Source organism: Bos taurus, chromosome 8, assembly GCF_002263795.3.
Source record: "Bos taurus isolate L1 Dominette 01449 registration number 42190680 breed Hereford chromosome 8, ARS-UCD2.0, whole genome shotgun sequence".
Lineage (NCBI taxonomy): Eukaryota > Metazoa > Chordata > Mammalia > Artiodactyla > Bovidae > Bos > Bos taurus.
Window position 1 is genome coordinate 49,306,750 of NC_037335.1, and position 72,089 is coordinate 49,378,838.

Here is a 72,089-nt window from a genome sequence, read left to right on the forward strand (position 1 = left end):
TATATTTTCCTCACCTTCACAATATTGCACTACAATAAAGAATAAATGAAATGAGGTTTTATGACATTTGTAAAAAGAAAATAGGCCTTATTTGTTTGTGGCACTGGTTACAAACTTATAACATATTTGTAGAAATATCAAATGCTTAAAGAATTAAACAAATTTAACTATAATACTATTTATATTGAAAGTAGGATTTGATTTTTTTGTACAAATATGTACAAAAATTTTACTTACATTTAAAAGTTCCTATTATCCATAAATCACTGTATCGACTATAGAAGGTGTTTATCCAGCTATACCAAGGGGAAAAATAAAGGCAATACATTTTAGGCTAAAAGTTAAGTATTTTAAACTTTCCAGACAATAAAAGTGGAGACATGGAGGAAAACAGTGGATTTCCTCCCTGAAAGAATGCTGTAGACATTTATTGCTTTGTCTGAGAAATATTGTTACTGATGCTAAGATTAATCCTACCTTCTTTTGGATAAAATCAACCAACTGGGCTTTCAGTCACAGTAAATTAACTCTCTGACCACTGTAGATGGCTTCAGAAATAAGTGACTGATCCAAAATATGCCAATAGCAACCCTTCCAGTATTTTTTCCCCAACACAGAGACAGAAGCAATGCTTCTTTGATAGACAAGTGATAAGAAGTGTGAAGAACAAGAATGTTGTCTGTCAAGTTTCCCACCATTAGGAGAAAAGCTGGTCTGATTAATGCAGAGATAAGAGAAAAAGAAAGAAACTTCAAACCACATGCAGACTTCTAGTTCTAAGAGTCTGAGGGCTAGATCTGTTCTTGAGTTGCAAAAGAGAACCCTAATACTGTTCTCTTCTATTTTCCCCATTCTGACTGAGCTTGTTGGAGTTCAGTGTTTGTACTAGCAAACCTGACTTATCCAGGGGACTTATATGTAACAGCACAAATCAACAATACCACAGGTACTATTTATATGAAAAAGACGTTAATTTACATATAAAAAGACAACAAACTAGTTGAAAAGCTTTCTTTACTTCTAATGCTATTTTCCCCTGGCAAGTTGGTGAGGTTTCCATAGTGCTTACTTTATCAAGATCTTCCCTCTGTGTCTTGAATCTAGCCCTCTCCCCTCTTTCTTAGTAAAGCCTCCTTACTTTTACCTGGAGAGCTTCCCAAGTGGTGCTAGTGGTAAAGAACCTGCTTGCAATGCAGGAGACACAAGAGATGTGGGTTTGATCCCTGGGTCAGGAAGATCCCCTGGAGAAGCAAACGGCAACCTACTCCAGTATTCTTACCTGGGAAATCCTATGGACAGAGGAGCCTGGTGGTCTACAGTCCATGGGGTTGCAAAGAGTCGGACATGACTGAGGTGACTTAGCACTCTTACCTGCAAGAGCTTAGTAGGTATTAATAATTCCTTAATACCATCCATCCTGTTCTGGCCCTTTACAAAAACTTTGAAGAGTCTGGCCTTTTGCTTCTCTACTATTAAGAGCGACTACAATTAGCTTTGGTTGATTTGTCTTCTAATCCTCTGTGTGCCTCTGCTTCTATTGGCCAATGTGGGACAAGCACTTCCTCTTGAATTTGACTTTCACCCTTGGACACAGTGCTGATCCTGCCTTTTTCAAAGTTGTCTTTTCTCATAACCCTTTCTGATCCATACTATGGAGGGGTAGATGTGATTTCTTCACAGTGTGTCCACAGAGGGCAGAGAATTGCATTTAGATGCTTTCAAAGCTTTAATTTTCTCTGCCTTATGTTATCAACATACTCTAGCTTTTTTTAAAAAAATCAAAGATATTGGCTATGTTTATAAGAGAACAACCTAAACTATCAGACAGCCTTCCATACATGATCTGTTGTCTGCAGTTAACTCATAAGGCAAAAGTGCAGTTTCAAACCCTCCACTATTAATGAGTAGACTATTTAAAAATTCCATAGAGACAGAAAGTTTAAGTTTTCTTATTGGAATAGGTTTGTTGTAGCCATGGGTCCCGGGAAACAAACTCACTCAGAAGGACAATGCAGATAGTGGAGTGCAGCTTATTACACCGGCGGGCCCAAGGCAGAGTCTCCTCTTAGCCATGGACCCCGACCAGCATTTGTGAAAATCTTTTATACCCCATGTGTCTGAACCCACCACTTCAAGTTTCTTGAGACTTACATAAACCAAGGAAAATACAATCCCAATAACCCCATCATTCACTTGCTACGTGCTCATGTGCTCAAACAGTTAGCCAATAATCAATAAACCCGAGGTTACACTCCAATAGATAAAGAAAAATTTATGGCCTGTCTGAATGCTCAAACTACCGCACAATTGCACTCATCTCACACGCTAGTAAAGTAATGCTCAAAATTTTCCAAGCCAGGCTTCAGCAATACGTGAACCGTGAACTTCCTGATGTTCAAGCTGGTTTTAGAAAAGGCAGAGGAACCAGAGATCAAATTGCCAACATCTGCTGGATAATGGAAAAAGCAAGAGAGTTCCAGAAAAACATCTATTTCTGCTTTATTGACTATGCCAAAGCCTTTGACTGTGTGGCTCACAATAAACTGTGGAACATTCTGAAAGAGATGGGAATACCAGACCACCTGACCTGCCTCTTGAGAAATTTGTATGCAGGTCAGGAAGCAACAGTTAGAACTGGACATGGAACAACAGACTGCTTCCAAATAGGAAAAGGAGTTTGTCAAGGCTGTATATTGTCACCCTGTTTATTTAACTTCTATGCAGAGTACATCATGTGAAACGCTGGACTGGAAGAAACGCAAACTGGAATCAAGATTGCCGGGAGAAATATCAATAACCTCAGATATGCAGATGACACTACCCTTATGGCAGAAAGTGAAGAGGAACTAAAAAGCCTCTTGATGAAAGTGAAAGTGGAGAGTGAAAAAGTTGGCTTAAAGCTCAACATTCAGAAAATGAAGATGATGGCATCTGGTCCCACCACTTCATGGGAAAAAACGGGGAAACAGTGTCAGACTTTATTTTTCTGGGCTCCAAAATCACTACAGATGGTGACTGCAGCCATGAAATTAAAAGATGCTTACTTCTTGGAAGGAAAGTTATGACCAACCTAGATAGCATATGCAAAAGCAGAGACATTACTTTGCCAACAAAGGTTCGTCTAGTCAAGGCTATGGTTTTTCCTGTGGTCATGTATGGATGTGAGAGTTGGACTGTGAAGAAGGCTGAGCACTGAAGAATGGATGCTTTTGAACTGTGGTGTTGGAGAAGACTCTTGAGAGTCCCTTGGACTGCAAGGAGATCCAACCAGTCCATTCTGAAGGAGATCAGCCCTGGAATTCCTTTGGAAGGAATGATGCTAAAGCTGAAACTCCAGTACTTTGGCCACCTCACGCGAAGAGTTGACTCATTGGAAAAGAGTCTGATGCTGGGAGGGATTGGGGCCAGGAGGAGAAGGGGACGACAGAGGATGAGATGGCTGGATGGCATCACTGACTCGATGGACGTGAGTCTGAGTGAACTCCGGGAGTTGGTGATGGACAGGGAGGCCTGGTGTGCTGCGATTCATGGGGTCGCAAAGAGTCGGACACAACTGAGCGACTTATCTGATCTGATCTGGAGGAAGGGGTGATGAGTGTATGTTTTCTCTTAGGTGATGAGTAACCTAGATAAGATCTTCAAGGTTCCCCTGTCTGGAGGAGGTCTTATCCTTCTGTTGTTGTTTTCACAGGCACTAAACACAGAGTTCAGAGTCCATTGGAAAGGTGGCCGAGCATGATCAGCATGAACAGGCCTAAGATGGAGTCCAGGCCCTATGAATTCCTTCTTCAGGTTCTCTGACATAATACAACTAGTGTCATTAAAATGTTAGTTCTGTAAGGATGGTAGATTTTTGCTTGTGTTTCACCAAGCCCCAGGGCTTGGAAGAGGACCTAATACAAGAGATTGCTAACATCTGTTGGAAGGCTCACACATTGTGACTATAGGGCTGAATCATTCTGCTAAATAATTGAATAAAGGTTTGATTTTCAGTGTGTGTGCCCCTACGATGCGGAAAACCCTGTGGACAATTTGAGGCTGAATAAGAATGCATCCTGAAGAAACTTATCTAGTAGGTGAGAGAAACAATACAAAAACAGGTACACTGGGGGCTCCCCTGGTGGCTCAGAGGTAAAGAATCTGCCTGACAATGCAGGAGAAACGGGTTCAGTCCCTGGTCTAGGAGGATCCCACATGCCACAAGGCAGCTAAGTCTGTGCACCACAACTGCTGAGCCTGTGCTCTAGAGCCAGGCTCCACAACAAGAGAAGCCCATCCACTGAAACTAGAGAGTAATCTCCACTGGCCACAATAGAGAAAAGCCCAAGAAGCAATGAAGACCCTGCACAGCCAAAAATCCATAAATAAATAAATAAAATTATTTTTAAAAATAGGTATACTAAACATTCAATTAAAATGATCCTGTATTCAAGATCCAACAAATGTGCTGTTTGCTTTCCTGAGAAGCAGCACTCCTTTCTGTAGAGATTTGAAGTTCTGCTGTAGAGGATTAGCTTTTGAGCTGTGTCTAAAAATACGAATAGAATTTCCACAGAGAGAAGCTCAAAGGCAGAGAATGCCTTGCACTAGAAATCAGTCTTAGAGTCTTTTCTGAGCCTTTATGAGACCAGCAGAAATAAAGAATGGTATGTTTCAATAGCTGAAAGAACTTTACCTAAATTATTAAGCACTGCAGCATCTTCAAGACACAAGTATTTTAAGCACATCTGAGTGCCCTCCCACCGGCTGGGGTGTAGGGAGCGGGGAGTGACTTTTCTGCCATTTTCCCTTAAAGTGAAATGAGTAACTTGAAAAAAAAAAAAGCTTCTTCTGTGTTTATTTTTAAGAGTTTATGTTTCAGTTTCCAGCATGTGTCACATTAAACTCAAACTGCCTATGAAAGAAAAATACTGGTATTTCAAGAAAAGGCATGGTATTATCTTTTCCTTACTTAAGTTCTGACACGACCAAGCAATTCCCTGCAAATCTCCCTCCCCCTCTTCCCCACCCTGGAGCAAATTTTAAAGCCCTGATTCATCAAACCGCAGTTAGACATTCTGAACTTTGGTGACTCCTTCTGCAAAACCGGTTTGTTCACAAAATGGATTCTGTCTTACTTTTTCTCAAAAAGTCTCCTGTATGGTAGTGACATTCATGATACAATAGTTCTCTTCAATGCAGTACTAGTTTTCACAAAAGCCCATCTATAGAGTTTTAAAAAAATATCTCATAGTGATATTAAACTTAGTATACTCCAGCTACATAGAAACGTAACTTAGATGTTTTCGTTTAAAGGAAGTTTAGGAGACACTGCATTTTAAGAAGTCCGAGAGGCAGTTCTTCTGATCTGCATTTCATTTCCATATTGCAAATATCAAATGCTACAAAGAAGATTTGCCTAACCCATCATTTCTAATCCCAGTGAGTTTTTTGTACTCTCTCTTTACTCAACTAATCCTTTATTCTCTTTACACTTAGGGTAGTTTAAGCAAATTTACTTGTGTCCACAGTAAATATGCCTCAGCTCCAGGCAGCTGACTTCTTGTTCACCCAGATGGAAATTAAACTGAAATGTGCATATTGCAAGCACCAGCCACTGCCTCTTAAAAATGCAAAACCTTAACCAGGCAACAGGATATAGTTTCAAATAGAAGGAAGAGCTGTTGTTGAAGCCTAAGGATCTTTAATTCTCTGGATTGCTCACTATAAACCCATTAGCTGAATTTAAATTTCTTGGGGTTCTTCTGAACCTGGCTAACACACATGGAATTTAGAATTGTTTCCTTTTCACATTTTGCTTATTTTTAGTCTCTCTAAAAGACTCCTGGTTATGTAGCAGATTTAGGGAAAATGTTAGAATTTGCATGTTTGGCTTTGAGCTTAAAGATGATCTTGGTTATAAAAAGTGTGCAACTTTTCTGCTCTTTTTTGTCTTGTATTCTGATACTTATTTTATGACAGGTTTCATGACCTTCCATAATATGTATGTACAAAAACTATAAAATATCTAAAAATTAAATGAATAATTTTTATACACTAGCTAGCTACACAGGAGTCATATCAACATTTTTGTACAATTATGACATTGAAAGACATTTTGAATCATTCAGTTATTAAAATCAGTCTTAAATCCCATGCCATTCTTTTGCATGTTGAAAAAATATGGTATGTTGTTGCAAAACTCTTTACCCTCAAACTATAGTAACACATATTTTGCAATAGGAAAGTAAAGTTGCTTTAGGACCTTGTCAAAGTCAGATATTCAGATAACCATATACTTTAGACAAAATAGCTTTTAAATTCTTCATAATAATCAATATTTAGGGTACCAGGAGACAATGATGAGTCAAAAGTTTATTCTAATGTCCACCGCTTCCTTATCTGAAACGGTGCAAACAAAATTTGTCGTTTACTCTCTGTTGGTGAAATAAATTTCTTTTTCAACTGCTAGTAGTTCAAGACCTGCACTTTCTTGGGGGTGCACACCAAGGAGCTTGTTGGTAATCTTTAGCTACAGTCCTACGGGGATGACAAGGCATCCCTCATCTTCATGAGAGAGGCATTGGGACCCATCCACTGCCTCTCCAACTACCATAGGAACACCTATTCCCAATTCTGCCACATAATCTAGATCAGGTCAACAGAGAGGAGGAAGTGGGAATACCTTTTGGACAAGGAGAAATTTCTCACACAAATCCATGGTTTGGCCATTTGAATTTGCTTCTCTGAATATTCACATTTCCGCCTCATTTCTATTGCTGTTTAGGTTGCTTGAATTTTTTTCCTCAACAGTTTATAAAAGCTCCTGCTATAGTATACATATCAGCCTTTTCTTAATATATGAAAATAAGATTTGAATTTTTATGAGAATCTAATGATTCTATTTATATTTTTCCACATGTACTTTTATTTGTGTTTATTAAAATCTCTCTCTCTCTCTCTCTAAATCATACTAGATTTCCATGCATGAATAAGTGTTTCCTAGCCCAGAGATTATGTATGTTTTTTCCATATTTGTGCATGCATGCTCAGTCACTCAGTTGTGTCTAACTCTGTGATCCCATGGACTGTAGCCTGCCAGACTCCTCTGCCCATGGGTTTCTCCAGGCAAGAATACTGAAGTGGGTTGCCATTTTCTCCTCCAGGGGATATTCCTGACCCAGGGATTGAACCCACCTCTCCTATGTCTCCTGCATTGCAGGTATATTCTTTATCGCTGAGACATCAGGGAAGCCCCATTTATATATTTACTTCCATTTAAATCTTAGTTCTATCTGAAATATTTTTAATATGATATAAAATAAGGATCCAGTTTTCTAATTGTTCCTATTTAAAGAATTGTTTTAAATTATCTATTTAATCCATTGAATTCAAATAGAAGTTGAAAATAGCATTATTATTTAATTAAAAGATGTGAATCTATTGTTATATAGTCAACTGTTTTTTTTTAATTAATAAATTTAGTTTTTAGAGCAGTTTAAGAGTTGCTGAAAAACTGAATAGAAAATATAGAGAGTTCCCATAAAGGCCCTCTTCCTTAGTTTCCTCTATTATTAATATATTGCACTGGTGTGGTACGTTTGTTATAACTGGTGAACCTCTATTGATATATTATTATTTGCTAATACAAGAATTTACATTAGGGTTCACTTTTTATGTTGTACAGTTCTATGGGTTTTGCCAAATACAAAATATCGTATATATAACATTATGATAGTATAGAAAAATGTCCCTGTCCTAAAAATCCCCTGTACTCCACCTACTCATTCTCTTACCATTCTCCCAGACTCGTGGCAACCATTGATATTTTTGCAGTCTCTGGAGGTCGCTTTTTCCAGAATGTCATATAGTTAATATCATATAGTATACAACCTTTTCATACTGCCTTATTTCACTTAGCAGTACACAGTTAAGATTCTTCCATGACATTTCCTAGTTTGATAACATATTTCTTTTTATTGTTGAATAAAATTCCATTATGTGTGTGTGTGTGTGTGTGTGTATGTATGTTTATGCTCAGTCGCTCAGTCATGTCTGACTCTTTGAGGCCCCATGAATTGTGGCCTATGAACTATAGCCTGCCAGGCTCCTCTGCCCATAGAATATTCCAGGCAAGAATACTGGAGTGGGGTGCCATTTCCCATTTCAGGGGACCTTCCCAACCCAGGGATCGAAACTGCATCTCTTGCATCTCCTGCATTGGAAGGTGGATTCTTTACCAGTAGCGTGACCTGAGAAGCCCTGTATGGATGTATAATAGTTCATCCACTCACCGATTAAAGGATATCTTGGTTGCCTCCAATTTTTGGAAATTATGAATAAAGTTGCTATAATGATTTATGTGCAGATTTTTGTGATAAAATAATTTTCTCAACTCATTAGAGTAAGTATCTAGGCATACAATCACTGGACTGTGTCCTAAGACTATGTTTAACTTTTTAAGAAACTATCAGGCTACCTTCCAAAGGGTAGTCCCATCTTGTATTCCTTACCAGCAATTAACAAGTGTCCCTGCCAACTGGAGTTTTGAATAAATATTTATTACTCAAACTAATATCATCATGAAATTAGTTTATATATATATGTATTTTTCTCATCACAAAGTTTTGCTGCAAGTTGGTTGACATAAAGGAAGAAATCATTATGATAGCACAAATTACTAAAGGTTATCAAAGAATATGGTAATTAAGCTAGCATTAGGAAATCTGAAATTTCACAACATTGGATTTAAACAGATGCTTTGCTCTTCTTGAACCTGGAAAGCAGATTTTGAACTCTTGACCTTAACAGACATCTTAATTTTTCTGCCTACAAATTTCTTGATAATTTATTGAAATAAAATTAGTTACAGTGTTCTTGCCTGGAGAATCCCAGGGATGGGGGAGCCTGGTGGGCTGCCGTCTATGGGGTAGCACAGAGTCGGACACGACTGAAGCGACTTAGCAGCAGCAGCAGCCAATGTGACCATTTTATTCTCTCTCCTTTTTAGAATAACATAGAGAGGAATGGTGACACCATATTCAAGGATAAAAAAGACTTGTGAAACATTTTCTAATCCTAGCAAGATCCTGTTAGTAGGAGTGTAAGAACTGACTCACTGAATTATTCACTGACGTTTCCTAAGTCATATAATAATAGATATTAAACCTCCACTGAATTTGAATTTCTATTTTATCTATGATTTATCACCCACAAAGGGAAACATAGAGGAGCAGAGATATAAGATCTTAGCACAAGTATGCTATCACCTCTTTTTGTTTGACAGCTATTGGAATTACAATTTGAACACAGGAGAGATAAAATATTTCTTAAAGTTATAAACTGGATTCACTTTTACCTCAAAATTCACACCCTGAGACTAGCAGTAAATTTAACCTGAGTGCGTGTTCAGCACTTTCTCTCTTATCCCTGCATCACACCGGAATACAAGGTTTTGGAAAACCTAGTGAAATGAGAAACGGCACCACATTGCTCTTAATTTCAATGATCTCATTTGCTGATGACCATTTCAATCATGGGCACCTTCAGTAAGGCCCTGAGACCATGGCAATTGGTGCTGACTTCTTTCATGTCCCATGGAGTCAGCCCCTTCTGTGACCATGCTAGCATAGAAGCATCTGACAGGATTCAAGCACACTATATGATCTAGAAAACCCAAAGCTCTTGTGTTCCTTCCAGGACTGAGAATTGCAACCACCTCTTTAGGTCAGACCAACTACTTTGTGCATGCGGTATGTGTAAGTGTGTATGTGTGTGTATGTAAATTTATTTCAATTTAAAGTATTTTTCAAAAAATTAAAATAGATAAACCTTGCCTGTTTGTGAACATTGTATAAAAAATTTGAATATATAAGTAACACCTACAAATCAGTAAGAAATAGGCAGATGACCCTTTAGAAAAAATGGACCAAAAACTAGAACTGGAATCTAAGAAAGAATATATCCAATGATGAACATATATATATAAGGGTGTTAAACTTCATTAGTCACTGAAGAAAGCTAAATTAAAAACCCAAGGTAATACCACTCACAACACCAGAATTGTTAAAATGAAAAAGACAATAGCAAATATTGACAAGGATAAGGAAAGACTGGATTTCTCATTTCCTGCTGTCTGCAAGTGTAACTTGGTACAACTTTGGAAAACTAAGTGGCAGTATTGACTAAAGTAGAATGCATGCAAACACCATGACCTAGCAAAAGAACCAGAAGGTGTGTATAAGGACGTTTGTTGTAGCACAGTTTGTAATAGCCAGAAATTAGAAACATTCCAATATGTAACCAGAGAAAAATGGATAAATAAATAGTGAAATGTTTTTACAAAGGAATAACATACTCTCTTAAGTCTCCTGTATTGGTAAAGAACCCACCTGTCAATGCAGAAGACTCAAGAGAGAAATTGCTGAAGAACTCAACCTTGACCATTCTACCATCATTTGGCACTTGTAGCAAAATGGAAAGATGAATAAGCTCAATAAGCGGGTGCCTCATGAGCTGACTGCAAAGCAAAAAAATCGTCGTTTTGATGTGTTGTCTTCTCTTCAGTTCAGTTCAGTCCCTCAGTCATGTCTGACTCTTTGCAACCCCATGGACTGCAGCACACACCAGGCCTCCCTGTTCATCACCAACTGCCGGAGCTTACCCAAACTCATGTCCAACAAGCTGATGATGCCATCCAACCATCTCATCCTCTGTTGTCCCTTTCTCCTCTTACTTTCAGTCTTTCCCAGCATCAGAGTCTTTTCAAATAAGTCAATTCTATCACATCAGGTGGCCAAAGTATTGGAGTTTCAGCTTCAACATCAGTCCTTCCAATAAATATTCAGGACTGATTTTCTTTAGGATGGACTGGTTGGATCTCTTTGCAGTCCAAGGGACTCTCAAGAGTCTTCTCCAACACCACAGTTCAAAAGCATCAATTCTTCGCGCTCAGCTTTCTTTATAGTCCAACTCTCACATCCATATATGACTACTGGAAAAACCATAGCCTTGACTAGACGGATCTTTGTTGGCAAAGTAATGTCTCTGCTTTTTAATATGCTGTCTAGGTTGGTCATAACTTTCTTTCCAAGGAGTAAGCATCTTTTAATTTCATGGCTACAGTCACCATCTGCAGTGATTTTGGAGCCCCAAAAAAGAGTCTGTCACTGTTTCTATTGTTTCCCCATCTATTTACCATGAAGTGATGGGACCGGATGTCTTCTCTTTTTCTTATGCAATAACAAGAAACCATTTCTTGATCAGACTGTGATGTGTGATGAAAAGTGAATTGTATATGACAACCAGCAACAACCAGCTCAATGGCTAGACTGAGAAGAAGCTCCAAAGCCCTTCCCAAAGCCAAATTTGCACCAAAAAAAAGGTCAGGGCCACTGTTTGGTGGTCTGCTGCCGATCTGATTCACTCCAGCTTTCTGAATCCCAGTGAAACCATTACATCTGATAAGTATGCTCAGCAAATCATTGAGATGCACTGAAAACTGCAATCCCTGCAGCAGGCAGTGGTCAACAGAAAGGGCCTAGTTCTTCTTCATGACAATGCCTGACAGCACATTGCACAACCAATTCTTCAAAAGTTGAATGAGCTGGGTTATAAAGTTTTGCCTCATCTGCCATATTTAAATGACCTCTCACCAACCAACTACCACTTCTTCAAGCATCTTCACAACTTTTTTTCAGGCAAAACATTTCCACAACCAGTAGGATGCAGAAAATGCTTTCCAAGAGTTAGTCAAATTCCAAAGCACAGATTGTTATGCTACAGGAATAAGCAGACTTATTTCTCATTGGCAAAAATGTGTTGATTGTAGTGGTTTCTATTTTGATTAATACAGATGTGTTGAGCCTAGTTATAATGATTTAAAATCATGGCGTGAAAGCTTAATTTTGTTTCCACAAAACTTTTACATTTTTACACCATTCATACAAACATCCACACACATAGCATTATAAGCTAAAGTTTCACAAAATAACTTAGCTTATAATAAATGAAACATACTGATGCTTTCCACATTGTTCCATTTCATTCTATTCTACTCCTTTCTTTCTTTTTAGTGTTGATCAGTGCGTAACAAATTGACTTCATATTTCACTAATGATTTTGATTTAGCAGTTGAAACATTACTCTAGATGTGTCTGGACCTTCAAAACAAACAAAATATTGTCTTACTTTGGCTTGACCCTAACGAGAAACTTAGGAAACTATTTTCCTTCCAAAGTCCATGAGAATAAGGAGATTCCAAATCCCTGGGAATTCTAGTCATGGTTAATTCTTTGGCAGACAGGGTGATAACTTTCATTCTTCCCTGTTAAATCCATATCAAGGAAGCAAGATAATGTATCTAAATGTTATTCCTTCACATTCTCAATTAACCACCTTCCTGTACTGATGTGTTAAGAGGTTCTCAACCTTCTTGGCACCATTAGAAATACAAACTAAGGTAGTATTTTCATTGACTGTGAATAATGGGTGTGAGAAAGCTGTGGGGAAATTTTAAGATTTCAGAGAATTGCGGTCTTTGATGATTCTGAGCATACCTCTTTCTTCACATGAAAAGTAATGCTTAGATAGAACCTAAAACAAAGGGGTGGAGGAAACCCTTTACTTAAATCAGATGTTTTGTCAGATTTTGTCCAAATACTTTTGCTCTGTTAAAGTATGGTATGTGTGAGAGACTCCATACTTTGTATCCTTGTTTTATTTCCTTTTCACTATCAGGTCTGTACTACAGGAGTAGAGATAAATATACTGTGAAAATATAAAACATAATAGTTACTTTAACTTTCTCTTTCTCCCCCTTTTCTTCATTTTCTGTTCTCTCTGTGTAAAATAAATGGAACTAATGAGTCATCTTCTAGAAACAGCAAGAGTGGTGACTCATTCCCCCAGACTTGGAGTATGTGGCTTTTCACGTACACGAAGCATTTAACCAGTTATTATCCCTTAAGCTGCTAATGGTAACACATGATATGTTTTATTTCCAGATTCCACTTGACAGCATTATTGGGGGGACAGAGTTTCCAATAGATTACTCACAGAAATATTCCTATATGATTAGTGACTTTCTTTTTATATTTTGGAGTTTCATTACCTTTAGAGTTACAGCTGAAAGTTAATTTTGGAAAAAAATGTTTTTCTAACTTTTTGTCCTTAATTCTGCCACAGGTACCACATCTAGTGTTGCTATCATATGTTTGCCAATGTATTACAAATCTAAATATACAACCCAATTCCTCCACATTAATGCTACTGGTAACCACAAAAACAGGACAAAATGTTTCTTTCAGGTAGTCTTCTAAAAGCTACATGGACTTTTTTCTTTATTTCACAGGAGTGTCACTGTGCATGTTCCAATGTTTCCATTGTCAAAATCAGGAATAAAAATACAAATATAAGATAATTTTGTGTAATTATCTTTTCCTTTTTCACCTGACAAAAATAAATGTGGTATTAAAAAGCTGGTCTACCTCTGTCCAAGATGCAATAATACCAATTTGCAATAATACCAATCAATTAATTAGTTGGCATGTAATTAAATAGTTCAAAACGTACTTGTTATGGTAGGCGACAAAATATTTAGATTAGATGATCTCCCTCTTCAGGATATGTTGACTTTATTAACATTAGCATTGAGAATTTAGAATATGTTTTAAAAATTGACAATCATAAGAAACTATCTTCACCGATTTTTCCAAACCTGATATATACGTATATAATAACCTGAGCTATATAAAAGAAAAAAGAACTACTAAAATGTAGCATAAACTGAACTATAATACTATGAGAGAGTTCATACTTACGTATAGTTTAATGAAAACATCATATATAACTTTATAAGGTTTCATGAAGAATAAAAATGAATCATCATCGAGACTACCAAACAAATTTCCTTTCCTTGAGTCAAGTGGGAAATTTCTTGTGATACCTGTTCGTTCTGAAACAGCTGCTACTCCACTAATCCTTTCATTTTGTAGTTCTGGTTTATTGTTCAAATTCTGTAGAATACCAAGGATCTATTTGTATGAAAATTTATATATAACTTAGTCTATAAAAATAATTAAAGTATTAAGCCTTTCTCTAATGTCAATATTTTCTTAGAATGTCATAATGGTTATATTTCTAGAATTAACTTTGAGATTTTGAGACAATTTGGAACTTTATGTCTTTTTCATTTCTTATATATATCAACAAGGTATATGCAAGCATAGAACATATTTTGTTTTGAAGGTAGGAAAAATGCTGGTGAAATAGAAATAGAAAACTATCCAAGCTGATTCACATTATTGTATAGCAGAAACTAACACAATATTGTAAAGCAATTATAACTCCAATTTAAAAAATAAAGAATAAAATAACAAAATAATAAATAACAAAATAATAAAATAACAAAAATTACCCAGTATTTCATAACACTAAATTTTGCAGATATATTATTTTTTAATTCTCACAAGAATTCTAGTAAGTTGGCAGCCTAGAAAGTACTATCTCTATTTTACAAAAGTTGAAACAAATTCAGGGAAGTTAAATATGTCCCCCAAATCACATAGTAACTAGTGGTGAAGCTGAGACTTAACCAGTGAGAGTTTTATTTTGTTTTAAAGTTTATGATTTTTCATTCCACAATTCGTCTAACTAAAAAAAGAATGTCAGTCATTGGTATCAGGATTGAGGCAGATAGTACTGCATACTTGAACACCTCTTGTATTCTGCTCCCTGAAAAAAGCAGTGCAAACTAAAGAAGGGAAAAAAAAAAAAAATCTGTACTTCCGTTTCTTTTCCTTCTTGCTGTTAGCTCTGAGTTGGCTTAGCGAATAGTTTTGCAAGGCTTGTTTCACTTTGGGGCAAGGTTGAGCCCTGTATTTCAAACAAAAGACAGCCAGTTACTAACTTCTGGTTGCTAGGTGTGGCCTCTTTGAAATTCTATAAAATCAGAATCTCAGGGTTCCACTTCCAGCACAAACCGTTCAGAGAAGAATCTCTCTTTAGTTCTTTGTACGGAGGTGAAAAAAACAAAAAGGTAAGTCTTGGTTTTCCTTTAAGTTTTGGCTGTTTTGATAACTTTTACTGTCAGTGTTTAATGTTACTACTGTAGAACTTAAGGCTACTGCACTTATATCTTTGACAAACATTTTTGTAAGATTACATTGGGAATTTATATTTTGGAAATCACAAATTGTAGTTTTATTTTTACTTAGTAAAATACAATTTTAAAAACAAGGAAACTTTGCTTAATACTGGCTTTCTGTACTGTTGGTGAGTTACCATGGAAAAGAAGAGATGAATGTGTTTGTTCCTACAAGCTATGAGTTTCCAGGATCTGTATGAACTTTATGTAGAAATCATGATGGATGGTGGGTGTTTGTGGGGACCCAGGCCTGAAGAACCCAGAAGTGGGTTCAAGGGACTTAAATAATTTATTTTTTTCTTAAAAAAAAAAAAAAGATTCAGATCTCATAGTGGAAATTATGCCCTTTGTAATTAACATTTTAAATTAATGTTATGTTCACTTACGCAGTATAAATAAATAAGAGGATCCACTTATTTCTTTTAGAGAGGGTGTGGCCACATTCTTTCCCCTGGAGCCTCTGTGTCATAGACTGGCTTTTCAAGTGCAGATTTGAAAACCTAAGGGGAAAGGAAACATTTCCTGGGTGGTGTCAGATAAGTTATCCCTTGGGAATGTCATTAGGGCCCTCTAAAAATTATTCCACTTACTAGCATCTTGATTGTCGAATGAGCTAATGGTTGTAAAACTCCTTAGAAAAGCAAAAAGCATATCTAAAGTAGAGATGTTACTGGTGTTGGATGTATGTGCAAAAGTGAGGGATTTTTGAATCCTAACCATATATCTGGCTCTTGTTTATTACAACTGCTCCTTCAAGAATTTTTTCTTAGCTCATTCTCAGTGTTAAGTTAAATGATCTGATATCTAATTTTTAGTGCTAGTTAATAAAAAACTATGTACTTTTCTTGCCTAGTTTGTGTCTAAAATTATGTTTGGACTCCTCTGCCCACAGGAATGTATTTTGGTAGGCACATTGCAGAACACCTCAAATGTGGTAAAATGCCAGTTTCATAATTTCAAAATTCCTAGCCTCTTCTCCTGAAGCTGGGTTACCACCCTAGCCCCAGGATCAACCACATCTGGCAGACAGCCATCATTTGACAGATGTTGACAGAATAGCTAATAATAATATTATTAAGAAACCAGCTAGAGTTTCGTGGTAATTAAATACTTTTTCAATCAGAAGATCTGCAAAGATTGGTTTCTATTGATGTTAGCTTGCTCAGCTGCTGCTTGATCTTCTCTAGACCCATTAAGTGATGACATATTTGAAACCAGCGGACATATTATTTTTCAGTGATAAACCAAAAGCTGTCTTTTGAGTAAATGATTTCCTCTTTCCTTAAAATGGGAGAGATTTTTATGAGAAAGATAACAGACACAATTTATGTAATACCTTCCTTCACTGTGGGCTTCCCTGGCAGCTCAGACCCTAAAGAGTCCTCCTACAATGCAGGAGATCCAGGTTCAATCCCAGGATCAGGAAGATCCCCTGGAAAAGGGAATGGCTATCCACTCCAGTATTCTTGCCTGGAGAATTCCTTGGACAGTGGAGCCTGGTGGGCTACAGTCCGTGGGTTTGCAAAGAGTCAGACACGACTGAGCGACTAACATCACTCCACTTTTCTTTCACTATGCTAATTTTTTCCACCTCCTGGTACTTGAGATGAAATTTAAGACTAGCATTTTAGAGCTGTAATGAATCTCAGCTACTGTGCATTCCAACTCTTATTTTTATAATTGGAGAGCCCTCCTCACCCCTAAAGTTAAATGCTTTCTTCAGGTCATACGGCCAGCTAAAGAGAGTCAAGATGTGGCTCAAAACTCCTCAGTTCTTATTTTTACATCCTATAGTTGTGGATAGAAAACATTAGTTAAATTAGTATAGAATTTTTCCTAAATAATTAGCACTGATACCTTATTTGTTCATTCAGTAATGCTTTCCAGCATACTAAGTACCAGGCATTCTGCCAGGCATGGTAGATTATCATTGCCCCCATGGAATGCCACTAAAAATATAGAAGAGTAAATAGAAAGTGATAATGCAGAACAATAGGGGCAAGTGTAGGGGTGAAGGCAGGATGCTTTGGGAGAGCACAGATGGTTGGTCGCTTACCCCAGTGTTGAACTAAGGAAGGCCTGTCTGGAGGATGTGATGAGATCTAGGCTAAGTCCTCTCTAAGAAGCATCATTTAGGCAAAGAGAATTGGGTATGGAGGATGAAATAGCATGCCAGGCAAACAGAACACCCTACTCAAAGGCCTGGAAGCGAAACATTCATGAAACTACCTTTCATAAAGTGTTTCTTCATAAGTCATGCCTTTGTACAGTCTAATTGTCTTTTCTCACATGAGTAGGTGTGGGAAAGACTTGTGAAATATATAATCGAGGAAAAAACTACACAGGCCAAAGCACTGAAAAATAAACTCCCTCAGGCTGGGGTAAAACCTGCCACAGTCTCCATGGGCTTACTGTGAATGAATTTGATTCTTAACTATAGTGAAGTGAAGTCGCTCAGTCATGTCCGACTCTTTGCGACCCCATGGACTGTAGCTGGAATTTTATTAATTTCCATGTAAATCAGTCTATAGATGTTCAATTTCATCTTCAAATTAGATGATGCTAAGGACTGAGATGATCTTGGTTTCAAGCTCATTGGTAGCCAGATTAAATATATATTGAGCCAAGGAATATTAAGAAAATAGGCTCTTAAATACCTAGTACATATTCTAAATGTTGCAACTAAAATAAAATAAAATAAATGTTGCAACTAAAAAGAAAGATGGAAAAAAGCCTCTTGTGAACTCATGGGATTATTAATTTTTTTATTTTTAATGTACAATTCTAATTTCTAGACTGGATCATTCTCTGAATAGTAAAAATATGTGACAAACATTTATATAGCATGTTGCAGTCTATAAAATGTGTTTGCATGCATTATTTGTTGATAGTTAAGAAATCTTACCTTCAAATTATTAAGTGGGTTTTATCGAGTACAACACATTGGTTTTCATGCAGAGGTTAGGTATTGAAAAAACAGAATGGTTTAGCAATACAATTTGAGCAAAATATTTTTGCTGTTTGTGGTATTTGTAAGGTATGTTGCAACTATTCAAGGTTCTGTTAAAACATGGAGTTGCATTTGAGCACTTAACTAGCAGTATATGATCAAATCTATTTCCTGTAGGGAGTTTTTTTTTTTTTTAACATCCTGTCACAATCTTTGTATCTTTAAACTTTGCTGAGAGCTAGTGGATCTTATTAGGCTGAATTGAGATTCCATTTTCCTCTAATTGTTTTCCTGAAGAAGGTTCTATTCAGGCTACTTCTCTTTTCCAGACCATATTCCAGATCACTTTTTCAGGTCACCTAAATAGCTTCTGACCAAAATCTAGCAACACAGAAGATATGTCACAAAGCTGTATTCTCTATGGACATGTGTGAAACAAATTATTTAACCCTTTTTGTTATTTTGTATAATATAATCAATAGAGAAATATTTTCTAGTCTTTCTCAAGTTTATCCTTTTAAGAAATTAATGCATTATATAAGCATTTTTAAGTGAAAAAATTGTGATGTACAGTAAAGTTTTCATAAAATTTATTTTGAAGTTGTGAGGATCATTTTAAAAGTTATATTTGACAATATTCTTAATCTCCTCTTTGATCACTTTTGAAGTTTTTTGCTTCTAATTGAAAAAAGTGGAAATATTGGAATATCTGTTTCTATTACTGAGGGAAAAATTACTCCACTAAGTGACTGATTGTATCATTCATTTTGAGAATTCTACTTTCTAAAGGGCATGGATGAGATAAAAAATGGATATTTTAAATACCTGCAACCTTGCCAGAAATTGCAAGAAGTTTTGTATATGCCAGTTAAGCAAGAGGAAAATGAAACTCCATGTGCCAACAACAGTTGCAGCGGATTATGGTGTAATAGGAACTAAAACCTTGTGCAAAATTGTACACCATGACTTCACCTCAGGAACTAACTTTAAATTGATCAGTTGCTGGGGGGAGAGATTAAATAAGTGCACAATATATTGGTTCTCCTCACAGATGACAGAACAGTAATTTGAACAATTCCCATGATAATTAAGTAGAGCTAGTTTTTGCTTTGGATATTATTTCCCTCATGTATTTAATCTCATTACTTAGAATTTCTGCCCCTTTTCAGCAGGTGGGGATTGAAATACCTTGAACATACCGGTAAAGAATCAGGCTATGGGTTTTACTCCTCATGAGTCATTTAGCTTCACAGGGAGAATTTGAAACTGCTAAGATCATCCTTCCAATCTCTTTCAGATGTACTCATAATAGCAGTCTCCAGAGAAATAAAAGGGTGTGGAGAGATCGATCAGCATAGACCTGGAGCTTAGGCTCCTAAAAAAAAAAAAAAAAATCCTAGACAAAAAGGATCCTTGAGGGTTTCTTTTGTAGATAATGCAGTAAATGCATTAATTTTTTAACGTACTTCAAGTTTTAAACATATACATAGCTTATTAAATAAAAATATTGCTGAACGATGATAGTAAGTCAAGCAATTTTCTTTAACATACAGTTTTCCAATGGAGGGCATGCATGGTGCAGTTTCACTCTAAAGAATCCTGTTAGAGCAAAGCAGCTGGTATAAAATAATTCTTTTCCAGGATTATTTTGTATTGGTAAAAAAAGAAAAAACACATGTAGGATGAGAATTCAGACAGCTCAAATAGAAGAAATATGAGTGTAGTGATTATTCCAGATGCTGAAATAATTTTATACCAAGGAATGGAAAAGAAAACTGAATTATTTCAAGGAGAAATCTCACAAGAATATCTTTTTTTTTTTTTTTTTAGGTAGAGTTTTGAGTTGGAATCCACTCCTGTAGATTGTCATAGATTATCTTACCTTATAAATGCCAATATAATGTTCTTTCTCTACCCAATAGCTTTGTTCAAGTCCTCATTAACCCTACATGGATTCTCCCACAGCTTACTAAGTGGTCTCTAATCTTCCATTTTGCCCATCTCCTAGGCATTCTCTATGACACAGGATGAGTCATCTTTCTGAAATATAACTTAAAAAAAAAAAAACCATTAATGTTTATCCAAAACTTTGGAAACACATTTGAACTTTTAAATTTGAGCTTCTTGAGCTAATAAACTCTTTTCAACGTCCCTAATATGACAAGCTCCTCTGTTTTGTTCTCTTTAACTTTTTAGCCAATTTAATCTCAAACCTTCCCCCAAAAGAGTCTCAGATCACCCAGAACTTCCTCTAAGAATTCTTAAACTTTTGAGTTTTCTTAGGAAGAGCACATACTGGCTTTAAGTTCTTTGAGGCAAAGGATGTTTCAGTGTTTTTGTGTCCTCAGGGCTTGGTATACAGTGGGTGGTCTGTAAATTTAGGACAGTGAAATGAAACACCAGCTTCGCTCTTTACAGCCTATATATGCTTACTTATAGATGTCATCTGAGCCCTAAGGTTAGGCCTGAATATACTGAGAAAGAGCTACATTTCTGAGGCTTTGGGTTTCTGTTCAAAGGTAGTAGAGTCTCTTTAAAATAAATTCAAATCTAGGGACTTCCCAGGCAGTCTAGTGGTTAGCACTCTTGCTTCCACTGCAGTGGGTGCAGGCTCAGTCCCTGGTTGGGGAGCTAATATCCCACATCTTTTGGCATGCAGCATGGTCAAAAACACACTAAATCTAGCATTGTATGGTGCTCCTAAGAGTAATCCTGGAAAGTAAAAGCAAGGCAGCTCTATGTCTTACATATGTAAGAGAGTGGAGTGGTATGTATATGTGGTGAGTTTGTGGTTTGTAAAAACATCAACCTGTTTTCTTTTCAGATCCTTCAAAAATGGCAATGGTATCTGAATTCCTCAAGCAGGCCTGGTTTATTGAAAATGAAGAGCAGGAATACATTGTAAGTCGAGAGGAAATAAAATAACTTATTTAAATCGTAGTATTAAAATAGAAGCAAATGTAAGTGAATGGACAGTAATTTATTTCTCATTCACAGAAAACCGTGAAAGGATCCAAAGGTGGTCCTGGGTCAGCAGTGAGCCCCTATCCTACATTCAATCCATCCTCGGATGTTGAGGCCTTGCACAAAGCAATCACAGTTAGAGGTAATTCTGTCTTCCCCAAACAGTCCCCTCCTAGACATTTCAGAATGGCTACTGAAAAACAAACATGTGCAATGGAAAGAGTCTGCTTTGTTTTGAAGATACAAGGTCTTTATCAATCTCATTTCTAACAGACTGAATGCTGAAGTCAGCACCTCTGTTCACACTTAAGGTGTGAACTAGGAACAAACACTGCAACACAGGGCTGGGGAGAATTTCTTCTTCCTTTGGTGTCTCAGATGGTAAAGAATCTGCCTGCAGTGCAGAAGATCCGGGTTCAATCCCTGGGTTGGGAAGATCTCCTGGAGAAGGGAATGGCAACCCACTCTAGTATTCTTGCAAGGAGAATCCCATGGACAGAGAAGCCTGGCAGGCTACAGTCCATGGGGTCACAAAGAGTAGGACACAAATGAGCCATTTTTTCACTTTCTCAGAGAGAAGAGAATGTCATCCCAAGTGCTTCCATCTGGTATACAGAGTCGCATCCATGTCCCAGCCTGTTATAACTTATACTTCTTTGTTTTGTTAAGATCTTCATTTGAAGCATCTTGATAATGAATCATTTTTTGTCTGTTATTGACAATAAAGAAAATTGATTTTTAAAGTCTAGAGGCCCTTTATTTCCAGGTGTGGATGAAGCAACCATCATTGAAATTCTGACTAAGAGAAACAATGCACAGCGTCAGCAGATCAAAGCGGCCTATCTGCAGGAGAAAGGAAAGGTCGGTTGCAGTGGTTAATTTAGATAATTAATTTCAGTCATATTTATGTTTAAATATAGCGTTTGATGGGCTTCTCAGGTAGCGATGGTAAAGAATCTTTGCCTGCCAATGCAGGAGACACAAGAGACATGGGTTTGATCCCTGGGTAAGGAAGATCCCCTGGAGTAGGAAATGGTAAGCCACTCCAGTATTGTTGCCTGGAAAATTGTATGGGCAGAGGAGCCTGGTGAACTACAGTTGATGGGACCGCAAAGAGTCGAATACAACTAAGTATGTGTGCATAGATTTTGAAATACAGTTGTCTAGTTCTTTCAGTCTCTAGACACTGTTTTCCATTACAACTAAGTCTGGGATTACTGTATTTATTTTCTTGGTTGCAATGTAATCAATTCTATCAAATTTGCTGGTTTTATGCATTGTTTTGATTCTTTGCACATGTGGTGTTCTACATTGGAGATAAGCCTTTAACTTGAGCATAACAGACATCAAGATTACTGTTGGCAGTAAGAAATATGTTCTGATTGAAATGTGACTTCTGTTAAATTTTAAACTGAGCTGTTTAATGTCTGAATGTAAAGTTTATATGTATAATTCTACTTTAAAAGTAAGGTTTCTATTTTATACAAAATATGGGTAATTTTTTTAAGGAGTGTAGTTAGAAAACCACATAATGTCTGATTACAATGCTTATTTGAAAAGTGCAAATCTCAATGGTTGGAAAAGTTATTAATACACTATTTTTAAAGTATTCTTATTACTATTTCTGTTAATACGCAATCCCTATCTTTTGAGCTTTGTCATTTATTCCCTCTATAAAAGATTGAGACTTCTATCCTTTGAGGAGTTATCAATAAATTCAGTAAATTTCATTCTAATCACTCCAGAACCAAAAAGATTAAGATATTAAATATTGGGTACCCTTTTCTATGTAAAGGGAAGGAGCTATGAAAAATGGTTGGGTTTAGGACTCAGTAAGATTAGCTACACATCAAATAACACTGCTTTACTATATCACCTAATGTGTTATTTACTAAAAGGTTATATATCTTCTTATTATAGCCCCTGGATGAAGTTCTGAAGAAAGCCCTCCTCGGTCACCTTGAGGAAGTTGTTTTGGCTCTATTGAAAACTCCAGCCCAGTTTGATGCCGAAGAGCTCCGTGCTGCCATGAAGGTAAACCACCTGATTTAAACAAAGCTCCTTTCCTCAAATCATGTCCAAACCACTTATGCCTCCTAGTATATTCTCAACAACCAGCACAGGGCCACCCATCAGTGGTAATAAAATGAATAAGTGAATGAATAAATAAATGAAAAAATAGATGCTGGTGTTAACGACTATGCTCTTTCCACTATCTTCATGATGTTACCATATTTAATAGATCTCACTTTGTATTTATTTGCCAAAATATTGGCATTAAACCCATTTTGTTTTTTAAGCAATATAATACATACTTTATTGCAATTAATAAATATTGTGGATATTTATTAAAGGTGAGAAATTTACTAAATGTCAGATTCAGACAAATTTTGGAACATAATAACTAGTTGATACTTTTGAATGAAGATTTTTCTACATTTCTTCTTTTTTTTTATTAATCTTTTTCAATTCAGGGCCTTGGGACTGATGAAGACACTCTGAATGAAATTCTGGCATCAAGAACTAACAGAGAGATCAGAGAAATTAACAGAGTCTATAGAGAAGGTAAGTTTTAATGCCTAACAGTCCCAGTGTCTTAGTTGAAAAGGAATTCTGATATACTTTTTGAAAAATTGAGTGTGGATGTTAATTATGGGAAAAGTACATATTAAAATATTTCTTTCATTGTCTGTCACAGGTCTTTCACAAGCACATATGGTTACCAGACACATTAGAGTTGGTGGGGTACAAATAAGGGACACGATTGTTTCAGTCCTCATCAACTTTGCACTTTAAAAAAATTGTATGTCTGGGACAAATGGCCACATAGTATTGCAATGAAACCCTCAGTTCAAAGCTCTGAATGTAAAGAATTTTCTAAAAACATTTCCTACTTTTCAGAGATTCATTTCATAAAAATGTCCCGTTGTCTTTTCACTTTGAAAAGATAACAACAAAAACAAGCAAACAAAAACCCTCCAAACATTTGTCCTTGAAAAGGAAAACAGCTTGGTGCTTATAATTCTCTGATGGACGCTAACTTTACCATTATGAACATAAATGACTTACTCACTGTTAACATTCAGTTAGATTCATGGGGATAAGAGACTAGCCATGGCTCATTTTATCTATTCAGTGAAACATCTCATTTCAATGGTATGCTTAACACTGTAAACAGGATATCTGCAAATGGGTCCTGGGCAGTGCTGAGTCATCACTGTTTTCTTTTTCTAGTTTCCCAAGCCTCTTGTTTTTTTGTTTTGTTTTGTTTTATTTTCCCAACCCAATATGTAGCACCATAGAGGATCGTTCTGCGTGATTTTAAAACCAAGCACAGAGAATACAATAGTCCTCGTGTATTATTTTCACAGCAATCTAATAAAGGAATCAGAATGTTTCGATTCTGCAATTCTTACCTTATTATCAATATTTATCTTAGGTCCATTTATCAGTGACAGTCATCAAGAGGGGCATTATTACTATTTTTTTTTTATTTTGTAAAACATAGTTTACAAAGGCAAATAGCCATAAATTATTCCCGAGGTACAGTTCAATGACTGTTTATTAAAATGTTCTGCCTTCTAGTCAACTATAAATTCAGGTAAATTTTTGCTGAAAAAATAATAACAGCATTATTTTTTAATGTTAAGTAAGGGTGTTTAACAAAGAAACATTTTAAATCTTTATCTACTGTAGATGTGTATACATACACATATGCATACATAACTAAATTATATTCCATATAAGATATTTATCATTTCAAAGTAAATAAATACTCTATGTTCAAGCGAGCGCTTTGTTTTATCCTTTTTAAATAACTGTTCTATTCACCCCATTGCTTAAATTCTGGTATAGTTTATTTCAGAAATAGTTATCTAGTAATGTATTCCTGTGCAATTTATTCTTGTTAGCAAAAGCTTTAGGGCTGTAGAGTTTCATTCACAGTATTATCTAAATTGTTTTAATTGCCTTATAGGAAATAAATTTGATGATCAAAAATTTTACTCGCTCTGATTTTGCTTTATTAAAAAATAAAACTATTTGAAATGTGTTCCATAAATCATTGAACATTTGGCATTGCAAGTTGTGAACCAATATAGAGATGTTACATATTATTACCATCACCATTATCACTAGTTTACTACAAAATATACTTTTCCTATTTCTCAGAACTGAAGAGAGATCTGGCTAAAGACATCGCCTCAGACACATCTGGAGATTATGAGAAGGCTTTGCTTTCTCTTGCTAAGGTATAACTAAAATAGATCTGGAAATATCTCTTCTTTGATGAAAAGTAAAATCTTAGATTTCATCTCTCTCTAGATATGAGCAATTCACTCCTTTTTCTGCAAAGAATATTACTCATCTGATTTTAAGAGCATAAATAAGCCATGTGATTATATGCTAGAAAACTACTTACACGAGAATGGGATATTTTCCAGGGTGACCGATCTGAGGAGCTTGCTGTAAATGACGACTTGGCTGATTCAGATGCCAGGGTAAGCAAGTGCTTATGAATACTCCTAGAATCCACTTTGCTACTTCAATTAGGTCTGACCTGAGGTGAGGTACTACTTGAGGGCCTCCGTGTGAAAGCAGATATGAGGTTCTCCAAAAGGATAATGGCACCTAATGTCCATTCCCTGAAGGATGCCCACCAGCCAGGACTCAAACAATCCATGAGAGGAAATGTGGTCTTTATGTTTTCAACGGTTGCACTGTTCATGAAGCTGGAGAGGATTGAGAAAGAATAGTAAAAATTTGATCTGTTATTGAGAAAACTCTGAATTTTTATTTTACCAGGTATAAGAAAGTAAAAGTGAAAAGAATAAACACATCTAACAATTCTTTAAACAGTGAACATTGGTTTAGAGGTGTAAGTTTATATTGTAAAAATATTATGGTAATGATATTAAAATTATAAAGGTTATAGCATTTATATACTTTCAAGTATATTATTATATATTGTTTCAGTGAGTTTGCTTGTTTTTTAATACATCAGTCTATTGGCAACATTAGAAAAACTGTGTCATTTTGGGACTTGGAATTTTTGTTAAAAAAATGGCATCTAGTATTTACATATGCTGTTCTCATGGTACAGTTAATATTCTCCACAAATTCATCACAGTGAGTTAGTAAAAATAGAAACTTACTTGACTACTCCACTCTCTTCACTGTATCAGTGCATTATCCTGCACATAACAGGCATTTATTGACTTTTGTTGAATAAATGCATCTATATCAGTTGTTTGCTCAGAAAGTCCTGAATAACTTTGAGTAACTGCCCATAGTAAGAAATTACTCTTATTTGCTTGTGATACTTCTGAATTTGCTTTCCATTGTAAGACTATCAGGGAGCTTCCCTGGTAGTCCAGTGGTTAGGAATCCGCCTTGCAATGCAGAGGACACCAGTTCAATCCCTTGTCCAGGAAGATCCCACATGCCTTGGGGCAACTAAGCCCATGTGCCACAACTACTGAGCCCATGTGCCTAGAGCCGGTGCTCTGCAACAAGAGAAACCACTGCACACTACAGCTAGAGAATAGCCCCTGCTCTCTACAACTAGAGAAAGCCCACGTGCAGCTGCAAAGACCCAGTGCAGGAAAAAATTAAGTAAAAAAAGACTATCAGGGCTCTTAGATGTATATTTATGGCCATTACATGGATTAGTGTGACCCAGGAGGAGGGTGGTAATTAACGTTTCAAAGGTAACAGAGCATGTTGGTGACAATAAGGCAGAGATTATCTTTTCCATTTACAAAAGAGGAAAGACTGTAGTTTAATAATGTGAAACTACATAAGATTACTAAGATATCTTAGTACTAATATCTAGGAATGATTAAGTTGCCGAGTCAGAATTTGAATCCAGAAATTCTTACATCAAAATTCAACATCTAGGTAATGGTTGAATTATTGATTTATTAGTACCATTCACTGAAAATTACTTTGAACAATTAAAAGTAAAAGTAAAAATTAGAGAGTGTCCCTTGAAGTTTTCTTGATACAGAATGTAATCTTAAAGCGAGTTAACTCAATAAACATTTATTTTGCATGCATAGATTCAGTCTCTAGTGTTTGCAAGGCAACTTGAGAGATTATGGAAGATACTTGACAAAACAAGGTTTCCATCTCTAAGGAGCTTGTAATCTTAGCATTGCCACCTGCTCTGATTGTATTGGACACAAAGCAGCTGCCTCCAAAATCTTTGAAGAGATCTGGCATTCTTATGCAGATATCAAGTCCTCAGATGGTCAAGTGTTTGTTTTTCTGTTTCTTAACAGGCCTTATATGAAGCAGGAGAAAGAAGAAAAGGGACAGATGTGAATGTGTTCATTACCATTCTTACCACCAGGAGCTATCCCCATCTCCGCAGAGGTAAGAAGAAAACAAATGTTCCCTGGGACTGTTTGCAGAAGTCACTTTTTTTTTTTTTTTTTTAATGAGGACAAGCAAGAGAAAGGAAAGGGCTTCCCTGGTAGCTCATATGGTAAAGAATCTGCCTGCACTGCAGGAGACCTGGGTTCGATCCCTGGGTCAGGAAGATTCCCCAGAGAAGGGAATGAATGGCAAATACACTCCAGTATTCTTGCCTGAAGAATCCCATGGTCAGAGGAGCCTGGCAGGCTGTAGTCCATGGGGTCGCAAAGAGTTGGACATGACTGAGTGACTAACACTTTCAAGAGAAAGCAAGAAAGAAATCATAATCAGTGGCACTCCGAAACCAAACAGATGCAGTGCTCCTGATCTCTTATTGCTACTTGTGCATTTGTCCAGCTTTGTACAGACACCACCTGATAGTATTTGAAACACATTTTATGACTTTGGCATGTAGAACATTAGTTTGTTATTTTTACTATTTTTTTTTCCTCAAAATATTTGGAATAGGTCTGACAATATATACATGTAAAACAGAACACATGAAATTACAATGAAGAAAAAAACACCTGAGGCTAAGTGAAGAAAAGAGTATCTAGAAACCCCAGAAACAAAAGCTAAAAGAGAGTTCTTGCCACAAGATTTAGCCCTGAGTGTTTTGGAAGTCAAGACAAAGTGCAGGTCGTGATGATTACTTCAAGTTTATTGTTTGTTAACAGCACTCTGTTAGCACTCTGAGATTAGAATTATGAGGAATCTACAACACAGATCTTTATATAAAGAAAGATCCATTTGCTGTGACACCTGGCTCTGATGTAGAGTTATGGCTGTCAATCAAATGTCACTTCTAATAAATGTCAACATTTGCAAAAATTTTCCCAAAATACACAGAAGCACAAAAATAGCCATGTGAATTACATCCTTCAGAGAAGATGATGTATCCAAAATATGCTCAGATGAATAGTTAGATTTACATTGTGTTTTTTGAAGTTCAGTCCTCCTAAGGAATGCTTTGGGCTTCCTAGGTGGCGCTAGTGGTAAAGAACCTGCCTGCCAATGCAGGGTATGTAAGAAATGTGGGTTCGATCCCTGGGTTGGGAAAATGCCCTTGAGGAGGGCATAGCAACCCATTCCAGTATAAGCCTGGAGAATCCCATGGCCAAAGGAGCCTGGCAGGTGACAGTCCATGGGGTCACAAAAAGTCAGACACGACTGAAGTGAGTTAGCATACACATAAGAAATGCTTTGACTTCGTGGCCATGCCTGATTTTGCTAGTTTGCTAAAAAAAAAAAACAGGATGTTTTGTACATCTCTAAATTTAAACTTAATATTCAGTGTTTCAGAAATATTCCAAGTATAGCAAGCATGACATGAACAAAGTTCTGGACCTGGAGTTGAAAGGTGACATCGAGAAATGCCTCACAGTTATTGGTATGTAGTCCTGGAGGGGGAAGAGTTTTCTAACTTGAAATTGTATTGTCAATGTTGTCCAATAATTTATAAAATATAATAATAAGACAAAAACTCATATATAATTTATGTTGCAAATAGAGGTACCATGTAAGATAATTGGCAATAAATATTTAGCTAAAGTGATGCAATAGTCTTGTTAGTGATTACAGGTATTATTTCCTTGATTAAAAAGATGAGCAGGTGGAAAATACTGAGCATCTACTTGTACCATGCAATATATCAGGCTGGGCATGGCACAAAGGGAAGTCAAAATGGTCATTAAGAGCATGGCATTTGGAATTAGATAAATGAAGGTCTATATCCTGGTCTGTCACTTGCTGAGTAATCTTGGGCAAGCTTAAAGGATTTAGACCTTCAGAAGAAAAGAATTTTAAAGATTTCCCTTTTATTCAGATGACTAGTCGAGGTTTGGAAACCTACATTATAAAGCAGTGCTTCTCAAACATTAATGTGCACATGAATCCTTTGGGAATCTTGCTAAAATGTAGATTCTAATTCAGTAGGTCTGGGTGGAAACTGGAAGTCTGCATTTCTAACAAATTCTCAGTTGACACCAGTTCTTTTAGTCCATAGATCACACTTGGAGTAAGAAGGTAGAGAATCTTCTTATTACTGATTGACACATCTGTTAGTATTTTATTTGGCAGTTGCCTTATATTTTATGACTGTCCTGTCCCACTTGGATTTTTTTCTCTTATTACAACAGGAAAAAAAGTATTTCTTGCCTGCCAACATGGCCTTTAACATATCTACTGGTTTCCTTGTTTTCATGAAGAGTATACTCAGGATAGCATGAACTATTGAAGTTGCTATCGGTGGGCTTAGGATAATAGGAGATAAATGATACTGTCAGATGACAGAATATTCAAAATCACCGTCTAGAAATAGCTTCTTTTAAGCCAAATATCCCTTACTAGGGGTGGATGATGAGGAACAGGAAAAGAGAACAGAATCTTACTTGAAAACCTCTGTATTTCTATTTCTTTCATATGTATCTTTCTTCTTTTGTGGTAAAGATGTCAACTAAAACATGCCTCTCTTACAGTGAAGTGTGCTACAAGCCAGCCAATGTTCTTTGCTGAGAAGCTCCATCAGGCCATGAAGGTAACATATGATTTGCTTTGGGGAAAATATTCCTGTGTATGGAGAGAACAGAAAATCCCATATGGTTTAAAAATTACATTTATTTTTTAATATCTTTTCATTAAAAGATTATTTTCTATCCAATGCAAGAGGTAAAACACTTCTTAAAATAAAGTTCTGTTAGACTTGTTATACTCTTTTATAGGTAAGATAGTAAGGTGAGCTTGAAAGCAATTTGTAGATTACTCATGATTTGTGTAAAATCTGAGTCAGCAGAGGAAGGGCGATATACTTCCTCTTTTAATGTATGATTTTAGCAACCTGCTAAGATTGTAAGCTTTACAATCTCTTCTAAATTTTATCTTTTTTATTATTTTGCCTTCCATGGCATTGCTTAATATGTCATTCTAAGATTTTAAAATGTCATTCTAAGCTCATTAAAGTGTAAGGTGTTGTTAAGATGTATTTGAGATATCACTTTAAGTACTGCACTTTATTGTCTAGCTTGCATTTTATTATATAGGATGGTACCTATATACTTGTGAAAAGTTATGAAGTTGTCTATTTTTTCCCTTTGCAACTCCAAAGTAAGGAAGTCTTAGGAGAAAGCAATCTAACCATTCAATTAATAGAAAAGAGTCCCTGTGATGTGATAGGCATGTTCTACCAGGTAGTTGGCAGTACAGTTCCTGACCCCATGCCTGCTGTTACCTAGTGAGGTTACTAGATGGGTAATGAGAACACCTAGTATTGTAAATGAGAAGAGGGACCTGTGTCCCAGACTTTGGAAAGCAGTGTAGGTGTCAGCTAAATTACAACATGCTATTTGAACAGGAATTAGCCAGATGAGTGCAGAAGTGTAAGGAATGAAGGGATAAAGCAAGTCTGGTCCTGGAGGAGAACACAGCATGTCCCTTTCAGGATAATAAATATAATTAGAGTGATGGTACATGGTGGAAGAAGTTGTAGAATTAGGCAGGGCATTGTAAGCCCAGGTAAAATGATTGATTTTCATCCTAAAATTAACAGAAGGTCACTAAAAGGTTTTAAGCAGATGAATCAAATGATCAGATTTACAACTTAGAAAGTTTACTTTGCAATTCTTGAATAGCTTAGACAGAGGAAAGACTGGATAGTGGAAGATCAGTTAGGAGGTTTTAAAAGCTCTCTATATAATTCTCTTGTCACAGTTGAGTTCGTGTCATTTTATTACCACTTGTTTGAAGTGTGTGTGTTTGTGCATATATTACTGTGGAAATAGTTTCTCCGTAAAAACTATATAGGTTAGCAAAAGAGCTTCACATTCAAACCCACATCCTACCTTAAAAGTAAGCTTGGAATATAAGGGACACTTGCCATCATTTGTTTCTGACAGGGTATTGGAACTCGTCATAAGACACTGATCAGGATTATGGTTTCCCGCTCTGAAATTGACATGAATGACATCAAAGCATGCTATCAGAAGTTGTATGGCATCTCTCTCTGTCAAGCCATCCTGGTATGTTGTAATTCTCATAATGTTACCCCCACAAATGATAATTTTTTTGCAACTTCTTCATAAAGAAGGGCTGACTTACTGTATCCATAAATTACATATATAAGATTCATTTGTTATATTAAGATACAGAGAATTTTCTTGTGGTCTAGTGGTTAAGACTATATACTTTAACTGCAAGGGACATGAGTTTGATCCCTGGTTGCTGAACTAAGATCCCACTTGCTGCACAGTATGACCAAAAAATAAAAATTTTTAAAAAGATACATAATTTAAAGTAAATTGAACTTTCACTGGTAAAATCTACTAGTGAGTTCTATGTAGAAAGACTGCAGATTTTTCAATAGTCATGGAAACAGTTTACCATACATACATTTAGCAATCAAAATACTTTGGTAGAGATATATAATGATTTATGTTGCAATAAATATTGATCAGAGGATTAGAAACTTTTTACTCTAAAATTTTCCTTAACTTTGTCATATGTAGAAGATATAGAATGCATGTTCAAGTTAGAAAGTAAAAAAGAAAGACAAGTCAAGGCGTTTTGAACTTAATGAAAGATGACTATTTAAATTCAATTTGAAAATAAATAAATAAATAAATAAATTCAGTTTGACATTTATATTGGATAACAAAAATCTAACATGAAAATTGAGACTATCGTGGACTTGTAACCTTCACTCTGGTGTAGCAAGTCAGAGGTGATATGAAATTATATTTTGCTATATTTATTCTGTGTTATATTTCATTCTTGGAAAATAATGGCTTTAATGTAGAGTAATCGAGAGAAGTTTGCAATCTGAATTTTGAAAGCTATTGCTTTCATATAATCAATTAAAAATACCAGTTATCTGCTATATAAATTTGATTAATTAAATAAGTGATATTCTTATCCAAGATCCTAAAAAATTGATATACTGTGATGTATGTTAAGCCTAATACAATAATTAGTCTACAATTTAAAAATATTTTCTATTGATTGTGGTCTCAGGTAGCATTAAGTATACTTTATTTTTATCAACAGGATGAAACCAAAGGAGATTATGAAAAAATCCTGGTGGCTCTCTGTGGAAGAGACTAAACATTCCTTTGATGATCTCAGGCTTTTTGATCAGAAGACTTTTTAATCATCTTTTCATTCCATATCATAGATTTAAATAGTAAAGTTTCTTCAATAGAAATATAGTCTAGTAACTTCTTCCTGAAAAATAGCCTATAAATCATTTTTTGTATTACAACTCTTTATAGATACAAAAATTTTTTTTAAATATGGTTATTCCAAACTATAAAACCCTACAAAGAGGTTGTTCTAGTAACAATGCCTAAGAAAAATATTTACCTTGCAGAAAATAAAATGATTTTACAGGACAGTTGGTGTGTTACTGATTTTTCTATTCGGATTTTCTTTTGTGTGTAGTGCAGTTGCTTAATTTGATATCAAGGGACAGGAATCTGAATTTTATATTATGATCACTTGTTGAAATAGATTTTGCACATTAAATAAAATATTCACAGAGTTAGAAACTGTACTTTTTACATTTTTCCATCTTCGTGTGTGTGCTCAGTTGTGTCTGACTCTTAGTGGCCCCATGGACTACAGCCTGCCAGGCTCCTCTGTCCATTAAATTCTGAGCAACTAACACTTTGACTTTGCATTGTGTGTATTGTAGCTCGGATGGTAAAGACTGTCTGCAATGCAGGAGACCTGGGCTCAATCCCTGGGTTGGGAAGTTCCACTGGAGAAGGGAATGGCTACCCACTCCAGTCTTCTTGCCTGGAGAATTCCAAGGACGAAGGGGACTGGCAGGCTCCAATCCATGGGATCACAAAGAGTGGAACACAACTGAAGAACTAACCCTTTTACCATCTGGTTACAGATTATTGAGATGGTATCTCTGTATAATAGTGGAATTTATTGCATCAGCATTGTAACAGTTGAACATTCTGCTATATTTCATGAACCAGTACAAAGATGAAATGGCATCAGCAATAAAAATTCCTCACTTTTTAAAAAAATGGTAGTTGCATGTATCAGTCAGTTCAGTTCAGTCACTCAGTCGTGTCCGACTGTTTGCGACCCCATGAATTGCAGCACGCCAGGCCTCCCTGTCCATCACCATCTGCCGGAGTTCACTCAAACTCACGTCCATCGAGTCAATGATGCCATCCAGCCGTCTCATCCTCTGTCGTCCCCTTCTCCTCCTGCCCCCAATCCCTCCCAGCATCAGAGTCTTTTCCAATGAGTCAACTCTTCGCATGAGGTGGCCAAAGTACTGGAGTTTCAGCTTTGTATAGATTTCTAAGAAACTATCAAACTGGTTTCCAGGATGGTGTACCATTTTACTTTCCCACAATAAATGTATAAGTAATCTAGTTTCTCCACAACCTCATCAGCACTTGACACTGTCACTATTTTGTATTTTGACATTGTCTATTTTTTTATTGTTGAATTTTGAGAACTTTTTATAAATTCTAGATATTAGTCCTTTGTCAAATATGTGGTTTGCAAATATTTTTTTTCAGTCTGTAGCTTTTTATCATCTTAATAGATAAAATACTTTTTCAGAGGAAATATTTCAAATTTTAATGAGGTTCACTTTTTCCTTTTAATGATTTTGCTTTTGGTGTCACATCTACAGACTCTTTGCCTAACCTTAGGTCCTGGAAATTTTCTCCTCTGTTTTTCCTCTGAGTTTTATAGTTTTTCATTGTCTATTTCAGTTTGTGATTCATTTTGAACTAATTTTTGTGTAACATGTGAGATGAGACTTGGTCAAAATTCTTTTATTTACTTATGAATATCCAATTGTTCTCACACCATTTGTATAAAAGGCTATTTTTCTTTTATTGAATTGCTTTTGCACTTTTGTAAAAAAATCAAAATTTTCCTATGAGAGTATTCTTACCACAGAGGTGATAATTTATTCATTCCCAAAATAATTCAGCTGGGTATTTAAAATTCTGACTATATCTTAGCTTTATTCACTTAATTGTAGCTTTATTTGCCTTAATTACCTTTCCTTCACCTTCCTCCATGTACATCTTATGGAACAACCATGACGACTTGGCCCATAACATATTAGCCAAACTGAGGCTAGTAGTAAAAAGTGAAAGTGAAGTCGCTCAGTCGTGTCTGACTCTTTGCAACCCATGGACTGTAGCCTACCAGGCTCCTCCATCCACGGGATTTTCCAGGCAAGAGTACTGGAGTGGGGTGCCATTTAGACATGCTGCTTATTACATCGCTGACTTTTTTAGTTCTTTTGTTACTATATGTGATACCTCCCTTGTGTGATGGATTGAGAAGTACCTGAGTGGGAAACAAGAAGGAACGTGGTGCTGGTTCATTGAGACAGGATGGATTTATCCAGGTGTTTTTGTTGTCACTGTGCTAAACATAAGGTCAAGGTGGATCAAATAATATTTCTGCCAGTTGAAACTGTGGGGCTTCCCTGGCATCCAGTGGTTAAGAATTTGTGCTTCCATTGCAGGGGCATGAGGAAACTAAGATCTGACATGCCACTTGGCATGGCCAAAAAAAATTCTGCTGGGGAATTCTCTGGCAGTCCAGTGGTTAGGACTCCATATTTTCACTTCAGAACTGCAGGCGGCATGGGTTTGATCCCTCGTTGGGGAAACAAGATTTTACAAATGCCCTGCTGGGCAGCCAAAAAAAAAAGAAAAAGATTGAGTCCACACCTCCTCCTCTTCTAAATTATAAAGAAACTGCCTAACCTTGTTATTCTTCTTTTCCTGTCTTACCATCCCCATCCATTTTCTACTCTTTTTTGCTCCCCTCTGGAAATTGACTTCTGAAGACTTCACCCTACAAGCTCACTTATCTTCTGACTTCTGGGTGAATTCAGGCCTTGGGAGAAAAAGGGAGATCAGGAGGAGGTATTCCTTCTATAGAGATTTTATACAGATTTATAAATCTGATTCTATACAGGTTTATTAACATGTGTGTTCTACAAGTATAACATCTTATGGATGGCCCAAGCTCCCAAGAATTTTTTTTTTTTAGAACTTTCCTTTCTTGTTACTTGGATCCTGGAATTCATGCTGATACTGGTCCTTGGGCGCTGCAAGATGCAATGTTGTTTCCTATAACCTGCTCCACCTCTAAATAGTCCCTTATTTAACACTAACAGCTTGGGGGGCCAATCTTTTCCTGCTAGGACTCTGTATGGTGATACTTTTCAGAGATACTAACCTACATGTTATATAAAAAACTACTTGAGAGGCTCCTGACTAAATTCCAGATTCTAGGCTAGGTAAGTGGATACACAGTTGAATAGGAGAGTATGAAGTAAGTAAGTAGAGATATAAAGAAACATTTTAGAAGATAAAAATATATAACTCTATGATCCATGGAAGAAAAACATTGATTAGACTTCATTAAAATGAAAAACTTCTGCTCTGTAAAAGATACTGTTAAGAGAATGAGAAAACAAGTCATAGACCTGGAGAAAATCTTTGCAAAACATCTGATAAAACACTAGCATCCAAAACATATATAAAGAAAACAATAGCCTAATTTAAAAAGGGCTTGCCAGGTGGCGCTAGTGGTAAAGAACTCGCCTGCCAATGCAGGAGACATGAAGACATAAGAGACATGGGTTCCACCCCTATGTCGAGAAAATTCACTGGAGAAGGGCATGGCAGCCCACTTCAGTATTCTGGCCTGGAAAATCCCCTAGACAGAGGAGCCTGGCAGCCTACAGTCCACAGGTTCACAAAGAGTTGGACGTGACTGAAACGATTTAGCATGCATGCACCTAAATTAAAAAGGAACAAAAGATTTGAATAAATATTTCACCAGAGAAGATACACAGATGGCAAATAAGCATATGAAAAGATGCTCTATATCATACATCAGTAGTGAATGGAAAATTAAAGCAAATGAAACACCACTATACATTTATTGGAATGGCCAAAATCCATTCCAAGTGGAGTAACAGAAAAGTTGTATTCATTGTTCATAGGAAAGAAAAATAGTACAGCCATTTTGAAAGACAGTTTGATAGCTTCTTATAAGTTAAAGACAGTCACATAATTTAGCAATCACACTATTAGGTCTTTACCCAAATGAGTTGAAAAGTTACGTCCACACAAAAACCTTCATACAAGTGATTTTAGCAGCTTTATCGGTACTTTTCAAAACTTGGATACAACCAAGATGTCTTTCAAAAGATTAATGTATAAACTAGTATATTTATTACTGAGCCATAAAAAGAAATGAGCTATCAAGACATTGGGGAAAACACATATTAATCATCTACATTGCTGAGTGAAAGATGTCAATCTAAAAATTGGTTGTATGACTTCAACTATATGACATTTTGGAAAAGGCAAAACTATAGAGACAGTACAAAGATAGATCAGATCAGATCAGATCACTCGCTCAGTCGTGTGCAACTCTTTGCCACCCCATAAATCGCAGCACGCCAGGCCTCCCTGTCCATCACCAACTCCCGGAGTTCACTCAGACTAATGTCCATCGAGCCAGTGATGCCATCCAGCCATCTCATCCTCTGTCGTCCCCTTCTCCTGCCTCCAATCCCTCCCAGCATCAGAGTCTTTTCCAATGAGTCAACTCTTCGCATGAGGTGGCCAAAGTCCTGGAGTTTCAGCTTTAGCATCATTCCTTCCAAAGAAATCCCAGGGCTGATCTCCTTCAGAATGGACTGGTTGGATCTCCTTGCAGTCCAAGGGACTCTCAAGAGTCTTCTCCAACACCACAGTTCAAAAGCATCAATTCTTCGGCACTCAGCCTTCTTCACAGTCCAACTCTCACATCCATACATGACCACAGGAAAAAACCATAGCCTTGACTAGACGAACCTTTGTTAGCAAAGTAATGTCTCTGCTTTTGAATATGCTGTCTAGGTTGGTCATAACTTTCCTTCCAAGGAGTAAGCGTCTTTTAATTTCATGGCTGCAGTCACCATCTGCAGTGATTTTGGAGCCCAGAAAAATAAAGTCTGACACTGTTTCCACTGTTCCCCATATATTTCCCATGAAGTGGTGGGACTGGATGCCATAATCTTCATTTTCTGAATGTTGAGCTTTAAGCCAACTTTTTCACTCTCCACTTTCACTTTCATCAAGAGGCTTTTGAGTTCCTCTTCACTTTCTGCCATAAGGGTAGTGTCATCTGCATATCTGAGGTTATTGATATTTCTCCCGGTAATCTTGATTCCAGCTTGTGCTTCATCCAGTCCAGCATTTCTCATGGTGTACTCTGCATATAAGTTAAATAAACAGGGTGACAATATACAGCCTTGACGAATTCCTTTTCCTATTTGGAACCAGTCTGTTGTTCCATGTCCAGTTCTAACTGTTGCTTCCTGACCTGCATACAGGTTTCTCAAGAGGCAGGTCAGGTGGTCTGGTATTTACATCTCTTTCAGAATTTTCCACAGTTTATTGTGAGCCACACAGTCAAAGGCTTTGGCATACTCAATAAAGCAGAAATAGATGCTTTTCTGGAACTCTCTTGCTTTTTCCATGATCCAGCAGATGTTGGCAATTTGATCTCTGGTTCCTCTGCCTTTTCTAAAACCAGCTTGAACATCTGGAAGTTCACGGTTCACATATTGCTGAAGCCTGGCTTGGAGAATTTTGAGCATTACTTTACTAGCATGTGAGATGAGTGCAATTGTGTGGTAGTTTGAGCATTGTTTGGCATTGCCTTTCTTTGGGATTGGAATGAAAATGGACCTTTTCCAGTCCTGTGGCCACTGCTGAGTTTTCCAAATTTGCTGGCCTATTGAGTGCAGCACTTTCACAGCATCATCTTTCAGGATTTGAAAGAGCTCAACTGGAATTCCATCCCTTCACTAGCTTTGGTCGTAGTGATGCTTTCTAAGGCCCACTTGACTTCACATTCTAGGATGTCTGGCTCTAGGCCAGTGATCACACCATCGTGATTATCTTGGTCGTGAAGATCTTTTTTGTACAGTTCTTCTGTGTATTCTTGCCATCTCTTCTTAATATCTTCTGCTTCTGTTAGGTCCATACCATTTCTGTCCTTTATCGAGCTCATCTTTGCATGAAATGTTTCTTTGGTATCTCTGATTTTCTTGAAGAGATCCCTAGTCTTTCCCATTCTGTTGTTTTCCTCTATTTCTTTGCATTGATCGCTGAGGAAGGCTTTCTTATCTCTTCTTGCTATTCTTTGGAACTCTGCATTCAGATGTTTATATCTTTCCTTTTCTCCTTTGCTTTTCACTTCTCTTCTTTTCAGAGCTATTTGTAAGGCCTCCCCAGACAGCCATTTTGCTTTTTTGCATTTCTTTTTCATGGGGATGGTTTTGATACCTGTCTCCTGTACAATGTCACGAACCTCATTCCATAGTTCATCAGGCACTCTATCTGTCAGATCTAGGCCCTTAAATCTATTTCTCACTTTCACTGTATAATCACAAGGGATTTGATTTAGGTCATACCTGAATGGCCTAGTGGTTTTCCCTACTTTCTTCAATTTAAGTCTGAATTTGGCAATAAGGAGTTCATGGTCTGAGCCACAGTCAGCTCTTGGTCTTTTTTTGCTGACTGTATAGAGCTTCTCCATCTTTGGCTGCAAGGAACATAATCAATCTGATTTCGGTGTTGATCATCTGGTGATGTCCATGTATAGAGTCTTCTCTTGTGTTATTGGAAGAGGGTGTTTGTTATGACCAGTGCATTTTCTTGGCAAAACTCTATTAGTCTTTGCCCTGCTTCATTCCGTATTCCAAGGCCAAATTTGCCTGTTACTCCAGGTGTTTCCTGACTTCCTACTTTTGCATTCCAGAAAAGGACATCTTTTTTGGGTGTTAGCTCTAAAAGGTCTTGTAGGTCTTCATAGAACTGTTCAACTTCAGCTTCTTCAGCTTTACTGGTTGGGGCATAGACTTGGATTACTGTGATATTGAATGGTTTGCCTTGGAAACAAACAGAGATCATTCTGTCGTTTTTGAGATTGCATCCAAGTACTGCATTTCGGACTCTTTTGTTGACCATGATGGCCACTCCATTTCTTCTGAGGGATTCCTGCCCGCAGTAGTAGATATAATGGTCATCTGAGTTAAATTCACCCATTCTAGTCCATTTCAGTTCGCTGATTCCTAGAATGTCGACATTCACTCTTGTCATCTCTTGTTTGACCACTTCCAATTTGCCTTGATTCATGGACCTGACATTCCAGGTTCCTATGCAATATTGCTCTTTACAGCATTGGACCTTGCTTCTATTACCAGTCACGTCCACAGCTGGGTACTGTTTTTGCTTTGGCTCCATCCCTTCATTCTTTCTGGAGTTATTTCTCCACTGATCTCCAGTAGCATATTGGGCACCTACTGACACTGGGGAGTTTCTCTTTCAGTATCCTATCATTTTGTGATTGCCAAAGGTTAGGAAAAAGAAGGGATAGTTAAATAGGTGAAGCACAGGACATTTTTAGGTTAATTAAAACACCTAAGTACAATATCATAATGGTGAATACATGTACTATGCATTTGTCAAACCCTATAGAGTTATGGAAAGGTCAGTTTTCATTCCAATCCCAAAGAAAGGCAATGCCAAACAATGCTCAAACTACCACACAATTGTACTCATCTCACATGTTAGTAAAGTAATGCTCAAAATTCTCCAAGCCGGGCTTCAGCAATATGTGAACCGTGAACTTCCAGATGTTCAAGCTGGTTTTAGAAAAGGCAGAGGAACCAGAGATCAAATTGCCAACATCCGTTGGATCATCGAAAAAGCAAGAGAGTTCCAGAAAAAGCATCTATTTCTGCTTTATAGAGTATGCCAAAGCCTTTGACTGTGTGGCTCACAATAAACTGTGGAAAATTCTGAAAGAGATGTAAATACCAGACCACCTGACCTGCCTCTTGAGAAACCTGTATGCAGGTCAGGAAGCAACAGTTAAAATTGGGCATGGAACAACAGACTGGTTCCAAATAGGAAAAGGAATTCGTCAAGGCTGTATATTGTCACCCTGTTTATTTAACTTATATGCAGAGTACATCATGAGAAACACTGGGCTGGATGAAGCACAAGCTGGAATCAAGATTGCCGGGAGAAATATCAATAACCTCAGATATGCAGATGACACCACCCTTATGGCAGAAAGTGAAGAAGAACTAAAGAACCTCTTGATGAAAGTGAAAGTGGAGAGTTAAAAAGTTGGCTTAAAGCTCAACATTTAGAAAACTAAGATCATGGCATCCAGTCCCATCACTTCATGGGAAAAAATGGGGAAAGAGTGGAAACAGTGGCTGACTTTATTTTTTTGGGCTCCAAAATCACTGCAGATGGTGACTGCAGCCATGAAATTAAAAGACGCTTACTCCTTGGAAGGAAAGTTATGACCTAGACAGCATATTAAAAGGCAGAGACATTACTTTGCCAGCAAAGGTCCATCTAGTCAAGGCTAAGTTTTTTCCAGCAGTCATGTATGGATGTGAGAGCTGGACTATAAAGAAAGCTGAGTGCCAAAGAATGCTTTTGAACTGTGGTGTTGGAGAAGACTCTTGAGAGTCCCTTGGACTGCAAGGAGATCCAACCAGTCCATCCTAAAGGAGATCAGTCCTGGGTGTTCATTGGAAGGTCTGATGTTGAAGCTGAAACTCCAATATTTTGGCCACCTGATGTGAAGAGTGGACTCATTTGAAAAGACCCTGATGCTGGGAAAGGCTGAAGGCGGGAGGAGAAAGGGACTACAGAGGATGAGATGGTTATTGGCATCACTGACTCAACGGACATGCTGCTGCTGCTGCTAAGTCGCTTCAGTCGTGTCCGACTCTATGCGACCCCATAGACAGCAGCCCACCAGGCTCCGCCGTCCCTGGGATTCTCCAGGCAAGAACACTGGAGTGGGTTGCCATTTCCTTCTCCAATGCATTAAAGTGAAAAGTGAAAGTGAAGTCGCTCAGTCGTGTCCAACTCTTCGAGACCCCATGGACTGCAGCCTACAAGGCTCCTCCGTCCATGGGGTTTTCCAGGCAAGAGTACTGGAGTGGGGTGCCATCGCCTTCTCCGAATGGACGTGAGTTTGGGTAAACTCTGGGAGTTGGTGATGGACAGGGAGACCTGGTGTGCTGCAATTCATGGGTTCACAAAGAGTCGGACATGACTGAGTGATTGAACTGAACTGAACTGATAGAGTTATATGGGATTCCCTGGTGGTTCAGATGGTAAACAATCTGCCTGCAATGCAGGAAACCTTGGTTGGATCCCTGGGTCCAGAAGATCCCCTGGAGAAGAGAATGGCTACCCACTCCAGAATTCTTACCTTTAGAATTCCAGGGACAGACAATAAAACAAAGAGTGAAACCCAAGTATAGAGTTTAGATAATTATAATGTATCAATATTGGTTCATCAATTTTAAATTGTACCTGCTAATTTAAGATGTTAATAATAGGGAAAATTGTGAGATATAGAGAGAGACTAAAAGGGAAATCTATACAATTTTGCTGCAAACTTAAAATATTCCTAAAAAAAAAAAGTATATTAAGAAAAAAAGTGGTAATCAACTTTTGAATCCAGAAAGAATCATGCAAAAGTTGATAATATAATGTAATAATAATTATATGCAGACATATATGAAATACTTTAGTGAAATAAGAGTGTAACAGAATTGGGAAAAGCTATGAAATGAAGAATATGTGAAGGATCAGTAAAACTTCATCCTATTGAATTATTGAATGAATAAATTTATTGAGAGTTTCTTATTCTTAAGAACTAGTCTAAGCTGTTATACATATACACATTTTTAATTTAGTCTTCAAACAAGGCTGGCAGGGAAGTGTCGTGTGCTTTGATCACATGACTTGCCCAAGGTCCACAGTATGTGAATGGTGAATGAATTTTGAACATAAATTTGAACATAGGTCTTCTGACCCCAAAGGAAAATTAAGAAAGAAGTGAGACTGAATGAGAACCTGCTTCAGAAGACACCATGTCTTTTGACAAAGATGTTATTTTTATTAATAGGTAACAATCAAAATGTCCTTTGTTCCTTAGAGAGTCAGTGATTTTATTTATTCTTTTGGTGATTCTAATAAACAAGGCCATACAGGTGGTTTTCTTTTCTTTTTTTGACGGCAAATTTTCTTTTAATGCCCAAGTTTAAAGGAAAAAAATTGAGATGTAAGTATCAAATATTAGAGAAATGTATTCATTGTCAAAATTCAGAGGAAAAAGAATAAAAAACTGTCAACTCAGGTTCCCTGACAAGATATGAAATTAAGTACAATGCTAATAAGAAAGCTTTCCCCCTCCTTATTAGGGAATAAATGAACAAACACACAAAGCAGGTAGCTAGTGTTTTGCATTTGCTGAAAAAAAAATTTCATTTATCCTTCCTTGCTTGATTACATGAGTTTTTGTACACTTACAGTGATCTTGTTAAAATATGCAGACACACAGACTACTTGTAGATTCTGGTGTGGAGGAGTACAAACTATATACTTTAAACCATCTAAGAGAAAGTGAAAAAAACCAATGCTTTCAAATCCTAAGTTAATTGGTAATGATAGGTGAAACAGTTAATACAATTGAATGGTGTTTATATTTCATCCATTTCTTTTGCTATGGATGATATAGATCTTATAGTGATTAAACTAGGATTAAATAGTTTTGGGGCTTCCCAGTTGGTGCTAGTGGCAAAGAACCTGCCTTCCAAAGCAGGAGACATAAGTGACATGGATTCAATCCCTGGGTCGGGAAGATCCCCTGGAGGAGGGCGTGACCACCCATTCCAGTATTCTTGCCTGGAGAATCCCATGGTCAGAGAAGGCCGGCAGTCTACGTTCCATAGTTTCACAAAGAGTCGGACATGACTGAAGTGACTTAGCAGCAGCAGTAGCAAACTAGTTTTCAACTCCAAACCAAAATAACTTTAAAAAATTGAAAGCTCTGAAAAGAAATCCTTGTTGTGGAGTTTGTGTACCTGTTTCAGGCTGAGCCAGAAATGTGGAAAAGAAAAGTCTTTTTTCGTTTCTGGATACCTAAGGTGTAGTCATGTGGAAATGATCCTTTCTTTAGTTTCAGTGGTAGAAACCTGGGATATTGATTCAATAGCCAAAGTGACCCACCTTCCAAATCTTTTCTTTAGCCGTGATGTATAAACAATGCATCGTCTTATAATTATTACCACTGTTTGCTTTTCTGGCTCTGAAGACTGATTCACAGGCGATCAGCATCTTCATAATCATAACTGAGAATTAGTCAGGTTTCATGATTCCAATCCAGCCCTACCACTCACTGATTGTGAGGCTTGCCTAAGTTTCCTGCCTTCTCTGTGCCACAGTTTGCTCGTCTGTAAAATGAGGACACTGATGGTTGTGATGAAAACTATTAATAAATGAGATAATCAGCATTGAGCTCACATAAAGAACTCAGTAAAAATTAAAACACAGTAGCTTCTGCTATGATGAGGAGCTTGCCATGCATTTTTGCCAAAGAAAGCTTCCTTTAATACGAGAATACATTATGAAATGTTCAATAATATCAGAACCATCAGATCATTTTTAGGTGCTGCAAAGAGCAATGAAATGAGAGCTCTTGTATGTAGTAAACTAAGTTGTGGATTATCTTCTTTATACTCTCACCTCACTGGAGATTATTAAATTCAGTAGTGTTAGCCTTTCAAACAGTGAAAAGCTTATTTATTGACTCTGTTTTTCTGCAAATGTGTGTACTCAGTCATGTTGGACTCTTTGCGGCCCCATGGACTGTAGCCTGCCAGGCTCCTCTTGTCCATGGAATTTTCTGGAGTGGGTTGCCACTTCCTTCTCCAGGGGATCTTCCTGACCCAGGGATTAAACCTGCATCTCCTGCATTAGCAGGTGGATTCTTTACTGCTGAACAATCATGGAAGCCCAACAGAAGTAAAGAGACTTCTTATTGATAAGTTAGAACTTGAATGGAGCTGTCAGAAAATAAAAATACTACACTATTCTAGTACATCATCCTTCTGGTTCTAATGTGATAAAAGGTTTAATGCTTATCATTCTCTTCTTAAAAACTTTGGTTTTTTACCTAAGAATAAAAAAAAATTGTAATTAACTACCAGTTATTTTTTGTTTGGGGTCTCTGAACTAGGCTCTAAACAATGTTCTCTGGTTATCTGTATCTATTGATCTTGCTGTTTGAAATATCCAGCCGCCTGGGAAGTCCATGGAACTAAAAATGGGTCCAAGGTAAAAGTAGGAAAAGCACCTGCAAAAAAGGAGCAGGAATAGAATGCAAAAACAGTATGAGAGAAAGAAAAGGAAAAGAAAATGGCTTGAATATACCTATACCTCAAGAATTTCACTGTGTAATTGGGTTTTTTTGTTTCTGTTTTTTTTTTCTACCTTTTTTTTTACCCCACCACAGGAATCCATAGAAATTCAGGCTTAGTCCCAAGCTGAGTCACCCACCACACCACCCATCTAGAAAGAAGTCTGTTTTGTTTCGGCCAGTAATGGAAATAAACTTCAAGTCTCTGGCTTCTAGCTGGAAACAATTATTGTTTTATTTTCATGAAGATCGTGACCACTGGGAATGTTGTGCTGTCAGCATGCAAACCAACTATTCACTTCAAGTCTCTCAACTTTTATACTTTAAATATGTTTGTCCTCATTTATCTAGCATGTGTGCTTTTTCTCTTAAATTCTCCACATTCAGAAGTCTACTTTAGTCTTTCTAAATCGATCAGAGAAAATATAGCCCAGCATGGGTACATGGCAAAATGTGAGGGTCCTTGTCCAAAAATTATTAAGAAGTTCAAGACAGATAGAGCAGACCATTGAACCAAATGGTGGTGACTTCTGAGTGGGGCCCCATGTGTATAGGTTACGTATTCATGAAGCCGACCCTGAATGCAGCTCTTTTTTGTTGTCTAAATATAATCTATTATTCTTCAAAAAATTCATACTCAGTTTAAGGAGGAAAAAAATGAACTTTTAGTGCCATCTGGTGTGAATTTTAGTCTGATTTAATAATCTATTTTTAGATCCTCCTCTATCTGTCTAGAAAAAACAGCTCAGTTTCTTAGTTTCTCTCCCATTTCTCTTCCCTTGGCTACTCTCTAAGAATTTTTGGAGTGTACCATGGTGAAGTGAGTCACTGTCGAGGGAAAGACTGAGGGCTCTGGCTCAGTGTCCCCTGGACATTCTGTTTGCTGGTTCACATTTCTCGTCTACTCGGGGGAAAAACTTGACATTAGAGGTTAACTTGGGCTGTGAGACACTGGCCATTCATTTGTTCCTTAGAGGCAGTGACATTATTGGATTTTAAACAAGATAGGGCTCAGAATTATTTTTTCTTCCAGTGTTTGGGAGCATGGGAGAAAGACCCAGTTAACTAAAGACAAAATAAGAGGTTTGTACATTGCTCTACATCCAAGCTAGCCATATGGAATTTATGACCTAGTCACGTATAATAGTTTTTCTAATATTTTCTCTTAAAACTTGCAAGTTTCTGTTCTGATGATTTTTCTTTTTCTAAAATAATTTTAAAAAGTCAAACCAAAAAGTTTCACTTTTATATAAAATCACAAAGTTGACTTCTTACTAAAAAACCTGCAGTAAAATCATTTGTTAGTTTTTTTTTTTTAAAGTGGATACAACCATTGTTTCCTCTTGCTTCTCTGTGTTTGTATGGATTGCACAGAATACAAATATAAATGCATCAAATAGGTAGGTGTTTACACTTCATGGGGCTGATTATTAACTACTTCTGTTTTAATCTTCCCCTTTACTGGTTCTTTCCTGTTTTCACTCAAAAGAGTCAAGACTTTTTTTATCTTAAGAGATAAAACAAAAAGAAAAATAGTATCTGGTCCAGTACAAGTCCCTGGCACCTGGTGCCACCATAAGCTTAAGCTCGTGCTTGCACTCAGTCACTCAGTCGTGTTCAACTCTTTGCAAATCTTTCTCCAGTTAAGTAAAGGGTAATTCATTGCAAGGACTGTTTAGCGAAAAGTGACACCAAAACAGAGCTGAGAGGAAGATCTTCTAATCCATTGAGCAATTCACTAATCCATCCTACTTTTGTGATCTTTCTTGGAGGTAAATCTGTCCACGTAGGTGTTAAGGTTCCCTTGATCTCTGATCAAAAGACAAAATGGTGTTGTTTAGAGGGCAAAGTCTATACAACAAAATGTTTTATCATAACTCTTCACAGTAAGCAAATAAACAAAATGATAAATATGCTCCAAGATAGGTCCCAGGTGGCTCAGATGGTAAAGAATCTGCATATAATGCAAGACACCTGGATTCCTTCCCTAGGTTAGGAAGATCCCCTGGAGAAGGGAATAGCAACCCATTCCAGTGTTCTTGTCTGGAGAATTCCACGGACAGAGGAGCCTGATGGGTTACAGTCCATGTACTTGAGAAGAATTGGAGATGACTGACTAACAAACTCTATCAGTTCAGTTCAGTCGCTCAGTTGTGTCCAACTCTTTGCGACCCCATGAATCGAAGCACCCCAGCCCCCCAGTCCATCACCAACTCTCGGAGTTCACTCAAACTCAAGTCCATCGAGTCAGTGATGCCATCTAGCCATCTCATCCTCTGTTGTCCCCTTCTCCTCCTGCCCCCAATCCCTCCCAGCATCAGAGTCTTTTCCAATGAGTCAACTCTTTGCATGAGGTGGCCAAAGTACTGGAGTTTCAGCTTTAGCATCATTCCTTCCAAAGAACACCCAGGACTGATCTCCTTTAGAATGGGTTGGTTGGATCTCCTTGCAGTCCAAGGGACTCTCGAGAGTCTTCTCCAACACCACAGTTCAAAAGCATCAATTCTTCAGTGCTCAGCCTTCTTCACAGTCCAACTCTCACATTCATACATGACCACTGGAAAAACCATAGCCTTGACTAGACGGACCTTTGTTGGCAAATAATGTCCCTGCTTCTTAATATGCTATCTAGGTTGGTCATAACTTTCCTTCCAAGGAGTAAGCATCTTTTAATTTCATGGCTGCAATCACCATCTGCAGTGATTTTGGAGCCCCCCAAAATAAAGTCAGCCACTGTTTCCACTGTTTCCCCATCTATTTGCCATGAAGTGATGGACCAGATGCCATGATCTTAGTTTTCTGAATGTTGAGCTTTAAGCCAACTTTTTCACTCTCCACATTCACTCTCATCAAGAGGCTTTTTAGTTCCTCTTCACTTTCTGCCATAAGGGTGGTGTCATCTGCATATCTGAGGTTATTGATATTTCTGCCAGCAATCTTGATTCCAGCTTGTGCTTCTTCCAGCACTATACAAACAGTATACTTTTTCTAAATAAAACACTGGCAAAAAAAAAAAAAAAATAGAAACTGTGAAATTATTAAAAAATTTTAATGCAGTTTCTATCCCTTGATCAGGAAGATCCCCTGGAGAAGGAAATGGCAACTCACTATAGTATTCTTGCCTGGGAAATCCTATGGACTGAGGAGCCTGGCAGGGTACAGTCCATGGTTGCAAAAGAGTTAGACAGGACTGAATGGCTAAACAACAACAGCAAACTGTCATTAAATATAATGAGAATTATTGTGCATCATTCTAATACTGTTTTATGTTTTTGCATTATCCAATTGTTCTTGAAAAATGAAGAAAATATTATACTAGAATGAAGAATGTTAAAATACTAAATGAAGAAATTTCTCTACTTATTGGGGAATGCATTTTTTTTTTTGACAGAAGGCACAGAATTGTACTTTAATATTTTAGGCAAGATTGTCACATAATGTAAAATGCTTGTAAGTTTGTCTCCCGGGAGTTGTTTGTATGCATAATTATCATACAAACAGGCATATCATTATTAGTTGTGTTTTTTTAACCATTTGATTTCAATATTTCTATTTTTTCCCCTGAATAATCCACTTTTTAAGCGCAAATGGTCAGAGAAGGCAATGGCACCCCACTCCAGTATTCTTGCCTGGAAAATCCCATGGGCTGAGGAGCCTGGTAGGCTGCAGTCCATGGGGTCGCAAAGAGTTGGACACGATTGAGCGACTTGACTTTCACTTTTCACTTTCATGCATTGGAGAAGGAAATGGCAACCCACTCCAGTGTTCTTGCCTGGAGAATCCCAGGGACGGGGCTGGTTGGCTGCCATCTATGGGGTCGCACAGAGTCGGACACGACTGAAGCGACTTAGCAGCAGCAGCAGCAGCAAGCGCAAACAGTAGCCAGCATGTTTTTCAGATATGTATTAGTCCTTGTATTTGATCATAACTTTTATATTGATTTCAATTATTCAAATTAAAATTTTATTTCAAAATTCTTCGAAGTTTTTTGGTTTCATTCAGTTTTTGATCTTTACTGCCATCTAGTGATAAACTCTATGAATGTCCTCCTAAATATGTACAAAGTTCTGTATTAAAAAATGTAAAGAAATTAAAAAGCAAGTTCTATTTCTTCATGGGATTTACAATTTAGCCAATGATGCATAAGCTGTAGGCATGAAAAATGTGGAAAATCATTTTTCAAAGAATATAAAAACAAAAATTATCAACGAGGGAAAGCTGTGTGTATAATGGAAGCAGTAATGATTTTATATAGCATTACGTTTTTATCCTTCGTCCATATTTTGATGGACTTCAGATATAATGTGTAAGAATTGATTCCCGAGAGCTCTAGCCTTGAATATCTGGTGACCTGTTGAACATCTGGATGTCCCCTGGGGAAGTAAAGCTCACCATGTCTCCACTTTCAATCTGAAAGTAAATTTTAGTCCTGATGAAGTGAGTGAGGTCTGTGAGAGCAGGCATGAGGCACAGCAGCCTCTCACAAGAATCATCTGGGCTGGTACAGAAGCATAGTGTGGGCACTGATTGCTGCCAATGGTTATCACTGGGGTGGAAGCAGACACAAAGGAGAACAGGAATGTTTGCTCACAGAAGCACTTTGCTGGCTATTAACATCGTCAACTGTCAATTAGAATGAATGGCTCCATTTAGAACTCGGTAATCTGAAAATAGAACTCTGGCAGAAAGCATCCCTCTTCTTGGATGAATGATCTTGCTTTTAAATACTCTTGCTTCTTGGTGCTGTGCCAATGGACTCTCGGATGTACTGGAGATTGCCTAAAGTCAGGTCACACTCTAAAGGAAGGTTTGCAGATGTTTAAGACCACTAGCATCAAATGGAGGGTGTGTACCTAACACAATGAGAAGAAATGAGAGGACTGAAAATGGAAATGTAAGGGGAAAAAAAGCACCCACTGACAGTGTATGAAATCAGATAATCATTCAATTACTTCTTTCCAAGGATCTTTAAAATCTATTCTCAAAGACTAAGTAAATTGGTTTCTTTACACTGTGAATATTTGATTCTTTCTCAACTATGCAGAGAGAAAAAAAAAGAAAATATTTTGGCTTTCTTATGTCCATTTTTGAGGGAAAAACTGCACAACAGACACATGGGAAAAACCTTAAATCATTGTTTATAGTTTTATTTTGAAATCTGTACAGTAAATATTCACGTTATTAAATTAAGAAAATAAGAATGTCTCTGGTGGTCTGGTGGTAAAGAATCGGCCTGCTAATGCAGGGCACACAGGTTCGATCTGTGGGCTGGGAAGATTCCACATGCCATGGAGGAGCTAAGCCCACGCATCCAATCCACAGCTACTGAGGCCTGCGTGCCCTAGAGCGTGTGCTCTGCAACGAGAGGCCGCTGCAGTGAGAAGCCCCGGCACCACAGCTAGAGAGTAGCCCCTACACGCCGCAACTAGGGGAAAGCCTGAGCAGCAGCAAAGACCCAGCACAGCCAAAAATAAAGAAATAAACTTTAAAAAATAAAGAAAATGATAATCATATGATATCTTCTTTCATCTTCTCTCATCTCATCCCATAATTTTGGATGCTTTAATTTATAATGATGGCATTTGAATCAATTCTTTTCTTTTAATTGGTTCTTCTGTTGTCTGAGAATGCACTTCTATCTATAAATAAACCTGTTCGAAAGTTTGTATTTTAATATGTCTCAACTCAATAATTCTTATTATAAACCTATACATCTATTTCTTCAGAGAAGGCAATGGCAACCCACTCCAGTACTCTTGCCTGGAAAATCCCATGGACGGAGCAGCCTGGTAGGCTGCAGTCCATGGGGTCGCTAAGTCGGACACGACTGAGCGACTTCACTTTCACTTTTCGCTTGCATGCATTGGAGAAGGAAATGGCAACTCACTCCAGTGTTCTTGCCTGGAGGATCCCAGGGACGGGGAGCCTGGTGGGCTGCCGTCTGTGGGGTCACACAGAGTCGGACACGACTGCAGTGACTTAACAACATCCATTTCTTAATTTATCTCTCCTGCAAAAAAAGAAGGTATCTTTCTTACTTGATCTCCCCAGCCCCACCTACTCCTACACATTTTTGTTAATAGCATATATTATTATTGTGAGTTTTTCTAATGATTGCATTTTCACATTTAAATGTTGGATCAATATCGGAATGTTTTTGGCTCCAGATAGAAGAAAGCTTGATGAATTATGGCTTAAACAAATAAGAATTTATTCTCTGCTCATAATAAAAAGTCCAGAGGTATATGGCTCCACGGTTGGCCAAGAGGCTAACTGGCAACAATTCTGCAATCTCTTGGCCTTCTACACTATGACTGATATCCTCACTCATTTGAACACAAGAGAGAGCTGGGGTAGAGTGTACCCACAAGATTACCTCCTCCTTCTGTGCCGTTGTTTGGGAGTTTATAGTATGATCTTACAGAGGCTCAGCCATTCTATACTCAACATTTTACTAATACTAAGTACTCTGACAAGTTCTGCCCCTGTACATTCTCCATTTTTTGCAATATTGAGCTTGGCCATTTGTGATTCATTAGAAAGAAATTGTTCTCATCTTTTTTAGGCTTTTCCTTCAGAGTTTTTTTTTCCCCTCTATTTGAATATATCCATATATCAATATTTTCTATATTACAGAAATGCAACATTTATGTGGTTGCTTGATGACATCTTTTATTTTTACCTCTGTAATTTATTCTTCTTGTGTATATTTACTATTATTTCAGGGAGCTCATAAGAAGGAAGGAAAGAAAAATCTTGTCATCATTTCAGCTTTTTAAACTGTTTGTTACATCATTTTTAAAGTATATCTTCTAACTTAAACATAACACACAGGTATTTTATTTTTCACCCTGTGAATTATTAAACGTTGAATGGCAGGGGCATATTACTTTAGTTCATCATGAAGAAAGGAAGTGTTAGTCATTCAGTCTTGTCTGACTCTTTGCAACACCATGAACGGTAGTTCACCAGGCTCTTCTGTCCATAGAATTCTCCAGACAAGAATACTGGAGTGGATTGTCCTTCCTGTCTCCAGAGGATCTTCCCAACTCAGGGATCAAACTTAGTCTCCCATATTGCAGGCAGATTCCTTCCTGTTTAAGTCACTAGGGAAGCCCCTTAGTTTATCATGAAGAAGAGAGAAGTGAAAGGCGCTCAGTCGTGTCCACCTCTTAATGACCCCATGGACTATACAGTCCATGGAATTCTTGAGGTCAGAATACTGAAGTGGGTAGCCTTTCCTTTCTCCACGGGGTCTTCCAAACCCAGGGATTGAACCTGGCATTGCAGGCAGATTGTTTACCTGCTGAGCCACCAGGGAAGCCCAAGAATATTGGGGCGGGTAGCCTATCCCTACTCCAGGGAACCTTCCCAACCCAGGAATCGAACCTAGATCTCCTGCATCGCAGGCAGATTCTTTACCTGCTGAGCCACCAGGGAAGCCCAAGAATATTGGGGTGGGTAGCCTATCCCTACTCCAGGAAACCTTCCCAACCCAGGAATCGAACCTAGATCTCCTGCATTGCAGGCAGATTCTTTACCTGCTGAGCCACCAGGGAAGCCCATACCATGTGATAAATTCACAAGGCTCTATAGAAATCATGAATTCTAAGCTTGATATTTGTGAAGATGATATGTGCCAGGAACTGTGTTAGTATTACTTTTCTAGACACTAAATTTCTAAATTTTATTTTGAAGAAAAAAATGTCAGACTGTAGAAAGTTGTAAGAATAATGCAAATAATGTTCATATAACTTTTACTCAGACCCTCGCATTGTAGCATTTTGCTCATTTCTATTCTTCTCTTTTTCTACACACAACACAGACACATGTTTTTCTGATTCATTTGAAAGCAACTTTTAGCCTTCACCACTAAATATCTCAGCATGCACTTCCTGAAAACAGGAATATTTCCCCCACAAAACCATAGCATAATAATCAAAATCAAGAAATGAACATTATGCAATACTCTTATCTAATCTTCAGGCCCACTTTATGTTTTTCAGTTGTCCCAATAATGTCTTTTTATAGCCGTCCTCCTTCCAACAGACGATATCTGGTTCAAGATCCAATCCAGATTCACATGCTGTATTCTGTTGTCCTGTCTCTTTAGTTTTCTTTGCTTTAGAAGAGTTTCGCAGTTTATCATTGATAATCATAAACCTGATTTCTTATAATCTGTTAATATTATCATTTACTTTGATGTACATATTGTCTAAAGTTGGACCACTGGAGCCTCTTTGGTCTGGACTCTTTGTTATTTTGACAGATCTCCATCTTATCTGAGAACTTCCATATTTTCTGGCTAAAAATATGTTCGAGGCTCATCTTACACTTCCCTCAGTGAGTCCTGAAATCACTCATTTCTCTGTTTCTCACTTCTTTTTAAGGAGAATGATTTTAGTCACTATGATTTTAGAATGATTTTAGTCAAATCTAGTCACTGTGTTTGCATAACTACTGGAATGTGATTGTTCTTATGGCTGCTCAGCACATAGAACTGGAAAATAGATGTGTATGTGCTCATGTATTTGTATTTATTTTCATAGCTGTCTCTCTCTGATCTCTATGTATTCTGACATTATAGCTTCAGGAAAGGAATATCCTCAATCTTACACAAATCATTTGGCATTCTGACTTGAAATATCTGACTTCTGCACTGGGTTACCCTACGCGGTCCTTTTAGAGAGACCAAATTCCTATAAAAGTGCAAGTGTTAGTCGCTCAGTCGTGTGACTTTTTGTGACCCCACAGACTGTAGCTTACCGGATTCCTCTGTCCATGGAATTCTCCAGGCAAGAATACTGGAGTGGGTTGCCATTTCCTTCTCCAAGGTATCTTTCTGACCCAGGGATTGAACCCAGGTCTCCTGAATTGCAGGCAGATTCTGAGTCGCAAGAGAAGCTCAAAATGCTATGCATAGCACACCAAAATTGGGAATTTGAGTCTTAGGACCAGGATCTGGAATGTATCCACAAAAGTGCTGCCACCTGGTGGAAATCTGCTGCAAGCTCAGTGGCTGTCTTGGTTCTACAACTTAATAGGAGTTGGAAGATGAATTTAAAACAATCCTGAGTTTGCAAATACAAATAGCAATAATCAAGAACATTTGTAAAAGACAGCCTTAAATTATTGACTTTATATTACAAGAACTTTTAAATTAAGGTTGCAATATCTTACAGAATGGGAAAATCTTAACATTCTTCTTTGGCATCCATACTTTCAAGGAAATAATGTAATTTAATTGCTTAGGTGTGTATAATATATACTAATTCACTGGAATCTATATACTATGAAATTAATATAAGTTTTATAGGGAGATGAAAAATTTGTTGGGTAAATTAGACCAAATACAAGAATCCATGTGATATTAAATCCACTTGTTATTAGTATTTCCTTATACTTTGCCTCCCTTCCAAAGCCTTGTAAAAAATCACAAAAAAGATTATTGACAACTTGTACACCTGGCTATTGAAAAGTCGTTTCTGGAGGCCAAACTTCCCCTGAAGTAAATTGAATTATTATTCCCTGGCAAAGACTGCAGGAAGAAGCCTAGTTTGGCTCAGTGACTATGTATTCTTAAGAAAAAATTTATATTCTAAAGTGAAAGTGTTAGTCGCTCAGTTTTGTCTCACTCTTTGCAACCCCATGGACTGTAGCCCACCAGTCTCTTCTGTCCATGGGATTTTCCAGGCAAGAATACTGGAGTGGGTTGCCTTTCCCTTCTCCAGGGGATCTTCCCAACGCGGGGTCAAACCTGAGTCTCCTGCATTACAGGCAGATTCTTCACTATCTCAGCCACCAGGGAATCCCTTTGCATTCTAAAGGTAAAATATAATTTATGCTCCGAGGCAAATTTGCCTCTTTCTTCATCTGTCAGCGCCATGGTTAAGTTCATTTTCACCACTAGATGGAGATATTGTCATTTATAGCAGAGAGCAAAGGCTGGGTTACACATTTTTCTGCCTTCAAAATTAGAGAAATTTTGTGTCCTCTGCGACCCACACCATGCATTTTCCATCACCACGTCCCACCCCCCACCCCCCATCACTAAAACACACAATAGTAAGCTAGTATTGAGAGGCGCACAACAAAACTAAAAGAAAACACACCGTCTAGTAAGTTAATAATGGATTGGCCACAGTGCAGCTACAAAATCAACTTAGGGAGAAATATCTAGGAATGAGTCTGACATTGTAATTACGGGAGTGGGGTGCAGGTTTCTCTTGAAGCATCAGTGCATTTTACATGGGTAGGATATAGCTGTAATCCGATCAGCTGCAACTGCCGCAGTAACAGAAGGACCCTAAAAATAGAACCCCTATGGTAATCTGTCTGGATTACTAAATTCAGTGACAGCTTGGCAACAAATCAGGAAAATGTTTGCGGAAAAGGATTTAAATATATCATGAAGTTTTATCTGCATTATGGAGAAATCCACAAGGCCCTCAGTTCAGAGCTACTGCCTCAGGGGCCGCTTCCAAACAACTGAGCTCATTTTGTCAAAACATCACCTTTCTGCCTTCTTTTTGCAATTCAATGATTCTAAATCCATTAATGAAGGCACACACACACAAAAACCAAACAGAAGCTTTCAAAAGGGGCCAAGCTACACCACTCTCTTTTTACATCACTCAAATTTTATACCATGAAGTCTTTACAACTTTTTTTCCTTAATGGTAGTAGAGGAGTTTATCAGGAAATAATATGGATTCTTGTGAAAACATCTTTTGAAATAAAGGTAAGGGTTTTTTTTGTTTGTTTGTTTATTTGTTTCTGAAACTATACAAAGATGTGTAACCCATTTATAGCTATATAAACAGAAAGGAGTTAAGTATGTTAGCTGTGTGCTATTACTGGCTGAGGAGAAAAATACTTTTCTTGACCATGAACTCACATTCAGAATCTCATTGAATAAAGCAAAGACAAGTCCTCTGGTGTACCTGTTTCTCAGCATTCAGGATTAATTGTTTTGTGGGCTCTTATTGCAGTTTTTATCCACGTCAGGAAATTACATTCTGCCTTTGCTTCTCAGCCCTTATTCCTTTTTCAGGTCCAGAAAAGCTCCCCAAGGTTTCCTTTGCTTGAGCCTCTGGGATTCAGAATGTTTTTATATTCTTTCCATAGTTGGGTCTAATAACTCTCTTCCCATCTCTTCAGAATCCTTTCCCCTTTCTCAAGAGGCCGCAGCTCCCCTATCCCCTTGTCCTGGTCACTCCCCAAACAATCCTCTGCTCTTCTCTTTTAATTCTTTCACTGAAAAGCTATTAAAGGAACCAGGGAGTGACCAAATAACAAACAGAGGAAATTTTCATCCCGTGCAGGCCAGATTTCTCTTCTAAATCCTCTATATGCCCTTGAAATTATTGTATTCAGATTCTATAACCCTGAAAAATCTTCATCTCTCTTTTATTTGTTTTACTATTTCCGAAAACATCCAGGTGGCATATGCCAATGTTAGTTTCACATGGATAATATTCTTTAGAGATTTACAAAATACAGGGAACTCTGGACACATACAAATCAACACTCTTTTGATTTTTTAATGTGTATACTTGTTTCGAAGGCTTAGTTTTTTGTGTTTTGCTTTTATTTTGTTTTGAATGGGAGAAATGAGGTTTCTTTTAATTAATAGCCAGGTACTCTGAGATTATCATTACTTTTGCCTTAGCCAGCTTACCAAATTTCAGAATCTTACCAATATTGGAAGATTTTGATACAACTCAATAGGAGCAGATTCATCGATATGAAATTACACAATTGTGGAACAGGATAATGAAAGATTGTCAAGTGGGACAAATTATAATCAATAAGTAGGAAAATTTTTAAACCCTGTGATTTTTAATGCATAAACAAGGTTTCTATAGCCTTTGATGCCTTTGTAAGTAATTGTATTGAAGAAAACTGATGAGTTTATATAGCTTAGAAATTTTATGGACAGTAACAGCAAAGCATTTGAGCAACATTTATTTTTGTTGCAAATAATAGTTTTATTTGTATGACTATTATGTTTTTGAAAAAAGTGAAAATGTTACTCAGTCATGTCCGACTCTTTGCAACCCCAAGGATTGTAACCTGCCAGGTGCCTCTGTCCATGGAATTCTCCAAGCAAGAATACTGGAGTGGGTAGCCACTCCCTTCTCCAGGGGATCTTCCTGACCCAGGAATCAAACCTGGGTCTCCTACATTGCAGGCAGAGTCTTTACCATCTGAGCCATAATATATACAATATAACTGGTCTATTACACAAACTACCTTAATTGAGAAATAAAGCCAATTTAAAATAACCCTAGAAATTTCCTGTGTTGCAACAGCATCCCTTCCATATTTAAAAAAATATTATTCTGACTTTTATAGTAAATCATTTATTTGTTTTCCTTCCTTTTTTTTTTTAATCATTTATTTGTTTTAATTTGGCTGCACTGGGTCTTAGTTGCTGCATGTGGGATCTAGCTCCTTGTCCAGGGCTTGAACCCAGGCCCCCTGCATTGGGGGCGCAGAGTCTTAGCCACTGGACCACCAGGGAAGTCCCTTATTTGTTTTTCTTTATGATTTTATTATGTATATAAATAATAAAATTTTGCTTGCTTGTTATTTTGTCCTTTTTGAATGTAGTGATACTATATATACCATTTTGTTATTTCATTTATCCAATATTACTCATAAAGTTGCATATAGCTATAGCGCTTTCATTTTCTTGCAATAGACAATTAGACTATATTTTACTCACATATTATATACGAACATTTTGGTCATTTTCACATTTTTGTTATTATGAACTATGTTGCTGTAAGTTTCTAAAACCTGTTGAAAGACATTTAGAAGTTTAAAAATAAATAAATGAAAGAGTATATCACTAAAATCTGTTGAAAGACATTTAGGAATTTAAAAACTAAATAAATGGAAGAGTACATCATGTTCATGATCAGAATACATTTTAAAAATGTGAATTCTCCCAGATCAATTTATAAATTTACAACAATCTCAAAAGAACTACTCATTTTCTCCCTTTCCTAAACACTGCTGCTAAATTAATCTGCCTAAGATATATTTTTTATCTTGTCTTTCCCTGCTTAAAACCTACAGTGATTCCCTACTCTCTAGAGCTGTGCTGCTTAACACTGACACCACTTATCTCATGTGGCCACTTAAATTTAAATTTTAATTAATTAAAATTAAATAAAATTAAGATTCCATTTCTTAGTTACACTAGCCACATTTAAAGTGCTCCATAGCCACATAGAAGGCAATGGCACCCCACTCCAGTACCCTTGCCTGGAAAATTCCATGGACGAAGGAGCCTGGTAGGCTACAGTCCACGGGATCGCTAAGAGTCGGACACAACTGAGCAACTTCACTTTCACTTTTCACTTTCACACATTGGAGAAGGAAATGGCAACCCACTCCAGTGTTCTTGCCTGGAGAACCCCAGGGACGGGAGAGCCTGGTGGGCTGCCGTCTCTAGGGTCGCACAGAGTTGGACACGACTGAAGCGACTTAGCAGCAGTAGCAGCAGCATAGCCACATAAGCCTACAACATTGGACAGCAACAGTATAAAGCATTTCCCTCATCACAGAAAGTTCTACTGGACATGAACATAATGTCATTCTCAGCATGACGATCAAGAAGTCCACAGTCTAGAACCCAGTGCTTCAGTCCAATCTATTTACTCAAAATCCCCCTGAAAGAATGTGATCATTCCTACCTACACCTGCTTTTACTTCACAGCTTGCATGTGCGTCTCCCCTTTCTCACTTTAAAATTCACACATATGTAGAGAACAAATGTAAGGATACCAAGAGGAAAACAGGGGGTAGGTGGGAGGAGCCGGGAGATTAGGATTGACGCATATACACTATTGACACTGTATATAAAATATATAACTAATGAGAACGCACTGGAGAGCACAGGGAACTCTACTTAGTGCACTGTGGTGACCTGAATGGGAAGTCCAAAAGGGAAGGGATATAAGTGTATGTGTGGCTATTCATTTTGCTGTATAATAGAAACTAGGAGAAGGTAATGGCACCCCACTCCAGTACTCTTACCTGGAAAATCCCATGGACGGAGGAGCCTGGTGGGCTGCAGTCTATGGGGTCGCTGAGGGTTGGACATGACTGAGCGACTTCACTTTCACTTTTCACTTTCATGCATTGGAGAAGGAAATGGCAACCCACTCCAGTGTTCTTGCCTGGAGGATCCCAGGGACAGGGGAGCCTGGTGGGCTGCCGTCTCTGGGGTCACACAGAGTCGGACATGACTGAAGTGACTTAGCAGCAGAAACTAAGACAACACTTAAAAATTTTTTAAAATACAAATTTAAAAAATAAAATAGAATTAAAAAAAGAAATTCAATTGGCCCACTTTTATTGTAATTCCTCTAAGAGCCTTGACTCTTCTCTTATTAATGCTAAACTTCTTTTCTGAACAATAATGACACTTTTCTCCAGTACATTTTTTGGGTAACTATATTTTATGCATACTGCTATGCATTCTTTTTTTTTTTAATTTTATTTTATTTTTAAACTTTACAATATTGTATTAGTTTTGCCAAATATTGAAATGAATCCACCACAGGTATACCCGCGTTCCCCATCCTGAACCCTCCACCCTCCTCCCTCCCCTACCCTCCCTCTGGGTCGTCCCAGCGCACCAGCCCCAAGCATCAAGTACCGTGCATCGAACCTGGACTGGCGACTCATTTCATACATGATATTATACATGTTTCAATGCTATTCTCCCAAATCTCCCCACCCTCTCCCTCTGCAACAGAGTCCATAAGACTGATCTATACATCGGTGTCTCTTTTGCTGTCTCGTACACAGGGTTATTGTTACCATCTTTCTAAATTCCATATATATGCGTTAGTATACTGTATTGGTGTTTTTCTTTCTGGCTTACTTCACTCTGTGTAATAGGTTCCAGTTTCATCCACCTCATTAGAACTGATTCAGATGTATTCTTTTTAATGGCTGAGTAATACTCCATTGTGTATATGTACCACAGCTTTCTTATCCATTCATCTGCTGATGGGCATCGAGGTTGCATTCTTTTGGGCTTCCTAGGTGGCTCTAGTGGTAAAGAACTTGCCTGCCGATGCAGGAGACATAAGAGACACAGGTTCAATCCTTGGATTGGGAAGATCCTCTGGAGGAGGACATGGCAATCCACTCCAGTATTCTTGCCTGGAGAATCCCAAGGACAGAGGAGCCTGGCAGGCTACAGTTCATGGGGTCACAAAAGAGTTGGACATGACTGAGGAGACTTAGCATGCACTTATTCACGCAGTCTTTTAGTTTCCTTTAGTTTGTGAGTATCTCAATTCTAATACAAGTTTCTTGATGGAAGGACTATATCCGTTACTTCTATCATACCCTCTATGTTACCCAGTGCTGGGCATTGCCCACAGATAATGACTGGTTTTGGTATCTGACAACAGTATTACTCTTTAAACAAGATTATTTATCCACTGTTGACTTTCCTTTCTAATGCAAACATATCTCTCAACAGTAATAAAGCTCTGTTTCTTCCCTGCTACCAGCCTTCTCATTCCTATGTAATCTTGACAATATGCAAGATGGCTCCTTTCACTATCAAATCTCTTGGAAAACTTCCCCCAAAACATCTCCAACAACTCAAAAGGTACACCTCCATCGTCCCTCACTGTAAATTCCTGCATTGCACCCCTGACACCACTGGTGGTCAAAACTGTCCTCTGACCCTCTGACTGTGTCGTGCTTAATTACTTGTGCATTGTCTCTAGAGTTGAATAATACACGTTATTAATGAGTTTGTATGCCTTTCATATCTAATTTCCCATGTTAAATTTATATCTGTTGTTATTGGTCACATGTCATAGGTTGATACATGCCATATGTAATATTTTCAGAAAGCTTTGTTAGATGTTGGTTTTAAAAGAATTGGTAGACTTAGCCCACTTCTCCACAACTGAAGTCCCCATGTCTCCAGCAATTTTATCAGCATTGACATTAATGAAGCCTGACTCTCCTTTACCACCCTAAGCAGAGAAGCCAAGGACTAACTACACTCAAAATGTACTCTCTTCAGATTCTCTCCATTTTAGTAAAAGACCCATCTTGTTGGGCGGCTGATTACTGTAATGCGGTTTTTGCCAGGATAGTTAATTGGTGATGATTTTGCAACATTGATGAGAAAAAATAAAAACAGGGAAACATGAACTTCTATTGTCTGTCAGCTATTGTTCTATCTCTGAACCAAAGACACATCCACTCTGCTAAGTTCTTTAAGAGATACAATCAGGACAGCTTATTTGAGCTGAAACCGGGTTTCTAAATATCTATGAGATTGAGAAAATCATTTCACGAACTCTTGCAGCTTTGATGTTTATTTGGAGGCTGCATAAAATCCTCTGAAATTTCACTGAAAGCAGACAAGACTCAATGGAGAAAATTTTGGTTATTTTTTTAATGATAAAAATAATTCACATTTTCTGTATTGATAACTGACAGAGATTGGCTCAAACTGAAACAAAGAACCATATATTTTTGTATGACTTTGAATATTATCTTTCTTTATAGAATTGGTGGTAAGTTATCCTGAATCAGTCCAAGAACAGTGTTTGTTCTCTGTGCCTGTCAAAGACAACTCTTCATTACACATCTAAAATGCATTGTTTTTGTTTTGTTTTGATTATAGACACTGCTGTCTCCCACATTTGAAAAATCACAGTACTCTTGAATACAAATGTCGGGGAAAGGGGAAATATCAGACCCTTATTTCTTGGCATTTGCCTGCTGGGCTCCTAGTTCGGTCAGTAGTATCATGTTTTTAAAGATGCTCTTTTAATTGTCTTCTAATACATCTCTTCATCAATATTTGCCCAAAACTATCATTGCCATGGTTTTTTATTTGTTTCTTTGGTCTCTGATATCATGATTTTTAAATCTTTAAAAAATGTATTTAAATTATTATTCCCTAGAAGAAAAAAATATTGTTTTTGTTATTTATCTTTGCTTTGTTTTGTTTCCAGAGGGGCCATTTATTGGTTATTAGTATATGTATTTTTTTCTAGATGTTGTACTTTTCACCCTTTATGATATTCTTTTAGGCCCTAGATAGCAAGACAAAAAAAAATGTATGAGGTTTTTATTTCTTCTGTGCTAAATATCAACAAAGGATGTATGTGTGTGTATCTGTATATGGCAAATTGCCAATGCTCCTTTTCTTTGTCCAGTATAAGTAAAAGGGATATAGTAGCAAGACTGTAGATGTGTAGTGTTTATTTTGAAATGATATATTTTTATTGGGCTTGCTGTGTAAATGTCTAACAACTTTTGGACTATGAGTTCTCTAGTTATAAGAGTTCATGGCTTGATTTTATCACATAAACTAGTTTGTTAGGGTCATCTTCAATTCATTAATGTAAATACTACTTCAGAATATTCCCTTAAAACAATCGATACACTACAAATTGTGACTTACTCTTATTTACATTCTTACTTAGTGAAGTAGTTTCTCTGATGACTGCTTCTAGGCAACATTTTATTAGCCTAGTGTGAGGCACTGAGCATACTCAGGAGGGAAAGAGATACCACTGACTTCAACACAGTCATTAATTCAGGACGTTCCCTTTTAGTTAGTTTAAAATAGGGGAGTTTTGCTAAATGTATTATTTATTCTCCCTGCTTCAGCACACCCACTTAAAATCCCCCAAATTATACAAACACATAAGCCTGAAGCTTCTTTCCTTTTCAAAGTACTACCAAAAGATGCTACAAAATGTAAGATGTATAGTGTTACTGAGTTTGTGATGTTGATTCTAGCAAAAAGGTGAAAGGAGCAGTTACTTTACTACTATTTTCTAAAAGGTCACTACAAATAATTACAGAGAAAAAAGGTATTTTTATAAATTATTTCTGTCCCTTTGTTCTTGGAAGTGATGCATAATTGTTGAATATGATGTAATATACATTTCATCGCCACTAGTTAATTCCTGGTATTTAACCAGTGACTGGCTTTGAAAATTGTCAGGGACATAGGTACTATGTGTGACTTTGTATAGGGGTTTAAAATGTTCTTGTCTTTGTGTGTGTGGGTCTGTGTCTATATAAAAGTATGCATGGATGCAGAGAAGTGAATTTTCTTGCTGTCCGAAACTGAAGGAGATGGTAGGGCCATGAAAAGCTTCCTGTTTCCCTTGTATCTTGTTCAGACATGGCAGCCATAGCAACATAGCATCCATAATCATATAAACACAATATCTCCTTATCAACAATTCATTCGAGGAATGCTCTGGTTTAGTTTCAAGTTTCCTTTCCTTCAGTGCTTAATTCCAAGGACACAAATTGTAGGCTATATCAGACCAATAGAGTATTAAATTGTTCAAGGGAAATATGATCTTCCTTTCAAGCCCTCATTGTGGTAGCCACTTGGTTGTATTTTACCACCTCCTGATATTTGAGGTCTTCATATTGTGACCACTAGTTGGGATCATGGTAACTTTATAACTTGCCTTATGATATTATATGCAATCAGATCAGATTAGATCAGATCAGTCACTCAGTCGTGTCCAACTCTTTGCAACCCCATGAATCGCAGCATACCAGGCCTCCCTGTCCATCACCAACTCCCGGAGTTCACTCAGACTCACGATCATCGAGTCAGTGATGCCATCCAGCCATCTCATCCTCTGTCCTCCCCTTCTCCTCTTGCCCCGAATCCCTCCCAGCATCAGAGTCTTTTCCAATGAGTCAACTCTTCGCATGAGGTGGCCAAAGTACTGGAGTTTCAGCTTTAGCATCATTCCTTCCAAAGAAATCCCAGGGCTGATCTCCTTCAGAATGGACTGGTTGGATCTGCTTGCAGTCCAAGGGACTCTCAAGAGTCTTCTCCAACACCACAGTTCAAAAGCATCAATTCTTCAGTGCTCAGCTTTCTTCACAGTCCAACTCTCACATCCATACATGATCACAGGAAAAACCATAGCCTTGACTAGATGGACCTTTGCTGGCAAAGTAATGTCTCTGCATTTCAATATGCTATCTAGGTTGGTCATAACTTTCCTTCCAAGGAGTAAGCGTCTTTTAATTTTATGGCTGCAGTCACCATATACAGTGATTTTGGAGCCCCCCAAAATAAAGTCTGACACTGTTTCCCCATCTATTTCCCATGAAGTGTTGGGACCGGATGCCATGATCTTCATTTTCTGAATGTTGAACTTTAATATATGTTTTCCTTCTACTCCCCTAATAAGACCTCTCTAGAATTTTGATGAAAGTGTTGCTCAGTCCTGTCCAAATCTTTGTAGAAGGACTGTAGCCTGCCAGGCTCCTCTGTCCAAAGAATTCTCCAGGCAAGAATACTAGAGTAGGTTGCCATTTCCTGCTTCAGGATATCTCCCCAACCCAGGGATCAAACCTGGGTCTCCTCCATTGAAGGCAGTTCTTTACCAGCAGAGCTACCAGGGAAACCTAGACCTTTGGTGAAAATATAGTTAAATTGAAAATAACTCCTAGTTATTTAAAAGTCATTTTATCTTTGTTGTAGATGGTGGGCAAGGAATTAAGGATAATTAATACAATTAATTATTGCATCCTTCAATATATATCTTTATGTTTAGCTAGCTAGCTATTTAATTTAATCTCACTTGAGGAATCATGGGTAATCTGGCAAAGGACTGCTCAGCTTCATGTTTATGGCCTAGGTAGCACTTTCCTGATCCCTGATCAGTGACGATGACTTTCCCAAGGGACCTTTACTATTAACAAGATAAGTTGTGAAAGGGGGAAAGTGACTCTTTTTATGCATCAACCTCCTTTACTAATCCCACCATGAGTGGTAATTTTAAACTATTTCTTTAGCAGTGGTGATAGACGGGTGTTAATTCTTTCATGCTCTCTTTTCTGTATGTCTGCCCAAGGTGAGATTTATAATCTTGGGCTCACAATGCATTATTCTAAACAAATGGGTCAAATAGACCCTACATTCACTGCAGAAACAACAAACAGGGGTTTTCCTAACATGTGATTTATGACCTGTATTCACTGCTTTTGCTCTTTTCTGACGATGCTGTATGAAGTGACAGAGAGGAAGACAGCAAAAATAAAAAGAAAGAAGGAAAATTATGGGGATGAGAAGGATGTCTATCTTTCTTCAAGTACTCAGGAACTATTTATTGAGAGTTTTCAAGCATTTACTTAATATTAGTAGTCATCAATTCCTAAGTATTTCTTCTCTGGGGACTATAAAATTGTGAAGGCAGGAATTGTATGTTCTATTTATATTTATTTATGTTAGTATTTCCAGCACTGAGCACAGTATATAAAATTTGGGTGCTTGATGTATTGCAGCTGAGTGAACAGTAGTGTGGTTAGGCTCTGTGAGAATATAATGATTAACTGTGCCGGTCATATACATAACACTTTGCGTTAGCATCTAAGATAAAAGGAAAAGGAAAGAAGTGAGAAATTTTACAAGGAAAGAATTGCTAGCAAGTGCACAAGGCTGATGAATCATTAATTCCTCTTAATTTGATTTCCTTCAGAACAAGACCCTCAGACAAGGGTTCGAGTACAAAGGTTATTGATTAGGTGGTGATTCCAGGAAATGCTAGAAGGGGAGTAAGAAAATTAAACAGAAGGAAAAGCAGCCAGTAAAGTGGTGCATTATCATGCAGAATTCTACTGTAGGTAACTGAAACTTAATGCCATAAGGGAACTCAGGGAGACAGACTAGAACAAACACCTCAGTTCCACCCCTTCATGGCTAAGGGAGCTGGAGTATTTATACATCAACTCTTATCACTAATTGATTAAGAAATGCTCTTGGGGGACTTTGATTCCCTGGCACTTCTCACTTGCCATCGCATGTAAGAAACACGGGTGAGAAAGCCAAAGATTATTCTTAGTTGAAGGAAAGCAAGAGTTAGAATTTGCAGGTAGTGTTAGCATGCAGTGTCCAACAGAAAGCAGATTCCATTATAAGATTTACTTAAGAAATAAACAGAAATATTATTTTTTATTTAAATATGTGTTTTTTTTTTAATGATTACTACATTGTTAGAACCATAAATACTTTTTCAGTTGCTTGGAGCTAGCTACTTAATAAATAGAACTGTGGAGTATTAATTCTGGTCTCAGTGCCATAAAAATACAACCAATCCACACACTACATCTGTGTATAAAGAGCAAACATATCATATGCTGATGTGTTCTGTATCTCTGGTAATAGAACACACTTTTTAGGGAAAATGTGGCTGATTTTTTCCTTGTGCTGTCTTTGGATCTTGAAACACCCAGGTCTCTTGACTTCAGAAGAGATTCTCAATCCTTTCTTGGCATCTTTGCTCAGATTTAACAAGAAGCTAGTTCTGGCTTGCCATCTTACTAATCTTGCCTTTTAAACAGCTTTAGAGAAATATCTATATGTTGATGTATAATATATCTGTCATGACAAATGTGTAGGTCACTGTGATATGTGTTTTCAGTCCCACTCATTGTTCCTTTCTGTATTTCCAATTGTATCTCTCTATTTTCTACATTTTAATAATTTACTATAATCATGTCAATAAAGTAACTTCTGTAACAGGCAAGGAATACAGAAAAGGAAGAGATGAATGATAACTATGGAAATGAAAATGAATAAACAACAAATTGATAAAATAATCTATCATCATAATCATAATTATCATAGGCATAACATGCCTATTGAATACTTATTACGCACAGACCCTAGTGGCTTATACACATGTATCCATTTTATCCTAACAGCTCCCTGACATGTGCACTCCATTATTATCCTGTTTGCGTTATATCTATCTTGAAGCAAATGCTGCTGGTGCCTGGTGATATTCCTTAGGACATTAACCAGTAATGCATCCAGTTCTGACTTCTAAATGCTACATTCTATTTGTCTTTGACAAACAGCTGGCTTCTAAATGCCACACTCCGTTTGTCTTTGACCAGTGGCTTTTTTTTTTTTTTTTTAATAGTTGGAGTCAGGTCTGCCCTATTGCAAAGTGGAAGAAGAATTCACACAACCTATGATTGCCCTCCTTCACTAATATTTCCTGGGATAAAGTTCCAAACCAACTATTTTTACTCAGTCCTGATTTCAAGGTTCTGGAGGAACCCAACCTAAAACCATACCTGTATATTCACTTGTATATCCATGTATACATAAATATAGAACTGTCTTAAATTGGGGAACTAGATAAGATGTATATTTCTGTGACTGAGGAAGTATTGTCTCAGCCATGCATGGAATTCTTTGGAAGGAAGGGCAAGAGTAGAATAACTTCATCTTCAGGAAGCAATTAGGACAAGTAGCTAAATCTATTGTAGTCCTAAGTGGAGAAAACAGGAAAAAAAAGAGGTGACTACCACACAGAGTCATGTCTGTACCATACTGCAGTCACACGGCACAGACAGAGGAATAATGAAAATTATCAACACTTACTGACCGGGGTTTTCCCTATCAGTTGGCAAAATGATGTGGGGAGAACATGAGTAAATGATTTAAATTCAGTGTGCTCAGATCTGAAATGCTGACAACTGTGTTATTGTGAAGGGATGGGTGGCAGGGGCTAGATTGGGTACTCTATTCACATACGTGTATAATACACCCATACTCCAGCTGAGCCATATGGAGAGATGAGAAGTTGTATTGGTCTAGAAAAAGTGTGAAGAGGATTGTCCTGTGCTTAATATCACTACAACATTTTTTATTGATGTTATGCCTCTCAGGTTCTGGCATTTCTAACAACCGTAATTGACAGTAAAGTAGGATGAGAAGGAGGTTTCCATCAGATTCCCTAATATATTCTGCTTTGTTTAACCTTTTAAAATGCTTAATTTGGGAGTCATTCCACAATTTCTTCTAAAGATTCCTTTTCCTCTCTGATTCTATTTCTATTTTACTGTAATTCAGAATACTATTTTATTGTGGTGGTAGTGGTGCTGGTGGTAACGGTGGTGGGGTGTGTGTGTATTTTAAAGTAAGCTACTGATATTATTTAATCTGTGATTGCTTGAAACCAGGTAGGATTTCATCTGGCAGCTTGTTCAAAGTGAATGGAAACTGCATGCTTTTCCACTTGGAGTCATTACAGCACACGCTGTGAGTGTGAATGTTCATTAGCATATTATGGATCTATAATTTCTGCTTAAAAAAAAAAGACCCTATGGAAAGCAATTACCCAGCATGATAAAAACTCTGTTTTCAACGTCAACATTTTCTTCACTTTCTTCCCTTTTAGTCTACCCTCTCCATGTGTTGGGCTTCCCTGGTGGCTCAGATGGTAAAGGTGGCTCTGCCAGCAATGCAAGAGACCTGGGTTCGATCCCTGGATTGGAAGATTCTTTGGAGAAGGGAATGGCTCCATACCTCTGGATATTCGTTTTTAACTGAATATAAAGACAGTTCAAAGTCTCTGACAGTGGGTCATTTGTACAGAGTTGGTTCACTGTCAGAGGCAAGATGGGTTAGGTGAAACTGATGTTCCTGCAGGTTATTTGATATATCTCTTCAAGCAGTTAGAAAAAATGCATGTTGTAAAAAAATGCCATTCTTGAAATAGGAAGTGACCTCTTACATTTGCTGTGTGACTCTGAGATACTCAATTAGCCTCTCAGAGCTTTCTCTTATTTCCTTTCAGTTGTATTAGTAAGGTTTATCTTGCAGAGTAGTTGTAAACAAAAAAGAAGATAATGTACAATAAAGAGTTTAGAATGTTCAGAGGTGTCCAAATAAAAATTATTGTTTTATTATTATTTTATTGTTTAGGAGGTGGCAAACTACAAATTGCTGTAATGCATATTGTTGAATTTGGCTTTCAGAATTGTTCTGTGGAACAGAAAGAAATAACCCCTACCACACAGATGTGCATACTGAGGCTCTGTGAAGGCAGGTAGCACCAGGCATGATTAATTTTACAACTGAAGAAACAGAAATGGCTGGCTGTTGAATTTGGGATTCAAGTTTAAATTCTCAAGGTTAATTATTTGTTCAGTTCAGTTCAGTCGCTCAGTTGTGTCTGACTCTTTGCGACCCCGTGGACTGCAGCACTCCAGGCTTCCCTGTCTATCACCAACTCCCGTAGTTTACTCAAACTCATGTCCATAGAGTTGCTGATGCCATCCAACCATCTCATCCTCTTCTCTTCCTACTTTCAATCTTTCCCAGAATCAGGGTCTTCTCAAATGAGTCAGTTCTTTGCATCAGGTGGCCAAAGTATTGGAGTTTCAGCTTCAGCATAAGTCCTTCCAATGAATATTCAGGACTGATTTCCTTGACGATGGACTGGTTGGATCTCTTTGCTATCCAAGGGACTCTCAAGAGTCTTCTCCAACACCACAGTTCAAAAGCATCAATTCTTTGATGCTCAGCTTTCTTTATAGTCCAGTTCTCACATCCATACATGACAACTGGAAAAACCATGGCTTTGACTAGACAGACATTTCTTGGCAAAGTAATGTCTCTGCTTTTTAATATGCTGTCTAGGTTGGTCATAGTTTTCCTTTCAAGGAGCAAGAGTCTTTTAATTTCATGGCTGCAATCACCATCTGCAGTGATTTTGGAGCCCCCAAAATAAAGTCTGTCACTGTTTCCATTGTTTCCCCATTTTTTGCCATGAAGTGATGGGACCAGATGCCATGATCTTAGTTTTCTGAATGTTGAGTTTTAAGCCAACTGTTTCACTCCCCTCTTTCATCAAGAGGTTGTTTAGTTCTTCACTTTCTGCCATAAGGGTGGTGTCTTCTCCATATCTGAGGTTATTGATATTTCTCCCGGCAATCTTGATTCCAGCTTGTGCTTCATCCAGTGTGGCATTTCTCATGATGTACTCTGCATAGAAGTTAAATAAGCAGGTGACAATATACAGTCTTGAGCTACTCCTTTCCCGATTTGTAACCCATCTGTTCCATGTCCAGTTCTAACCTGAAATTATTTGTATATAATAAATAAATATACACAGGTATGTACACACACACACACACACACACATACATATGAGTGGAAGAGATTTCTTTAATGGATTTCATTTGGGGCCCCACAGCACTTTAAGATGAGCTCAGATTTTCATCTCTCATTTAGACCTATCTGAGTCCCTTGACTTACCCTATGTGTGATGTTTACTAGACATCTCTGCTCCAGTTTCTAGCTTCTTCTAAATGCCAGTTTTCTATGTATGGTGTAGTTCCAGGAGTGTAGAGGATTCTTCTGGTTGTTCACAGGTAATGACAAAATACTTGCTCAACAGATATTTTAAAGCTGGATATTAGACAATTTGATTTTTCAGTGTTTCTCAGACCTTTTCACTACCTCAGGTTTAAGCTTTTGCCTTATTCTTATCCCTCTCTTTTCTCTAAATCCTTTCCTTCTACTTGATTTTGTGCTTGCCCTGTCCCTACGTTACTCCTCCTTTCCTATTCTGAGTACATTACAAGTCCTTCTTATTTTTCTTCAGCCCAGCTCCCCAAACCTCACCTTAAACCCCAGTGATTTTTTTCAGATGCTTTCAAACTAGAGAATCTGCCTGCCAATGCAGGAGATTCAGGAGACTTGAGTTCAAGCCTTGGGTTGGGAAGATCCCCTGGAGAAGGAAATGGCAACCCACTCAAGAATTCTTGCCTGGGAAATCTCATGGACTATCCTGTAGTGCTGCTAGGCTCCTCTGTCCATGGGGTTGCAAAGAGACAGATATAACTGAGCACACATTAATGCAGACTAGAGTGTAGATTGCACATGAGGAGTAGAAGTGTCTGCCATTTCACCCCTACCTCCTCAGTGTCTGAAGAGGGTAGCTGGGGGATGAGTGGCTGACATGGAGGAGATAAAAAAATATATATATATATATATATTTAATGCATTGTTGTATTCCCTAAGAGGAATTCTAATACCAACCAACCAGAAAAACAGTATCTATTGTACATATATTTTTCCTTACTCTACAACATATTTAAGCTGGATTTTAAAAAATGATAATAGATTCTTAAGCAGAGAGCAAGTTTTACCAAAGTCATATTTTAAATATGCTATATACTCTTTGACACTTATATGACTTCTCTTAAACAGAGCACTCAGTACAGAGTCACTAATCAATGTTTTCTTTGCTTTTGTTTCATTTTTTTTTTCTTTGCCCTGGAGATTGCTGTTATGCTGGATGTAGGCCTATTCTGGAAACTTCATTTAAAAAGTAATAAATGTGTTTAATTGGAAAATAAGAACCGCTATGTTTCACAGGCACTGGGCAGATACTTCCTCACTAACCCATATCTCCAGATCCTTTTTCTTGAATTTCACTTTCTGTAGAATTGCTTGATCAATGAAAGCAGGCTGTTCCTCAAAGAACAAATTAAGGACTTTCAGTCCTGGAGGTAAAACACTGTGGGTTCATCATGTGGTGCTATAAAACAAATGTGTTATGTGCTTGGCAACTCTGTCACACAATCAACAGGAAGCTTGAAACACTGAGAATGGGCTGATTTGCACATTTTCATGAGGTACTTGCAAATGCAATCAAAAGAAGCCAATAGGATTTAAGAGTTCTTGCTATAACTCAGCCTCTTGAACATTAAAAAAAAAATCTTTTAACAAATAATTGGGCTTCCCTGATAGCTCAGTTGGTAAAGAATCCGCCTGCAATGAGGGAGGCCTGAGTTCAATGCCTGGATTGGGAAGATCCCCTGGAGAAGAGAAAGTCTATCCACTCCAGTATTCTGAACTAGAGAATTCCATGGACTGTATAGTCCAAGGGGTTGCAGAGTCGGACACGACTGAGCAACTTTCACTTCACTGAAACAAATAATTTATCTTACACTAAATGAATGTTACATTTTCATAGGCCATTTCAAATTCCAAGTTCTGTTTGAAAGTACCAGTGTACTTTAGTAAGAATGACCTCTGAAAGGGCCATGTGGTGTAGCGCCCAGAACAGGAATTATGATCTTTTAATCTCTCTGATGTCCTTTCTCTTTCTCCTTTTCTTTGTGTTTTTCTTCACCTTTCTGTCTTCAGCCTTTTCTCTCCTTTATTCCCATTTGTCTTAGTCTCTAGTTCAAATGTTGTCCATGATGAATGAATAGTTATGGAAAAAATTTAAAGTAGGGTAAGTACTGATTTCTTGGTAAGTCATTTTTATTCATTCAACAAATACTTTGTTCAGCACCAGCTGTGTGCTAAGCATTGTTAGGCATAGACACAATTTTCAGTAAACCATAGTCTTTTAAAGGAACTATTTAAGTGACTGTCTCCCAAATAAAGCTCTGCTTCTATGGGTAAATGTACACCTGAAATCTATCATCATGCTTTCACTAAATTCCCTAGGTCAATGTGAATGGTGAGGACCCGTCCCTGTAAGTTCA

At 37.5% G+C, this 72,089-nt stretch overlaps 1 protein-coding gene across 1 annotated transcript; it reads left to right on the top strand.

Annotated features, from left to right (window-relative positions):
- Positions 1 to 14,951: 14,951 nt before the first annotated feature.
- Positions 14,952 to 32,833, top strand: ANXA1 (annexin A1). The gene is given in 13 exon segments (NM_175784.3): positions 14,952 to 15,016; positions 20,899 to 20,975; positions 21,072 to 21,180; positions 21,805 to 21,899; positions 22,959 to 23,072; positions 23,513 to 23,603; positions 25,209 to 25,288; positions 25,481 to 25,537; positions 27,320 to 27,413; positions 28,750 to 28,845; positions 29,933 to 29,991; positions 31,346 to 31,468; positions 32,493 to 32,833. Coding segments are annotated over 12 exon segments (1,041 nt in total). The 5' UTR covers positions 14,952 to 15,016; positions 20,899 to 20,909; the 3' UTR covers positions 32,550 to 32,833.
- Positions 32,834 to 72,089: the final 39,256 nt, after the last annotated feature.